Source organism: Rutilus rutilus (genome assembly GCF_951802725.1).
Source record: "Rutilus rutilus genome assembly, chromosome: 13".
Taxonomy (NCBI): Eukaryota; Metazoa; Chordata; class Actinopteri; order Cypriniformes; family Leuciscidae; genus Rutilus; species Rutilus rutilus.
The window spans coordinates 7,034,840-7,106,928 of record NC_140218.1 but is presented as its reverse complement, the minus strand read 5'-3'; the positions used below and the strand labels follow the sequence as shown (position 1 = coordinate 7,106,928).

Sequence of the window (72,089 nt, the reverse complement as noted above, 5' to 3'; positions counted from 1 at the left end):
TTCTGTGAGTGCAAACATAAAAAGGTACGCAACAGGACTGGCCGCTTTTAGTCTCCGCATTTGTCCTCCGACTGCTACTGCTAGCGCTTTCACCGGAAAAGAGTTTACCCTACTTCCGGTCTCGGCGGCCATTTTTGTGAAATAGGCCTATTGACTCCCATTCATTTTGGCATCACTTTGACAGCGAATAACTTTACATCTGAGGCGTTTAAAGACTCCATTTGTCCATTATTTATTTCTAAAGAAACACGAAAATGTATAAAAGGCTCCATTACCTTGTATCTTATGTTATGGCCCCGTAGAAGCAGTTTTTGTAAAAATAGGCTAACGATTGCGTCATAACCACGCGACTCTCTGTCGCACAGTAGAGAGATTACCGTATGGACAGGAGGAGAAGCTCGCGGGCAATCGGGGGGACGTGGAGGCAAAATGACAAAGTAATTAATCAGAATACTTAGCAAAAGTTTCTCCTGCTACTATCTCATGAACAGCTCCTACTCACACTCTCCATCTCTGCAAGATTCGGAAGGGAATGATTGAGATTTCGCTTGGCACAGCCACTAGAAGACAGACGGTTTGCTCACGTCACATCTACGTCGTCAAGCTCAGTTTGAGTCTGCGCAGTACGCTCGACCATCAGGAAGTTAGAGCTTCTATTTGGCTTCACTTGTCTCCGTTGAATCCAATGGGGTCACTGTGTCCAGTTTATATACTGTCTATGGATGTAACTAGGTCGAACGGCTTGATTTGAGAGGGGGGAAAACATATAAGAAGATTTAAAAAAAACACTGGATGGATTTTTATCATTAAATGATGGTTGTGTACAGGCACTGCCAACACACATTTCAGTACAATCAACTTGTAAAAGTGCATGTACCATTATATGACCCCATTAAGGTCAATATAAGTCTTTTTGTGGCAAGTGACCCAGGTAAGTGTAGCAAGTGACTTCAAATTTTATCGTGTTTATGCATAGGTTAACTTACTGAATGGACATGAATGTGTTAGTTATTTGGCCCCTGTTTTTGGCTTCTTGGCCATAAGTCAATTAGGCCTAGTGTTGAGCTCATATGCATACTTAAAATTGATTTTTCATAGAAACTTGTAAAACAAAAATGTTACTTTTCATGTATAATTTCACTGTGTGAGGTTTGATTGTGATTAGAGTAAAGGAAAAAATAAGCCCATTATGGGATATTTTGGGCATATTATTTAAAGCCCATTAGTATACTAATCCAAGCGATTAGTATACTAATCGTATACTACTAATTAGTATACTTTACCAAGCGATTAGTATACCAATCGAATATGCCCAAAATACACCCTATGGCCTTATTTTTATCTTAATTATTCAAATTATTTTGAATATGCAAATGAGCAATATTGTAATACATATTTTTTTTTTTACTTTTCAAGGATACTTCATTGTATAAAGTTTTATTTTGATAGGAGTAAAGGAAAAAAATAGCCCCATTGGGGTGTATTGTTGTCTGGCCTTATTGGCACACATCTCAGATTGATGAGAATTTAACATATTTCCTAAACTAGGATTTCTTAGGACTTTTAGTATGTTGTTCTGGACACCTCATAGAAATGATCTATGCTGAAAAAAATTCTGTTACAATTAGTTCTATTTTTGGCTCCAAAATGAGTTACTTGCCTGGACTAATAGCCTAGCCTAGTTCGGAAATTGTATTTTAGTAACAAGGATTAATAAAAGCTGTAAATAATATTAGTCATTCTTAGTAAATGTGATCTAATACTCAAGTCTAGTCTCAAGAAAATAGTTGCTTTTCAACCATTCCCATGAAAAGCCCCCGTTAAACGTGACAACATTGTGCCAACATTTACAGCTTGTGAATCATTGTGCAGCCGTTAGACTGACGCGAGACTGTCCCTGTGTATCTGTTAATGTAAATGTTACTGTATCTGTTCCTCTCTGGCTCTTCAGTGTCGAGTGTTTGTCCATCAGTGTCCTGCTGTCTGTCTGCTCTCTGGAAGATGATGAGGACTTCTGTTTGTTCCTCTGAGGGTATGATTATTCTTTAAACAACATATTATTCATTTATTAACACACTCGCGGTCAAAACATGAGTTTAGTGTCATTTGTTTCTGAATGAAGATCTGCACTGAAATAATAGAGTGTGTTTAAGTTGATGTTCATCTTTTGTAGAAATGGATCAGTCTCTGGATGTTCCTCTCTCTGTAGAGGAGATCCGAGCAGAACCGGCCCAGAGTTCAGTGCGGCCATGTTCATTCACACACGAGGAAGAGTGTGTGTGAGCAATGATGATGATGATGATGATGAAGAGCAGCAGGACAATCAAATTGGAAATTTAGATTTTTCATTGACTTTGTATTAAAAAGTTTCTGACCATTTGGATTTCATTATTTTTCAACATTTCCACACCTTTGAAGTTTCACTGTTCACTGGTTTCCCAAAGCATTTGACTTTATTAATCAAATAATTTTAGTATTTAAAATGTACATTTAAATGAAAAATGTTAAAATAAAACCATTAAAAATGAAATGAAGCACTTATTAAAATGTTGTCAGATGCAGTTATTTTTTTCCTCAGTACAAAATTCATAATATAAAGCATAATATAAATAATATATTTTGCCTGTAGGTGTTTTATATAGACTTGTCTTGATTGCTAATCCACAACAGATGACAATTAAAAGGTTAAACGTTCAGAATACGATTCCATATAAGGTTATATTTCAGCACTTCGCGAATGGACAGCGTTCTCGCGCGTTCATGTTAAGTGCATTTTTGGGAAACACTTGTGGAATTGCTGCGAGCGTTCGTAACCTTGCACGTATAAAGCGCTCTTAAAGTGCTCTATTTTCGCGCACTTATTTTGTACTTAATATACTAAAAGCTTATCTTTAGTACTTCTTAAGATAAACTTAAGATCATCTTAGTGTACTCAACTGTGCTATTTTGAGACACACTGAAGATGAACTAAAGTATATTTTTAATATACTATTTCAGCTTTTAAATTTGTTTAATTTGTTACCACTTTTAGTAAAACTGAAACCATCTTGGTGATAGCCTTTCTTCACCCTAGGCCGGGTTGTATTCCTAAGGTCCCTACTAAATTTGCAGGTCATATGCTGCTGCAGGCCTTCTGTCTTTTAATACCCCAGATCAGGAAAAATGACAACTGGGTAGTCGAGGCTATCTCACTTGTTTATGAAGCGGCTGGGCAGCCTTTACTTTTGGCTGTCCGGGCCCATTCTACGAGGAGTATGGCAAATAATGCCTCTAAGGTATGACTTGGACCGAGGCTCCACTCTTGGGGCTAGGTTGCTTGCTTCTTAGTGTGCGCATGGACTTCATACAGAATAGGCATTTGTCATTATGGCGTAGTGGGTATGGGGTTCCCACCGCGTCTCGACGCAGCTCGAGTCCCCTTGAAAGGGAACGTCTCAGGTTACGTATGTAACCCTGGTTCCCTGAGAGGGAACGAGACGCTGCGTTACTCTGCCATACTTCCTGCATGCCCTGATCGACTTGCTTCAGGCTTATCAGAAGCTAGCGCGGTCTGATCTCAAGGGTGATTTATAGTTTCCTGGTCGATGACGTCACCCGCCTATGACGTCTCGTCTTTCCATTGGACTGATTATACACGTGCTTCACGACGCAATCACGCAGGGCGTTCCCACCGCGTCTCGACGCAGCGTCTCGTTCCCTCTCAGGGAACCAGGGTTACATACGTAACCTGAGACGATTTACACCCTACCTGTTGTATCATTCGTTCTTGTATCCTTGTATTGTGTCACCCGCTTCTCTGTGTTTCATGCCTGTTTATTTTCTGTGTTTTGGACTGCTATATGGATTTCGACCTTTGCTTGTTACTGGATTATGATACGGATTACCCTAAATAAAACTGCACTTGGACTATTACTGTTTCGTGTGCATGTCGTGACAGAAGGATACCAGCACAATGTATAGATCCAGCAGTACAGTTTTTCGTATCCGTCCCCTAACCACTGAGAAGGAGAGGAGGGGACGATTTAGTAATGTAATGGCTTTACGCCAGCAGGGCCAGTCGGTGGGTGGACTATCTACATTTTTTGGTTTGGGGTACAATCTTGCGGCACTAAAAGACCTTTTTAACAACTTCCTTGATAACCCTTTATCTCGATGTGAGATGATGGGGCTGGAGACTTTGGACTTTTGGGGTGCACAAATTACTTGCAGAAGCGTAGCCAGTGGATTACGTCAGACCCATTGGTTTCTTCTAACAGGAAGGCTGAGTCCACATCGGCGTCTCTTGACGGGAGGATGGACCCTGCGCCTTTGTCCCCGGAAAAAAAAGATGGCCACCGCCGAGCCAGTGTCTCCGTCGGCCGTGTAGCGTGGCCAACCGCAGATCGCACCATCAGCCAGCACAATCAATTGAGCGTCAGCGTCAGTTCTGGCAGGCCAGGTAGTCAAGACGCTGCTAATGCTGTTTGCTAACAACACTGTCCCGTCAGCTGATCTGCTCCAGCTGAGCTGCATTAGCTCGTTAACTCCCCTCGCTGCTCAATGGCCAAAGCTCAAACAAGGCACCCTATTTAAAGCACATTCAGTTTGCTCATACATGCTTGCTGCTCGCTTCTGCTGATCTGTACGCTGGTAAAAAGTTGTTTAATTCCTTCATCTAGCTTGTTTCTCAGAAGATGGCTTAGTCATCTCTTCATAGCGCTTACTCTGTAGACTGTCAAAACAGTTCAAAGTCAGATAATTCTAGGTAACAGCATGTTTTAGCTATTGCAGTCTTGAATAGTCATTTCAGTAATTAATTTTTACCATAATATAAATTGCTAAATTAGGGTGGCTCAGACGACACCGTTCGAGACACTCAATTTCTGTTTTGGGGGGAATAGCTCATCTAGTCAAAATAATGTGAGAGCCCTTATGCTGTTGCTGCATCCCCTCATGCTGATTATGCTGTCTCTATATGCTGCTGCTATCTCCTCATACTGCTGCTGTCCCCTGACTTCTGCTAATTCATGAATGGTCAGGGGACTCATCTGATCAGAACATACTGCTGCTGCTGTCCCCTGATTCTGCTAACTCATGGGTGGCCAGGACTCATCTGATTATAACATATTGCAAATTATCCGTATATTTGTAGATTACTAAGCATATAATTGTTAAAATAAAATCATCCTCTGTATCTCAGAGGATTGCCAGGTGTGGTTTTGTTTGGGGGGATATTTTAGCTCTCACAGTCCTAAACTGTGTGAGCATTCCCTTATGCTGCTGGTGCTGTCCTCTGACTCTCTGCTATTTCATGGTGCTCATGAAAGGTCAGAGGACTCCCTGAACAGAGCCATACCGCCAAATTTCAATTCAGGAACATCAACTTGTTTGCAATCTATTCAATGAAAATTCTTTATTTTTATTGTCTGTGTGTTCTTGACTTAATGGACCTGACAGAAATTGAGCGTCAGCGTCAGTTCTGGCAGGCCAGGTAGTCAAGACGCTGCTAATGCTGTTTGCTAACAACACTGTCCCATCAGCTGATCTACTCCAGCTGAGCTGCATTAGCTCGTTAACTCCCCTCGCTGCTCAATGGCCAAAGCTCAAACAAGGCGCCCTATTTAAAGCACATTCAGTTTGCTCATACATGCTTGCTGATCGCTTTTGCTGCCCGCCACCTCCCCAGCTCCTCCTTATGCATAACGTGGCATTGCTTTATGTCATGTTGCTTGCTCTGTTCACAGGGGGGATATTTTAGCTCTCACAGTCCTAAACTGTGTGAGCGTTCCCTTATGCTGCTGGTGCTGTCCTCTGACTCTCTGCTATTTCATGGTGCTCATGAAAGGTCAGAGGACTCCCTGAACAGAGCCATACCGCCAAATTTCAATTCAGGAACATCAACTTGTTTGCAATCTATTCAATGAAAATTCTTTATTTTTATTGTCTGTGTGTTCTTGACTTAATGGACCTGACAGAACTTCCATTGGAACCATCCGAGTGTGGAGTGGACTAGTGTCCAAGCTAGCCTATCTGCCACTGAGATCTGTCTGAGCATCCAATAGCCTGAGATTTTCACGAGTCTCAGCGCCATCTATTTCCCAGACCGCCAGGCCAGAATCTCGCTCGGCTGAGACTGCTGATCCAGTGTTCACGTCACGTCTGCCGATCCAGAGAGTGTTCATGTCACGTCTGCCAATCCAGAGAGGGTTGACGTCACGTTTGCCGATCCAGAGAGTGTTCATGTCACGTCTGCCGAGCCAGAGTCTGTTCACGTCACGTCTGCCGAGCCAGAGTCTCTGGAAAAGATGGCCGCCGCCGAGCCAGTGTCTCCGGACAAGATGGCCGCCGACGAGCCAGTGTCTCCGGACAAGATGGCCACCGCCGAGCCTGTGTCTGTTCCTGAGACGGTGTCTGTACCTGAGCCGGTGCCTGTTCCTTTTCCGGGGTGTGTTCCTGTTCCTGAGCCGGGGTCTGTTCCTGTTCCTGAGCCGCGATTTGTTCCTGTTCCTGAACTGGGGTCTGTTCCTGTTCCTGAGCCGGGGTCTGTTTCTGTTCCTGAGCCGGGGTCTGTTTCTGTTCCTGAGCCGGGGTCTGTTTCTGTTCCTGAGCTGGTGTCTGTTCCTGTTCCTGAGCCGGTGTCAGTTCCTGTTCCTGAGCCGGTGTCAGTTCCTGTGCCATGGCCACCCAAGGAGTCGTCTCCGCCGTGGCCACCCGAGGGATCGTCTCCGCCGTGGCCGCCCAATGGATTGTCTGATCCGCCGTGGCCTCCCGATGGATTGTCTGATCCGCCATGACTGCCCGATGGACCATCTGATCCTGTAGCGAAGGCTACTATAGATGATAAGGGCTGGTTTCAGGTGTGTTTAGCAGTGAACTAGGTGTGTCGATCAGAACACCTCAGAGAGAAGCATCACTTTGAACTGATTTTATTTTCACTGGTATGAAATATTAACAGGAGAGGGAGTCAGCCTTTACATGAGCATTAACAAGAAGGAGTTTGAGCTAAACAGTGCAGTGGACTATGGAGGGCTTCCTTGACAGCCTGCAGAGAGAATGGATCCTAGCTTTGCTTGACCCTGAAGATGATGGCCGATAACATGTAAGGATTGAAAGGGACAATGACCCAATGCGTGAGCAGGTTGAGCACATTTAGTGGAGACTTAGATTTAGTAGGTGCACAGTCAGTGAGTCCTGCTTTAATTGACGTAGAACTGGCTCATAAGCGGGCTGAATACTCATTAACAGACGTAGACGTGTTTGGCATGCTCGTAGTTGAGATGTAGATGTACAGTATTATGAGTGTGTGGTTTCTCTGCAACACACAAAGAGCAATACTCAAATAACAGCAACATCAGTACAAATAATCATCATTCACATACTGACTATAGGCTGCTCCCTTCAGACAATGACAATGATCCATAAACACCTGATATAACATTTCCATCACATTTACTTTCACTATTTATCTACATTATTTACTAAAACATTATTAACATTATAATTCTGAACTTTGAAGATCCACACTTAAGTTATAATAGCTGGCACGGATTAGTTAACATTGCCATGTAACATTATACAGCCGATCACTGCCTCATTACAGATAACGAGCATCAATCAACATTGAAGGAGTAAAGTACTCACTCGTTATAGGACGCACACAAACACAAGAAACATCTAATCAGAGCGACGCACGTCTTCAGCCGTTCCTGAATGCGCCATACTGATTTCGGACAGCTGCTGAGGTAATCTGCTGTTCGCGCCGTACTGAATGAACAGTGTCTCTTCCGGTTGCTCGCGCCACAGACTTTCATAATAAGAGTCTCACTAGAGTAGCGCAATAGTGCTCTGACATTATCATAAGTGGCCTTTTGCACAGATCCGCCCTGGGAGCAACTAACAGGGTTTCAGCCCAGAGATGATTATCGTGAGCTTCTGCAGTTATCGCTTCTATATCTCGGAGCAGAGTGCAGTGCGAACGTACACATTCAGGCACCTGGAGCTTTTCATTCAGCTCGGTGGATGGCAAAGCTGATACAGTCTAAATATTTTCCTGTTTCGCTCCCAATTCAGATTGACTGCACACAAACTGTCATCTCTTGGCCTCTTCAACACTTTCGTACTGAAGGTCTATTTGAAGGCCTGGTTTACATGTGCATGTGTTTTGTCTGCTCCACAAAATGATCTGCAGCTTCTCCGTGAGTTGGAGAGCTACAAGGAAACTCACAAAGCTGTTGCTAAAGCTTCAATCAAGTAATTCTCTGGACATCTATGGTACTTATGTGAAATCCTGGTTGGTATCAGCTGAGCTGAAGTCAGCCATGGTTACAGCGCTCGACAACAAGACAACAGATAATCCTCGACATATTGCGTTCAACAGCACACTACCTCAGAAGCAGTTGTCTGACTTCGCAACACACCAGGCAGCTTTTCACAGCATTGAATATCCCACAACATTTCTTTACCAACAGTCCAGATACATGGGACAGTGACAACGACTACATTGATGGCCAACGGAAAGTGAGAAACTTGAAAGTTGTCAATGATGAAGCCGAGCAAGGATTTGCTTTGCAAATTCTAACAACAAGTCCACCTTTACAGCGGTTAGGAAAGCAGTTGCTGCCACAACATCCACATCTGCAGACATTAATTGCTGACATTTTGATATTTGACATAATTTGTGTTAAACTGATTGTACTGAACTGTTGATTATTAACTGCTGAAGTAACTGTATAGTCTACTTTATGAGGATTTTTGCAATATTGTGATTTGTGAAAGTTAATACATTCAAATTTTCAAAACTTTTTTCTTTTCACATTACTAACATACAATGAGGAAAATAAGTAATTGAACACCCTGCTATTTTGCAAGTTCTCCCACTTAGAAATCATGGAGGGGTCTGAAATTGTCATCGTAGGAGCATGTCCACTGTGAGAGACATAAGCAAAAAAAAAATCCAGAAATCACAATGTATGATTTTTAACTATTTATTTGTATGATACAGCTGCAAATAAGAATTTGAACACCTGAGAAAATCAATTTTAATATTTGGTACAGTAGCCTTTGTTTGCAATTACAGAGGTCAAACGTTTCCTGTAGTTTTTCACCAGGTTTGCACACACTGCAGGAGGGATTTTGGCCCACTCCTCCACACAGATCTTCTCTAGATCAGTCAGGTTTCTGGGCTGTCGCTGAGAAACACGGAGTTTGAGCTCCCTCCAAAGATTCTCTATTGGGTTTAGGTCTGGAGACTGGCTAGGCCACACCAGAACCTTGATGTGCTTCTTACAGAGCCACTCCTTGGTTATCCTGGCTATGTGCTTCGGGTCATTGTCATGTTGGAAGACCCAGCCTCGACCCATCTTCAATGCTTTAACTGAGGGAAGGAGGTTGTTCCCCAAAATCTCGCAATACATGGCCCCGGTCATCCTCTCCTTAATACAGTGCAGTCGCCCTGTCCCATGTGCAGAAAAACACCCCCAAAGCATGATGCTACCACCCCCATGCTTCACAGTAGGGATAGTGTTCATGGGATGGTACTCATCATTCTTCTTCCTCCAAACACGTTTAGTGGAATTATGACCAAAAAGTTCTATTTTGGTCTCATCTGACCACATGACTTTCTCCCATGACTCCTCTGGATCATCCAAATGGTCACTGGCAAATTTAAGACGGGCCTTGACATGTGCTAGTTTAAGCAGGGGAACCTTCCGTGCCATGCATAATTTCAAACCATGACGTCTTAGTGTATTACCAACAGTAACCTTGGAAACGGTGATCCCAGCTCTTTTCAGGTCATTGACCAGCTCCTCCCGTGTAGTTCTGGGCTGATTTCTCACCTTTCTTAGGATCATTGAGACCCCACGAGGTGAGATCTTGCATGGAGCCCCAGTCCGAGGGAGATTGACAGTCATGTTTAGCTTCTTCCATTTTCTAATGATTGCTCCAACAGTGGACCTTTTTTCACCAAGCTGCTTGGCAATTTCCCCGTAGCCCTTTCCAGCCTTGTGGAGGTGTACAATTTTGTCTCTAGTGTCTTTGGACAGCTCTTTGGTCTTGGCCATGTTAGTAGTTGGATTCTTACTGATTGTATGGGGTGGACAGGTGTCTTTATGCAGCTAACGACCTCAAACAGGTGCATCTAATTTAGGATAATAAATGGAGTGGAGGTGGACATTTTAAAGGCAGACTAACAGGTCTTTGAGGGTCAGAATTCTAGCTGATAGACAGGTGTTGAAATACTTATTTGCAGCTGTATCATACAAATAAATAGTTAAAAAATCATATATTGTGATTTCAGGATTTTTTTTTTTTTTAGATTATGTCTCTCACAGTGGACATGCACCTACGATGACAATTTCAGACCCCTCCATGATTTCCAAGTGGGAGAACTTGCAAAATAGCAGGGTGTTCAAATACTTATTTTCCTCACTGTATTTGGGGGGCGAGAGGATGAAAAATAGAAAAAAATATTTGAGTGGCACCCTAGCGTACATTGTGGCATAATTTAAAAAGTGTGACAGATTTGTCAGACTAACCGGACATTAAAAATGTTAATTCAATAACAGCCTGATGAAAGATCAATATCAATGTCTAGTTATCTTATTCAAATGTTATTTTCTTAGCCAAAGCAGAAAACTTCCCTTTCCTGCATTCACATGTTCCACAGGCTCAGGTTTATTTATTCCCCTATTTATCAAATTCAACTTGAGAGTCAGGTAACATCCTGGTATCAGGTAAAATATTAACATATTAAACACGTTTAAACAGCAGTATGAGAACAACCTTCTTGCAATTATTAAAGGTGGCATTTGTGTTAAACTGATTGTACTGAACTGTAGATTATTAACTGCTGAAGTAACTGTTTAGTCTAAAATCCTTTTTGAGGATTTTTGCAATATTGTGATTTGTGATGTCAAAGTTAATATTACATGATTTTAGCATCGGATTTTGAGTATCAGAAATTTTGAGTATCGGAAAATGTTGCATATTGTAAAACTTTGTCCGCGTTGAGCTACCAGTAATAATCATTAGAATACATTAAAATTTTGAATGAGTATTTTGAAAATAGAAAAAAATATTTGAGTGGCACCCTAGCGTACATGGTGGCATAATTTAAAAAGTGTGACATACAGATTGGTCAGACTAACCAGACATTAAAAATGTTAATTCAATAACAGCCTGATGAAAGATCAATATCAATGTCTTGTTAACTTATTCAAATGTTATTTTCTTAACCAAAGCAGAAAAACGTCCCTTTCCCGCATCCACGTGTTCCACTTAGGCTTAGGTTTCCCCTATTTACCAAATTCAACTTAGACTCAGGTAACTAGGGATGGGACGGTATGAAAACATAATATCACGATTATAGTGACCAAAATGAATATCAATATCAATATTATCACGGTTTTGTTAAAACGAGATGAGTGTTCAAAAAGAACTGATGCTCAAACTAAAAACAGTTATATCTATCTATAAATTACAGAAACGTCTGTCTGTCTGTCTGTCCGTCTGTCCGTCTGTGTGTGTGTTAACCACATATCTCTCGAACCGTTAGTCTCTATCTATAAATTACAGAAACGTCTGTCTGTCTGTCTGTCTGTCCGTCTGTCCGTCTGTGTGTGTGTTAACCACATATCTCTCGAACCGTTAGTCTGATGGATTTCAAATTCGACAGGTGTCTTGCCACGGGCACGAGTAAGTGCAGTGCCAAGTTTGACGTTGTTTGCATGAGAAATGCAAAATATATCGTTAAATATATCATTTTAAAGGTTTAAAAATAAACATTCTGACATTAGAGGGTTGCATCGGTCAAAGAAGCCCCAAGAAGGTTGTGGTTTAAAAATAGACATTCTGACATAAACACTCCCTTGCACTGCTCCCTGAATCGACGCGCTTATTCATTTGTGGATGTTAACTGAATCTATAAGTCAGCTATGCTGTTTGAATATTATATTTCATTCTGGTGCGCTTAAAGTTATCGCAACTGTGTAATAGTAGCCTATGCTATTCACCAACTAAACATATCCTATTCAATGCGTTCACAGTCTCTTTCACTGGCATCATTTGTAGTTGCCTATTCACAAACTGTTTGCTCAAATATAGCGTTTTCTCGGAGTTCACTGTGTGCTTTCTACCATGCACAAATAAAAATGTCACTGAAATTTTGCTGTGTAATTGTAACAATGAGCACTCAAACACACCATACCAACAATTACTAAAAACACACAAAAACTGATTTTTCACGGGCATTTTGCACTAACACTTAGAAGGTTGTGGTATTCATAAACACTCAGCTACACTGTTTACTTCTGAATATAGTTTATTCACAGCCATCATTTGTAGTAACCTAGCCTGCTCCCTGAATTCAATGCGTTCACAGTCTCTTTCTGTCAAGCTCACAAAAACTGATTTTGCACGGGCACTTTGCACTGCTCCCTGAATCAACGCACTTATTCATTTGTGGATGTTAACTGAATCTATAAGTCAGCTATGCTGTTTACTTCTGAATATTGTATTTAATTCTGTTGTGCTTTACGTTAACGCTACTGTGTAATAGAAGCTATTCACCAACTAAACATATCCTATTCAATGCATTTACAATCTCTTTCACGGGCATCATTTGTAGAAGCCTATTCACAAACTGTTTGCTCAAGCATAGCGTTTTCTCGGAGTTCACTGTGTGCTTTCTACCATGCACAAATAAAAATGTCACTGAACTTTTGCGGTGTAATTGTAACAATGAGCACTCAAACACACCAAACCAATAATTACTAAATACACACTCAAAAACTGATTTTGCACTAGTATTTTAAAATCAACAAATAAAACAAGCAGCTTTGACCGTCGCCAATAGCAACGCATAGCAACACAGCGCACATATCGCAACGGACACGCTCTCTCGATTCAAATAACGTTACAACTTGCCGTCTTGAGTCTCCGTTTTTGGACGACAGGTAAGGTTAACATTACTCACATTACACATTAATCTCATTTCAAAATGCCCCCGTAATTATGTGGTAAAATAAAATAAAAAATCGGTGTAATTAGTGTAACGTTACAATAATACATTATTATCCCTTAAATGTCACTCTAATAGTCTTGTTTGAACTTGATCGTTTGTGTTTGGCTCAAAGCAACTTGCTGCGAACTTTTCTTCGCGGAAGCTTCACGTTTATTTCAATTGAGTGAGATCAAATATTTCAACTATCAAAACAACATTTTGTGTCTAATTATTTCCCAGACTTAGTTTTGGTATTGAGGTCAAAGTTAACTTGCCTTGCGTTCGCTATAAACAGTGGGTGATGTTCACACAAGACGACTCAGCAGATTTGAAGTGTTTCCCCCCTATTGTAGTGACCATCCTCGATTAAGTTTTCCTCAGGACTTTTGTAAAAGCTAAAATATGACCACAGCTCAGATTTGGTCCTCTTAAAAGGCTGAAAAATGTCCTGAGCACGGTCACTGCCTTCGGGGACGGACTGGGGCTAAAAAACAGCCCTGGACTCTCTCCCAAATAGGCCCATCATGCGGCCATTCGCGACAGACACTATAGCCAGGATGTCCTGATACTATAGCCTATGCCACAATACTGTAGCCTATCAGACAAGGTATTCACAGCAAGTAACATCTCAAAACCAATGATGATTATTGGGGTTGTGTTTCTTAATGAAGCCTCAGCCTTCAAGTAAAAACAAAAAATGTGCAACACCTCTGGGGTCGGGCCGAATTCCGAGCTCGTAGCCCTCCCCCCGGACAGCAAGCCAAATACGCATTATAATATTACATCAGATTTCATTAACATGTGAACTCGTGAACCACTTCTTCATCTCCTTACTTGGCGGCCACGGCCAGTGCGGCCGGCCCGCCGGCCGTCCTGGAGTACCGGCCTTTCTGTGATTCTCCAGATCACACAGATGGCCAGTCCGCCCCTGACTGCCTTCCACCATATCTTAAAAAAAAAAAAAAACATTGCGCGCTGCTGCGTCAGATTGTTGCTTACTGGACAGGACTAACAGTGAGTTATTAAAATCGTGATAATCAAAAACGGTTTTAATGATAATTAAATTTTAAAAGATAATACTAACCGTCAGTACATTTTATCGTGGTTTATAGTGAAACCGGTAATCGTCCCATCTCTACAGGTAACCTATCCTGGTATCAGGTAACATATTAACATATTAAACACATGTTTAAACAACAGTATGAAATCAACCATCTGGACATTATTGTCAATTAATAACCTATTCTTCATTCCACTCCTGAGAAAGTATAAATATGCTAAGAAAGTATGCCTGAGCTTTATTATCTGATTCACCCAGAATCCAGAAGCCTTGACAGTGCTCGTCAAATCTGAGGAGAGAAACACCAGACAAGAAACAAACGTAAGAATTATTTTGCCATACAAATGAAATGTCTTAATATCAGTATCCCAATGCTTTTAGTAAGCTTCTTTTACAGTCTTTCACAGAAACATGGAACCAGTAACAGAAGAATTTCAGCTTTGTGGTGTTGAGTGTAATTGTGGAAAACTTTTCTCCTTTTGTTTGCAGACTATGTTTCTTACAAAAAAGTTTTTCGGGATCATTTTCAGTCTCTCACTGAATGTATGGCTCTGTGAGACTGCAAGTGTATTAATTGGTAAGTAAGAATTTTTTTAATTGAAATGAATTTATCTTAAAATGTTGAAAATCTATTTTTTTATTTATTACAATATATTCCACTACATATTTGTCTTACATTGCAGTGGATCAACAAGAATCATCACATATTAATACCGCTGATGTAAATCTTGAGAGAGCATATGCTGCTCGAAGCTGCAAAGAACTTCAGAAGAAGTATCAGGTTAATGAAGGTACGTTCATGTAACGTCTGGACCAATCAGACAGACACACACAAATTATTCATTTTTTTTATGAATAATCCAGCAAACTCACTCTCCCAACAAAGGCCTGTGAAACTTCCCCCAAAAAACTAACATCCCAAATGAAGCTAACACACTGGCAGAACGCGGTGTCTTGTTACCATGGGCGCAGTATAGGGGGGAAAAGTTAGGACAACAAATAAGTAAAAACTAATTTAACATTTTTATTATATTATACACTATATAAACCATCATCATTGAGTATTTTTCAAATATTAATAACATGAATGATGTCTTTGATTTTACTTATTTTGGCAATAAAAGTTAAATATCCCCATTGACCAAAAAGTAAACATTCATATTGACCGACCACCCCCCTGTATCTGCATGAAATGGTTTGGTCCTGCCTTAGCGTGTGCAGTGTTTAAAGGCGGGCGTACACGGTGCGAGTTCGGACCAGGATCGGACACTCGGGAGGTCGTGAGATATTGCACACGTTGCGAGTCAGTTTAACTCATAATCGCGTCAAAGCAGCTGGTACACGGCACGACTGTCCTGCACGAATTTTATCCCGAGCCGTCAGCAATCACGTGCTTTCGCGCTAAACACAGAGACCGTCAATGTTGCATGCGGGCAGAGCTTCAGATAGAAAAAATGACAGAAATGTGTGTGCAAATGATTTTTTGTAAAGCAGAGAACAGTAGCCTTTCAACATACAAACTTATGAGAGAGAGAGAGAGAGAGAGAGAGAGAGAGAGAGAGAAAGAGGTGTGTGTGTGTGTTTGAGAGAGAGAGAGAGAGAGAGAGAGAAAGAGGTGTGTGTGTGTGTGTGTGTGTTTGAGAGAGAGAGAGAGAGAGAGACAGTGTATGCACACGCTGTATGGTTGCTGCCACTGAGGTATAGCCCCACGTGGTTGTGTATGATTTGGTAATAGGGGACAGCTGGTGAAAATCGGGCCGACTCCCCGAATTTTTTAAACATGTTTAAAAATGATCGGGAGGTCGGGGAGGTGCTCATAACGTGCTCGGCTCGGCTCGTAATTCCTCTCACACGCTGCGAGCCGCGACCATGCGAGCATCACCGATCCCACTCGATCTCTCCCGAGTGAAAAAAAATCATCTGCGAGCTCGTAAAACCAGCAAAAATCGCACCGTGTACGCCCGCCTTAACTTGCACACAGTCAGTCGATGCACCAGAAACACTGAGACCACAATGTTGCATAGTAAAATAAAATCTGGTTTTCAACAAAGGAAAGAGAGAAAAGAGAGAGAGGAAAGACAAAAGAAAGGGTGTAAATCTGTAACCCAGCTTTTCCCCAAGAAGGTGGGTACTGTCATGATTCGCCTCTTATAACATAACATGCTCTAAACACGCACGCAGAGTGGAAAAGGAGGAGCGGGGGCGCGGGGAGCAAGGATAACAAATTTGAACTACTGTAAAACTTCAAATATTGGTCCGGGCTTTTATTTTCCCAAATCACCAAACTGCACCGTCTTGTATTTCAGACAGGCGTCTATATGAGACAGGCCTTTAATTTAGTGTTAAGACTTCACCCTGTGATGCAATATCCTACATTTAGTTTCCCATTCATTTACAGAAATCAGCTGCTTGGATGAAAACTGCTGATTTTCACGTGATATTCTCAATTCATTCAGTTAACGGACGCTCTGAGGTAAAGTGAATTCAGACTGCAGACTAAGGGCTCTTACATAGTCAACGTATCGATACGCGTACGCGCCTGCAAGGCTATACACTTCGGCCGCCATTATGCGTCTAATGTGTCATCCCAGTTTTTGATACGCGACGCACCGTTGCAATACTACGCGTTGTTGGTGGGGGCGATACTGTAAGTATTGTACATTATTTCATATTACAGAAGAAGACGGTTTGAATACAATGGCGGGCGAAGAGGAAAAACTATGCGAGCTTGTGCGAATATGTCCGCATTTGTATGATAGTTCGTCTCAGTTACATGCAAATAAAATAGCATTGGACAATGCCTGGAGGGAGATTGCAACCGCAATGGGAAAAAGTGTAGATAGAGTGAAAGCGGACTGGAAAAGTGCCCGTGACAAAATCACACGGGCGCACAAGAAGTGGAAGGTGGCATGCAGAAGTGGTGCGGGGCAGCTCAGTTTCGGCTACCCCAAAATACTGACATCTCTAAGCTGGTTGAACGAGTTCGTGAAGCATAGAATTACCGAGTCAAATTTTTCGGTAGGCAAGAATAATCAACGTCATGTGTGTGTGAAGTCATAGAGAGAGAGATTATTGTCCGATGTATAACAATATCATATAATAACAATATCAGTGGTGTTGATGAGTGTAGCCTACATATTGTGAATAGATAGTGTGATTTCTGAATGTTAAAAGTTGAATTTTGTGAATAAACTCTTTTGAGACTTGGATAAACTCTAGGCCTGTTTCTGAAATCTCAGTGGTGGATAATAGAGCCCTGCACGGGCCTCAAATCTAGGCCCGAGCCCGGCCCTGGCCCGAGACGCTCAGGCCCTAGCCCGACCCGTGTCCGACAGCTCATTAGGTTTCTTTTCTTTTCATTTCTTTATTAAGTTAATTTAGACAAATGTTTGGAGCATTTAAAAAAAAAAAAAAGTAATAAAAACTCAGTGAGTGTTTTAGCGCAATTTTCTGACGTCATGGGATCACAACACTAAGAGATAGTGAATCTTTTCCTGGATTTTTTTTGTGCGTTCCCGAGATTAGACCTTCCTTAACATAATGCCGAAAACCCGAAGTCTCTAGGGGGTCTGGTTGAGGAGTAGATAGAAGTTCAAGATTGGTGCGCACAGACAGAACAGAAATCATGAGTTAACAATCGCAATTTTGTCCGGTGGAAAATTGCGCTAAAAATTATGACCAAAGCAGCCGAGCCAACAGCGAGTAAAACATGTTTGATCAATTTAGCCTCTCAAATCAACGCTAATACTTTACTTGGCTACAATAAAATCCATAGATATAAAACACTTCAAGCATATCACAGACAGTTAGTTTAATGTTTATTTATTAAACCACAGTGAGTAATTTTTTTTTGAAATACTGAGGCAGGCTCAGGCTGCTCGCAACAGCGCTCGCAAACGAAATGAGCAATAGAGCAAATTAAATTAAAAAAAATCAAAAACAAACTTGCAGGTTATCTTACCTCAAAAATGCACCACAGAACATGGCCATTCTTTTTTCCAGTAGTTTCCAACAGTTAAACGAAAATAAAGTCCAATCAAACGAAAAGTTAGAACAGTCTCTTACAGAGCATCGTGGAGAAAAAGAATAGCATCCACAGTGGGAGATTTTAACCCAGTCCTCTCTTCTATCACTCTGCGATTTTTCTCTTAATATTCTCCATTATTTGCACGTGAGGTGATTTGTTGGTTGCGCTGACGGGAAACCTTCTGTTTGTGCGCGTGCTTGCGTGCGTGAGAGTCATGTCAATCATATGTCAGTGTAATTATAAGATTATGAAAGTTATGAGGTTATTAAATGTCTTTCTATGTTTGTTCTTCTATCGTCGACGTCAACTTCTCATATTTTTTTAATTAATGTCTAAAAATATAAAAAGAAGGATAACCCAAAAAAGGCCCGAGGCCCGGCCCGCATGTGAACTATGACGTGAAAATTGGCCCGAAGCCCGGCCCTAGGGGCGTAAAAAAGTCGGGCCCGTCGGGCTCGGGCTGAAATGCAGGGCTCTAGTGGATAAACTGTTGAGGTTACTTGTTTAGCCTCCACTACAACCCTGATTGTAGCATTAAGCACTTTTGCGAATAGGGCCTACTGAGAATAGTAGGCTGACTTGGTCAGGACGTTTGAAACAAATGTAGGCCTACATTTTCTTTCTGTGTAGGCAGGTGAGGGAGATGATGAGTGCACCAACGATGATGAGGAAAGTATTACGCAGGGAGATCAGGCACCTCCCCCCGGCCCCGTCTCATCCCTACCCCAGATTCCATCTCACCGCCCCACCACCCCGACACTAGTGGCTACGACAGTTTCTGCAGTTACCCCACCATCTCATCCCCCTAGTACCACCCCGACACCGTCAGCCTCCCGTGGTGGTAAAAGCGTCAGGCCGATGGATCCGTTTGAAACTACCCTCCTCGATAGGCTGCAGGAAATACGGCAGGAGAGGGAGAGAGAGAGAGAGAGAGAGAGAGGTGGGGGGGAGCGACATACACACCACTTTTTGTAATATTACCTGTGCCATTTTCTACAAAATCTCCCACAGGAACAGAGCGCTATTTTGATGCGCGACATCAAGCAGCTCATCTGGCAATATGAGCCCTTTTAATTTGTCTCGCGATATTGTAGGCGTTATTTGTTATTGACATTTGTTATGTCATGTTCTTTGAGAAACATGTTGATTTGTCTCCCGACATTGTAGTCGACAAGCGAAATGCTACTGGCGTTATTTGTTACTGACATTTGACAGTGTTCTGTGCGTTCGCAAAGTTCATAGCATTCATATGAAAATGAATTATTCACTGTCACAATTTCAATGTTGCCTGGGCTGTTCAGCAGGCCTATTTGTATGTGTATGGTTGTGGTGGTTACAAAAGTATATAAGCATTTAAATAAGTAAATAGTAGTAAATATGTTATATGTAAGATATATGGATGACAAGAGAATTTATTTCTTAAATGTGTTTATTCCGTTGATTAATGTTCCCTGCTCAATCGTTCTATGATTTGATTGCTTTCACCTTTGGGGAGTGTTCGCCTGCTTGGGGAGGGGGTGGGGCACGCGCGCGCTGCTCAAACAATACAGACTCTGATAAGTGAAGCAGCAGCAGCTCCGTGTCCTGTATTAATTTATACACATATCTCCCCTCATCAGGCGGTGAGGGTACTACATTTTGGAGGCACCGCTGGGATTGATGTTCGATGGAGTGACTCCCTGACCGGTAGAGCCCATTTTGCAACATCGTCCCCTTTTTAGTGACCCAGATGAGCAGCAGTGTGAGATATTCCGGATGAGTGGTGGTAAAGACTGATTGAGCAGTGTGTGCACTTGGAGTTGTCACAAGGTCAAGTCAGTAAGGTAAACACCCTCAAAAGCCTGTCTACACCGCAGCAAAAAGAAAAAAAATGGATGAGTTTAAACATCTTCAAGAGGAAATTTGTGAGAAATTATGCACACTATCACGGGAAAAACTGACAAAACTCAGTGTCTTTCTTCACCTAACACGAGAAGATGAGACAAATGTGACTCGTTTATTCCTGTTGAGCCTCCTTAGTAACCATTTACTAAGAGCTGAGCTAGAGGAGTTAGAAGATGGCGGTATGGCTGAACTGTTAACAATTAATGACAAACTGATCCAGCTCACGGGAATCACAAGTAATGCTCCTGAAAAAGATACAGAGAGGGAGGAAATTAAACTTGGAGATGTTAACACAGCCCAGAGAACAATACAAGAAAGTGGAGAGAGGACAGCTGAATTGTTTTCTACCATGTATATTAGCCCCGCAGCATCACGAAATACAGCAGACAGACAGACATATGCAGCCCAGAACCCATCTTATTCTTCACCCACATATCAGAGACAAGTGAACGCGACATGGCAGAAAGACTTCAAAATTTCTGGTCTAATAGGAGATCTAGGGCAGAAGGACCGTCTCTCATTCTCCAGTCTGGCACGTCAGATAGAAGGTGGACTTAAAAAGGGCTATGCAGAACAGGAAATAGTAGATTCTGTCATCAGGGCTATCACACCAGGGTTTCAGCTGCGGAGTTATCTTGAGGGGAAGGCAGGGCTGACACTCCCGATGCTAAGGCGGATACTTCGTTCTCATTATCAGGAGAAAAATGCGACTGAATTATATAAGCAGCTCACCAAAGAAGCTCAGCACGATAGAGAAACCCCACAAAGCTTCCTAATTCGAGCTCTTGATCTGAGACAGAAAATTCTGTTTGCTTCTCAGGAGGATGACTCCGGATTGAAATATGATCCCGCCCTAGTTCAGAATATGTTCTTGCACACCGTCTTGACTGGATTACAAAACGACCGCATCCAAAGCCACCTTCAACCATACCTTTCAGATCCCGCTGTCCCAGACGAAGTGTTGCTGGAGAAACTCAATGTAGCTTGTTCCAATGAATCTGAAAGACAAAATAAGCGAAAATATGAAAAAAATGGTACTGTTCATGCTGTACAGTTGAATGAGCCTCCCCCTGAACAAAAGCTTCAGTCCAAACAGTCGAAGTTTGATTTAATGTCACAACTAAAAAGCCTGAGTGATGATATCATACAGATTAAAGAGTCCATCCAGCAGCCCTTACCTGTCCCTCAGCAGTGTTTTGCAGTTTATGACAAAGACCCAGCATCAGCAGTGTCCCAACAGACATCAGGATGGACCCAAGTCCAAGAGCATCAGGCCTGGAAACCCGAGACGGCTACATACCAACGGCAGGGAAGCCCATACATGTCTCCACACCAGTTCTCACAAAGCCAACAACAGGTGAGGGAACAGAAAATACCTCCCCCACCTGCAAACCCAGTTCAGTTGTCCACTGTTCCACCAGAACATTCTCTCCAGTCACGTCAGCATTATTCAATGATAGAGACGCACCATGGACAGCCGTATGTGTATCCTTCTCAGCAGCACCCCATGTCCGTCAACTATGTAACTCAGCCGTCAAACTTTGCAGCACCGCAGTATTATCCACAGCAGTATATGGAGCCACCCCGACAGCACCCCCATCAGTTCCGCCAGTCCCGTCCCTCACGAGCCAGGCAATGTTTCCATTGCCAGCAGCGCAACGCAGAAGAACCTTGCACCCATTGTTACCACTGTGGAAGCAGCGAGCACTTCTCAGCTGGCTGTAAGAGTAAAGGTGCCAGGCCTCAGCGTGGAGCTCCGTTAAACGGGAGCGGGTTACCTCCAAGGGACAGGGTGTGACCCGAGCGGCAGAGAGGTCCCCGAAAAATGAGAAATGTAGCATGGGCCATCAGAGACAGATTGAGCCCCAGGCGCTGGATAGTATTTTAACTGCCCCTTGTCAGGTTAACCAGCATTCTGCCATCACGTCCTTAGTGGGAAAACAGTGCCTTGTTACCTGTTATCTACAGGGAAAAAAGACTGATGCATTATGGGATACAGGCTCCCAAGTATGCATTATAGATGAGGAGTGGAAAGCCAAATACGCACCTGAAGTGACATTGAGAAATATTTCCGAGGCGACCGAAGCGCCAGACAGTCTGCGCCTGGTGGCAGCAAATGGAGCGAACATGCCATACAGTGGATGGGTGGAGTTGACTTTCAAGCTGGCATCCCCTGTAACCAATGAGAAAGAGTTAAACATTCCTGTGCTTGTTTTGAGGGACCAAGAATTGCCCAGACCTATCGTCGGGTATAACGTGATAGAACAAATAATGAGACGAAGCGAAAGTGGATCCCTTGATGTGACTAATGCTTGTTTGTACAGAACTGTCAGAAGTGCTTTCCCTAGCATAAAGAAGAAAAGTGTACATACCTTCATCAATTTGGTGACTGCAGAGGGGCTCAGCGAGTACGTAGTAAGAACCAGGAAGGAACCTGTGAACATAGAGAAGCACACCATTATGCAAATTCAGTGTCTGGTAAAAATGCCTCACGTGAAACAAGATACGGTGCTACTGTTTGAGCCACACGTTAACCCAATGTACCCAGATGGCCTTGAACTCTTTGATACTCTCTTCCTCCTGGAAAAAGGGGCTCGCCCAATAATTACTATCAATGTGCAGAATGGAACAGATCACGACATCAAGCTCGGTGGTAGAACAGAGCTAGGAATTCTGCAGCCAGTTAAGTCTGTTTTACCAATATCAAATGCACAGTGTGAAGCCACCGCATCTGTTACACAGGTCCTACCAGAGATCACTGAGGCATCTCCCAATACAGATCGATGGGACCCTCCAGTGGATGTGAGCCATTTAACTCCGCCCCAACAACAACAAGTCAAGAGGATGTTACGTGAAGAGTGTCATGCCTTTTCGAAGTCAGACGACGATATCGGCTGTGTCCCAGGTTTGCATCTGAGTATCTTATTAAATGATTACACCCCTGTTGCCCGCACATACACATCAGTCCCTAAACCGTTATATCAAGAGATGAAGGACTACTTACATGACCTGATTGCTCAAGGGTGGGTGGCCAAGTCTCATTCCCCTTACTCGTCCCCAATTGTCTGCGTCCGTAAGAAGGATGGCAGCCTCAGGCTATGTATTGATTACAGGGACCTGAACAGCAAAACAATCCCTGATCGCCAGCCAATACCCAGGGTGCAGGATATCCTAGACGGGCTGGGCGGTAATGCGTGGTTCTCACTGCTAGATCAAGGGAAGGCCTACCACCAAGGTTTCATGTCCCCAGAGAGCCAGTACCTGACTGCATTCGCAACACCGTGGGGCCTATACGAATGGATTCGTATTCCTTTCGGCCTTATGAATGCGCCTGCAGCGTTCCAACGGTTTATGGAAGAGAGCCTGGAAGGGTTAAGAGACAAAATTTGCATACCGTACTTAGACGACATCCTAGTCTTCACTGAGTCGTTCGATGAACAAGTGGAAGCGGTGAAGAAAGTACTGCAGAGGTTACAGTCCCGTGGAGTCAAGTTAAAGCCAAGAAAATGTGAGCTCTTTAAGAAAGAGGTGCGATATCTGGGGAGAATTGTGTCAGCTGAAGGCAGTCGTATTGATCCCGCAGACACCGTTGCTGTAACGGCACTGAAGGAACAGACACCAAGCACGGTGGGGGAACTACGCAAGATTCTGGGCCTGCTCAGCTATTATCGGCAATACATTAAAGACTTTTCCCGAATTGCCAGTCCCCTCTATGACCTGCTAAAAAGTAACACGGAAGGTGCTGGGCCACAGAGAAAGGGGAGACACAAAGTAAGAAATAACAAACGAAATCATGTGGTGCCGTCAAGTAAATTAATTGACTGGACAGAAAAACATCAGGAGATACTAGAAAAGTTGATTAACTGCTTGACTCAACCTCCGATCCTGGGATTCCCCGACTTCTCTCAACCGTTCATCCTTCATACGGATGCGTCCAACCAAGGGTTGGGAGCTGTTTTATACCAGCAGCAGAATGGCAAGCTGAGAGTAATCGCCTATGGTTCTCGGACTTTGACGGCAGCTGAGAAAAATTACCATCTGCACAGTGGGAAGCTGGAATTCTTAGCTCTGAAATGGGCCATCACTGAAAAGTTCAGAGACTACCTGTACTATGCACCAACCTTTACAGTTTTCAGTGACAATAATCCATTAACCTATGTCCTGACCTCTGCGAAGTTGAACGCCACCGGGTGTAGGTGGGTATCAGAGCTTGCAGATTTTCACTTCACCATCCGCTACCGCCCGGGTAAAGAAAACATAGACGCTGACTCACTCTCCAGGATGCCAGCGGATCTAGAAACGACGATGAGAGAATGTACTGAGCAGTTTTCACCTGACGGTGTGGGAGCCGTGATCCAAGCTGTGGAGTCCCAAGGGAATCCAGATGTGACTTTTGTAGTAGCCTGTCAGAGTGTACTGGCAAGTGTGGAGAAAAATGAGGGACACCTCAAACCCCTGTCAAAAGAGGAAATCAGACAAGCACAAAAGGATGACAAGGACATTAGAGTAATAAGTGAACACTTACAAGCAGGATCTAGACCTTCTCAGCAGTGGCGTTCGGTCAACTCGCTAGCCAAAGTTCTTCTGAGAGAGTGGGAAAAGCTGAAGCTAGATGAACACGGCATCCTGTTCCGCCAGACGTCACAAAGAAAACAGCTGGTGTTACCAACACAATTCAAAAGAACTGTTCTGAGAGAGATGCATGATGAGATGGGTCATCAAGGACTTGATCGCACCACAAGCCTCATTAGGGATCGTTTTTTCTGGCCCTACATGCAGAAAGACATTGAAAATTATGTTCTGAGAACCTGCTGCTGTATCAAACAAAAAAAACCCTGTCGTGAGACAAGAGCGCCTCTTAAAAATATCAAAACGACCCACCCATTTGAATTGGTGTCCATTGACTTTCTCCATCTGGACAAATGCAAAGGGGGCTATGAGTACATTTTGGTAATCGTCGACCACTTCACTCGATTTGCCCAGGCATATGCCACCACCTCAAAATCTGCAAAAACAGTAGCTGACCGGTTATTCAATGATTTCGCCCTGAAGTTTGGGTTTCCATCTAGAATTCAAGGGGGAGAATTTGAAAACCAGCTACTCACCCAACTCAAAAAGTACAGCGGCGTTGCCGGCTCAAGGACCACCCCCTACCACCCCCAGGGGAATGGGCAGGTGGAACGATTTAACCGGACATTATTGCAGATGCTGAAAACCCTGACTGAAAGACAAAAAGCTAATTGGAAAGATGCATTGAACAAATTGATCTGTGCCTATAATTGTACCAGATGTGATGTGACTGGTTTCTCACCTTTCCAATTGCTGTTCGGACGCTCACCAAAGTTGCCCATCGATGCTCTCTTCGGACTCGAATCCGACAATAACTCCCAAAGTTACAGTGAGTACATGGAAAGATGGACAAAAGGAATGCAGGAAGCTTGTGAGATTGCGAGAGAACAGGCAAACAAGTGTGCAGAAAGAAACAAAAGGAATTATGACCAACGAGTGAGGTGTACTGACCTGTTCCCAGGAAGCAGGGTCCTCGTAAAAAACCTGACTCCAAGAGGTGGGACCGGGAAACTGAGAAATTTCTGGGAGGATGAGGTTCATGTTGTTACACGCCAGGTGGCAGATGGTGCTCCAGTCTACGAAGTAAAACCTGAACAGAGTAAAGGCAGATCACGAGTTTTACATCGCAATCTTCTCCTTCCATGTGACCATCTACCTCTTGAAATCACACCAGCTCAAAGTACTAAACTAAAACAAGGACAGCAACCAAGAAACAGCAGAACTCAGCCCGTCCGGGGAAGAGAATGTGAGTCAGAGTACGATAATGAAAGTGAAGAGGATGACTACTACTTTCAAGTGGAGCCCTTCCAGATAAGACCACAGGAAAGCAGTGATTGCCTAGAAAAAAGAAATGCGTTATCACCACAGTCAGTACCTTCTGAGCCTCGATCTAACTCTCCAGTGGTGGAACCAAGGCCACAGTCACCTCCAGCTGAGTCAGAGATGGATCTCCCAGAGTCTGTACCTGAAATAAGAAAAGAACCTAATGAAAATGAACCAACTGCTGACCTAATGCAACAAGACTTACCTGATAGGGAAGCAGCTGCAGCGCCTGGGTCCAGAGACAGGACCTCCGAGGGAGAAAACGGGTACCAGTTCACCAGGAGAAGACGAAGACCGCCTAAAAGGTTTACCTATGACAATCTTGGGTCCCCATCATGCTACAATGTGCAGATAGTGGGCAACAACCACTACCCACACTTTGCATCTAGTGGGATGACAGCTGTGACACCCTGGTCATCAACACCCCTTTGTTACCCCCAGCCTTCATATGTGTGCTATTAACTTTGAATTGCACTACCACATGAAACCCCCACGTCACTAGTTACAGTATGGTCTGTGTTGAAGGTGAAGTACCGCAATACACCACACTACCCAGAGACTGTTTATTGCCCATAGTGTGAAACTATTGAAAAAAAAGAGCAAACAGAAAAACAATGGACTGTTACCAAATATTAAGAAAATGGACTGTTGTGCGGTCTTGAAACTGTGGACACTTTGAGTCACTTTGAGACTTTCTTGTTGACTCTTTTTGAATCTTTTTTTTCTTGCATTTAAGGACTTTTCTGCCATTTTTGCCGGGGCAAATTAATGGACTGGTTTTTCCTCCCTAAAAGAGACTCCGTGGTTTTAAAAGAACTTTCTTTTTTGACACTAAACCATGGGACTTTTACGAACAAGTGCCTCTGGACTATTAAGTAATATGGACTCTTGTATGGTCAAATGATTGCTTGTGAAAAAAAAAGAATGTTGTGCAAGAAAATGTTGGTAACAGTGTTCTGAAATCTGATGTTACGTAAAACAACTGCTGGGTGGAGTTAAATATTGTAAATTGAGCATTGCTGTAGCCTAACTGATTACTTAAACAATGATGTCGGGACGACATCTTATTTTGAGGGGGAGAATGTGGTGGTTACAAAAGTATATAAGCATTTAAATAAGTAAATAGTAGTAAATATGTTATATGTAAGATATATGGATGACAAGAGAATTTATTTCTTAAATGTGTTTATTCCGTTGATTAATGTTCCCTGCTCAATCGTTCTATGATTTGATTGCTTTCACCTTTGGGGAGTGTTCGCCTGCTTGGGGAGGGGGTGGGGCACGCGCGCGCTGCTCAAACAATACAGACTCTGATAAGTGAAGCAGCAGCAGCTCCGTGTCCTGTATTAATTTATACACATATCTCCCCTCATCAGGCGGTGAGGGTACTACATATGGTGGAGGTCAAGTTACGTGCTTGATATGTTTGATAAATAAACCCTTTTTATCTAATAATGTTACTCATTTCTGTGGATAGGCACTATAGGCTTGGCTAGGCCTACACTTGATTCATTCATCACTATCAAGGTAGTAGCCCGTTGTATGAACATTTTATATGGATATTAATTTTTCACATAAAACCAAATTAGTTAATATATGTAATGTGAGCTAAAAATCAAGTAAAAAATCAAAACTCATGCTTCCAAGTGACCTTTTAGAAATTTATTGGTCAGTGCCACCCAATCGTAGCACACTGTACTGGTGAGGAAACACGCCGGCATCTGATAAAAAGTAGTCAGCCAGCTGCTCCCTGACAAGTGCCGCTCTCCGGGAGGGTCTGACTCTGCCGACCGAACACCGCGGTGCGTCGACCATGTTCCGGTCCCCCGCAACGTGCTGCCTCCACTCTCCATGCTGGACCTCACCGGTGTCCGACGTCGTATCCACAAAGGCGGCGGGCATGTATCTGGCCCGTTCAGTGGTTGCCAGGAAGTTGTGGAGAGCCGTGCACGCCTTCACGATCTTCACCGCTTTGTCAGGTTTCAGGTCAATCGGGCGGCTGAAAATTCGAAAGCGCGCAGCCAATATACCGAAGGCATTTTCCACTACGCGTCTCGCCCTGGCCTGTCGGTAATTGTAAATGCGCTTCCTATCCTGCAGGTTCGTGCCTTTAATGAGAAAACAAAAAGTGTATGAACAGACTTGGCTGATGCCAACAACACACACACAGGTCTGGTTAACTTAAGCAGTACTTTTAATGTAATATTTTTTCTGACTAAACAAATTACTGAGACAGTAAAGGGTAGGTTTAAATAAAGAAAACTGAAATTTAAATAAAGAAAACCGAAATTTAAATAAAGAAAACCGAAATTTAAATAAAGAAAAACAAAATTTAAAATAAAGAAAAAACGACATTTAGCCTAAATAAAGAAAAAACGAAATTGAAATAAAGAAAAAAAAGAAAAAGAAAAAAAAAAGACATTCAAATAAAGGAAAAAACAACATTTAATTAAAGAAAAACAAAATTTAAAATAAAGAAAAAAAAGACATTTAAATAAAGAAAAAGCGAAATTAAAAAAACCTAAAGAAAAAGGAAATTTAAATAAAGAAAAAAACCCGAAATTTAAATAAAGAACTTAACGAAATTAAGTTAAATTAAAAACGAGATTAATTTAGATTGATAATAACGGGTAAAAAGCTTAATACACTTTGTTGCTATTATTCTATTTTCTGAATACCAACCCACCGAACGAATATAGGCTAATGGGCAGCTGTGCCATTGCACACACTGTGTGCCTGAATATGCATTTTTCCGTTATAAATCCATTTTCCGACTAATTTATGAATGCAATTAAAAAATAAATATGTAACAATCTATAAACGAGCTAACACCAGAAACCAGACCCGTGCGCGCTATCTTTTTCATTGCTTCTGGTTTATTTGATCGAAGAGACCTGCGTTTATTTCCATCTGTTATCAATAATTTTTTATTCTCACCTGGATAGGGTCGCATCAGGTTCTGCTGTAAGGGAAAGGCCTCATCCCCCAGGAAAAAAAAAGGGCTGGGCGTTGTGGTGCCTGGTAGGACAGCAGGGGCGGGTAGATTGAAATTGCCCTCTGCCAGTCTGGATCCAAATGCACTGCGGCCCAACACACCTCCATCGCTCTCACGACCGTATGCGCCAACATCGACGTAGATGAACCAATAGTTCGCATCAGCAGCTGCCATAAGGATAATTGAAAAAAAACCTTTGTAGTTGTAGAAGTCACTGCCTGATCGTGGTGGTGCTCTGATGCGAACGTGCTTCCCGTCAATCGCCCTGAGACATAGGGGAAACTGCCACTGTCTCCAAAAGTCCTCCGCAATGTCCTGCCACTGACTGCGTGAAGGAAAGGCCATGAACTCCTGCTGAAGGGCATCCCAGATAGCACAACACATCTCTTCTACAATGCCCGCAACAGTGCTGGTGCCCATTTTATAGCTGGCCGCGAGTGGTTGCAGGCCAATGCCGGTTGCGAGGTACCTCAAAGTCACTGCAAGCCTTTGAGAAACTGCGATGGGGTTGCGGTGTTTTTGGTGAGTGTCCGGGAGAAAGCGGACGACTCGCGAAAGTAATTCGTCAAATTTTGGCGCCGACATCCTAAAATATTGAAACTGTTTCTCCTCGTCCAGCCTTCGCATGGGAAGCACCAGAGTCACAAACTCCCCATCCTCGTCTCTTGTTGCGTTTAAAGGGCGAACATACCACTGCCTAACTCTGCGCTGCCTATTTCGTTGCCGCCCACGAAGTAAAATTAGCAATATGATGCACTCCTCTTCAGTTGCCATTTTGATCTGAATATCACCCGGAATGTCACCCGCAAAGTCACCAGTGACTCTGCTACCCCCTGTGGCGTGAGTAGTGTATTGCATTTCATGTATCGCCCGCGTTGCTTGCGTCCGACGTGTAGACTATGAAAGGGAGCACGTCGCTCGCGTCGCTAGCGTCACTTGCTCGCGTTGCTCGCGTTGACTCTGTAAGAGCCCTAAGCAATGATTGTATTTAATTGAGTACAATCATAACATAGTACAGACCTGATCTTAATTCTAATGTCCTTAAACATAACAATATTGCTGGCCATAAACTGACAAAGTGCGCGTTCGGTGTGCGATACCTCGAGTTGTCTTGCCTTGCTTGCGCTAACAGCTCCCGCCCAGATGCGCAGGGCTCTCTTGCGTGCATAATGTGCTCCATAGAACAGGCTTAAACAGACGATCTGACGGGTTTTAGAAGATTAAATATAACCCGAAACTTAAAAAACAGACCCGGCCTCTATTAGAGACCGGCCTTTATTTATCCAAACCTGTAGCCACACCAGGCGTGTAAAAGAGACAGGCGTCTATTTGGGACTCGGCTATTATTTGAAGTTTTACGGTATATCGATATATGCGATATGGTCTAATTCCATATCGCATTTCAAAAGTAAATGTTACAGGTTGACCTCTCTGCAAAAGATCGATTCCGGTGCAGTGTCCATGCTCAGGCAGCGCCCGCACCCACACCAGACACTTCCCCTCCAACGATCCTGTACTGTAGGTGGAGCCTGAAACTGATCGTCCTCCTTGTGGTGGTAATCAGGTACTACTGGCCTGTCCCACACAGGCTCAAACGCATAACCAAAAAGACTCTTTTTCGTGTGTATAGGAACTGCAGCTGCAGCTGCCTATATACCTTCGCAGGTCCTACCATGCCAGTGATGTCATCAGAATTGCCAGCATTCTTATACTAACAAACACAATTTTTGTGTTGCTTTAAAAAAAAGCTATATTGATATTTTTTATATATTTTTTTGTGCAATTTACTTTTAATTGTCAAACAACACGTTATCAATGTTGATTCTTTCAGTTCAGTTCATCTTTAAGTAAGAACTGAAGTGACTCAGGAATGCTCTGTTCACGCAGACGGCCTGTACTATCTGAACTCCTCCAGAGGGGTGCTTTACCAGACCTTCTGTGATATGACCACTGCGGGCGGAGGCTGGACGCTGGTTGCCAGTGTTCATGAAAACAACATGTATGGAAAGTGTACCGTTGGTGATCGCTGGTCTAGTCAGCAGGGCAGTGAACCGAACCGGCCTGATGGTGAGGGGACATGGGCAAACACAGTCACATTTGGAAGTGCAGAGGCCTCTACAAGTGATGATTATAAGGTATTTTTATTACATTTATGGTTTTACAGCAATAGTTAAATAGAAGGAGTACAAGAGTATAATTATCAAAGGATGTTTTTGGAGAATCTGAAACGATAGTCTCCTTTCTGTCCCAGAATTCTGGCTACTTTGACATTCCAGCACAAGATGTGTCCGTGTGGCACGTTCCTAATAATATGGAGGTGGAATCCTGGAGCGCGTCCTCCATCCTGCGATACCACACCGAGAATCACTTCTTAACTCTCCATGGAGGAAACCTTTATTATTTATTCAAGGTCAGATAAACTTCAACACCATTTTGGGGTTTAAAACATTCACAGAAATAAAATTGTGAAATTACAATAACACTGTTTTTTTCTTTTTTCAGAAATTCCCTGTGAGGTTTGGATTAGGGACGTGCATCACTGATAATGGACCTGTTATTCCAATCGTGTATGATAAAGGAAATACGGATTACAACAGAAATCTCTATGGTCCCAATTCAAGAAGTATGGCTCTTTTTTTAATTTATCCTTTATTTAAGCAGGCAAATCTTTTAAAACAAATGATGATTTACACCAACAGCCTGGCAACACCCCGTGAGCCAATATTTTCCAAATATTTTAATGACAGTGGCTTCATCAGTTGACCGTATCAGCATCATAAATCTGTGTATCATTAAGTGATGGTGTACAAGGCATCATCATTGTTGAGATCCAGTCACTTTAATGAATGAAAGCCATGTCATGTGTTCATGGACATTTCATGACAGATTATCATCACTGATATATGATTATCATCACTGATATATTCTGTGCATTTCCCCAGCAAATTTTCTGCCTGGATTCATCTCATTCAGAGTCTTCAATTATGAAAGTGCAGCCATGGCTCTTTGTTCAGGTGTCAAACCAACCGGCTGCAACACTGAACATGTGAGGAAAAATAATATTCTAGATTAAATCACTGTCTATGGACAGCATTTGAAAAAATTATAGTAATACATTTACAATAAATTAACTGCACCAATGTCATTGTAAGAAGTGCCTAGGCTTGTCTTGTTAGTAATGTCCTCATATTGTTGCAGTTCTGTATTGGTGGAGGTGGACACTTTCCTGAGGCGGCCCCAAGGCAGTGTGGGGACTTTGCGGGATTCGACTGGGATGGCTATGGCACTAATGCGGGATGGAGCGCTTCCAAAGAAATAACTGAAGCAGCCGTGCTCCTCTTTTATCGCTGACACTCCCATCAATCTAAAATCACCAGCATCCTTTCCTTCTTTCTAAGATTTTCCACATTGATTAACACCTGAATTTTACACAATTATTTGCTCAAATGTATTTCTTTATGATATATATCCAGTGGTTGTCAATTATACTGTTCAGACATCAGATTAAAAAATTACTCTACAAGATTAAAACAAATTAGTCTACAAGATACTTTGACAAGGTTTTATGAAAACATTTGGATTAATTTTAATTAATCATTACTAACATTTCTTTTTCTAGCAGGATTTATTTTATATTCTTTTGAAAACGAAATGTCCCCAGCACTTGGGCCAAATAGAAATTATGGACACGGCTAGACAGATATTGAAATATAATCGCTCCATGACATATAACAACCTTATATATAACAAACTAACAACCTTATGTTTTAGATAAATCTGAATTTGCTTTGACAGTAACAGATGTCTGTTACAGGGGGTTGCTGAAACTGCACATATGTTGAACCAATCATATTAGAGAAAAATGGTGTGATGATGATGAGTAATATATCATGTTACCTTTACTTTCCTATCTAAACTCTTGTACTCTTTTTGATTCTCTCTGAAATGTGTGAGATCCTCCCAGCCATGATTAAAGCATATTCAAAGGCATTGTCTGGAGTCTGTCTGGTTACTGATGCACAGCGGGTTAGTGGAGCACTAGAGGTCTTATTCACAAGTGATGATAGTGTTCACAGGGGACGAGACGTCGGGGGTTAGGAGATGCGTTGGACAGGATTCAGGAACCTTTATTTGTTCATTTTTGGTTAATGCATTTTTCCAAAAGAGCCACAGTGAAAAAATAATATAATATTATTATTAAAGACGTGCTTTTTTTTTCAATAAAATTTCAACAGTAGTAATTATTAAGTCCATAGACAACTAAAAACAAACAAATCAGCAAACAAGTTGTAATATGGAATTAATTGTGCAGGGCTTTCACTGTGAGGTTGAGTTAACTGATGAGCATAAATCCTCTTTGTGTGCTCGAGAGAGAGAGAATGCACGTGCATACTCGACTTGAAATTTTTATATATTTCTGTGTTTATTTGGCCGTTTAGGCGCGCAACTGAAGACAAAGGCTGCGCTAGCCCAGCATCCTGTCAGTAGAATTCAGTTCTTTCGCGACTTATCGTGCTTTTAATATTTATTTTCAATATAAAGCAGATCATGCTCTTTTCTCCTTCATTCATGCAAAATATTGAGGAAACTAATTACCTCAAAACTTTTAAGTTGATAAAACTAATTGTTTTAAGTCAGTTACACTTAAATCCATAGAACAGATGATCTCAAAATTATTGATTTGAACAAACTTTTTCTATGCATTTTATAACTCAAAATTTTTTTATTGATCAGAAATTAAAAATACAAAATTGTTATATATTTAAAAATAAATAAATACAGTTCTTAATTTTCAATTTTCAAGTAATATAACCTCAAAATTAACATTAGCAAAATACTATTTCTTAAACATTAGAAAGGAAGACTGTCAGGTTTGCACAAACGAAGCAGACAAGATGGTAAGTTTGAAGTTTTAATAGCAGAATGGATCGGACACAGCGTGAATGGTGAGTAAACAGGAAGTAGATAATCAGATGAGGCTTAACTGAATGATAACCAAGTCTCTCTGTCTCTTGCAGATGTAGATGATGAAGATGCTCTGAAGACGGACTGATGACAGGTTGAAGATCGGGATCGAAGGTAAGTATGCAGGAAGGTGATGTAGAGAGTCTGTGTGTCATGTATAGACGAGATCAGACAATGACTGAATGGTAGATGCAGGTATATATGGATGAGTGATGACGAGATCCAGGTGACGGTAATTAGTAATCCGGCGATAATGAACGGGTGAATGACTAAGTAGACGGGGTGAGGGAACGAGTGGGAAGAGATGGTGATGGAATCCTGACAGTACCCCCCCCTCCTGAGGCGGCTCTTGACGTCTGGGAAGAAGAGGGATGTTGCCAGCGGCAAGGTCGACCACGACCCCTGGGAGCTGGACGGTCAGGATGGTCGGTATGGAACTGGGAGAGTAGAGCGGGATCTAGAATGTCATCACGAAGTACCCAGAAACGCTCCTCTGGTCCTTAATCCTCCCAGTCCACCAGGTACTCCAGACGGGAACCTCGCCGCCGGGAGTCCATGATGGATCGGACTCTATAGATGGACTCTTCTTCCACAGGAACGGGAGGAGGAGGTACGTCATCCGAGGTAGAATCTGTAGGAATAGAAGAGACCGGGTCAGTGAAGGGTTTAGGGAGAGAGACATGGAAAGAAGGAGAGATCTTGTACTGAGGTGGAAGGTTAAGCCTGTAGGTTACTTCGTTCAACTGCCTCTGAATGGTGAATGGTCCAATGTATCGAGGACACCGCTTACGGCAAGGCAGACGGAGGCGAATGTCCCGCGTCGATAACCACACCTTCTGACCAGGTTGATATTGAGGGGTATCGACTTGCTGACGGTTCTCTTGATCCTTGTGCCTCCGCACTGCCTGTTGTAGATGCACAAGCTGAGTCCCATACCCCCTCGCTCTGATGGAACCAGAAGTCGACAGCTGGAACCTCCGAGGGCTCACCCGACCAAGGGGAAGAGTGGTGGTTGGTATCCGAGAATACACTGAAAGGGGGTGAGCCCGGTGGTACTCTGTGTGAGGGAATTCTGAGCATATTCCGCCCAGGGGAGGTATCGGCTCCAGCTGTCTTGGTACTGGTGGCAGTAGGTTCGCAGGTAACGTCCAATCTCCTGAATCTTCCGCTCAGTCTGGCCGTTGGTCTGCGGATGGTATCCTGATGATAGACTGACAGTGACCCCGAGAAGCTTGAAGGCGTGCCACACCCGGGAGATAAATTGGGGTCCCCTGTCCAAGACAATGTCTTCGGGAATGCCGAAATTTCTGAATACCTGATGAAAGAGTGCTTCTGCCGTTTCTAATGCTGTGGGAATACCAGGTAAAGGTATTAGTTTGCAACCCTTGGAAAATCTATCCACCACGACGAGAACACAGGTAAATCCTTCAGATCTAGGAAGGTCGATCATGAAATCTACTCCGATGTGAGACCAAGGACGTCTGGGTAGAGGTAGTGGTACGAGTACATCTTCGGAGATGGACGGCCACCAGTACCGTTGACTGAGAAGCGAGAGGGTACGCTTGCTACCTGGATGTCCAGAGCCTGGAACAGTGTGAGCTGAGTCCACGAATGTACTTCTGGACCTCCCGGAGGAGCAGGTTGGCGAGTGTTTTCCTGAGAAATCTGCTGATCGATGTCCCAAAGAATGGGGCTGAGGATCACGGCTGGAGGGAGGATGGGTTCATCTGCGTTTGCCTTGCAATTCTTACTTCTTAAGAGTGCCCAGCGGGCCTGACAAGGGTTCAGTCTTTTTGCCTCCCGTAGATATTCCAAGTTGCAATGATCTGTAATCACTTCAAACTGATTATTTACTTTCTCCAGCCAATGCCTCCACTCTTCCAATGCAAGTTTTATGGCCAACAGTTCCCGGTTGCCGATATCATAGTTTCGCTCCGCCGGGGTCAGCTTTCTGGAAAAGAAGGCACATGGATGGAGTCTGGGAGGCTCACCCTGCCGCTGTGACAGCACTGCTCCAACCCCGGTGGAAGAGGCATCAACCTCAACAACAAATGGGAGATTGGGATTGGGATGTACGAGGATTGGAGCAGTCGTGAAGGCTTCTTTGAGGCGATGGAAAGCCTGGAGGGCATCAGGAGTCAAGGACAGAGACTTGGGCCGACCTTTTAATGAAGAGGTGAGAGGAGCACTGATGAGACTGTAGTTCTTGATGAATCTTCTGTAGAAATTGGCAAAACCGAGGAATCTTTTGAGTTCTTTGATAGAAGTGGGTAATGGCCAATCTTGGATTGTTTCCTCCTTCCTCTGGTCCATCTGGATACCGTGCTGGTCAATGATGTAACCCAGGAATTGAACAGAGGTGTTATGGAATTCACACTTTTCCAGCTTCAGGTACAGTTGGTGTTCTCTCAGTTTCTCTAGTACTTGTGTAGGAGCCTAAATGCAGTTAACTGATAAATAATTTCATATATGCGTTAAATAGTAATTTACATGATTCATTTATGTGGAGGAAATTGAAGGGAATATTTACAGTATTTACAGGTTGATGCAGTTAATATTTACGGTAATGCAATGAGTTAATTTTGTAATTATCTAAAACGTGTGTGGATAATTTAAAGTGCATTTATATTACATTAGTGATATTTTGGGAATAGAGGACTGTTATCGCATTTTTACCTTTAACTGCATGTACCTTTAATTGTTTGGAATACTCTCGCGAGAATTGAAAAGTTGGCTGAGTTAACAGTCAGGCAAGCAGAGAGTGGAGCCTCACAGTTTTTTGACCTTTTTTCTCTATCTCCCTTTCTTTTTTGTCGTTAATTAATCATTTCATTTTCTGTAATATTCCTGTGCTGATGTTTTTGTTGCTAACTGAGTAAACGGATACTTTTTTTTTTTTTTTTTTCACGAGTGGTTCTGTGGATTTATTGATGTGGATTCTGACGAAGGGAGTGGACAAAGTGTCAATCTAGGGCTTCATTAAGTGGAAACCTACATTTTAGTCAAAAAACTCGCTCTGCATGGATTATTGGACTTTGGAACGGCCTGACTCGAGACAAAGGACGGAAGGAGGAAACTTTCACGGTGAATCCGTAAGTCGTAGCTTTCCTTGCTCTGCTGTGGATCGTTCATGAGGAGCGCGGTTGGTGTGCGCACCGCCGTAAGAGAGAAATAAATAAATAAAAGGACGCCGTTCGGCTGAACGACGAAGTGGAACGCATTGTGTGTGTGTTAAGTTTACCTACGGTTTTGACATTTGCATTAATTAAGTGTGGAAACGTTCGTTTGTTATGGATGAACAAGACAGTGAAAAGCGGACAGTAAAAATGACTGAGAAGGCTGTGGAAGAACACAAGTCTAGACAACTCCATGCACGCAGGTATAAGTTATCCCAGCTAACGAGCATGATAAAGCATATTGAACAATTAATGGAAGATGATGCAAACGCCGACATTGTTAAAAATAAATTGCGTGTGGATTTCAGTGGATTGTAGCAAGAATTTTCCGACTTAAATTCTGGTTTGAGAAGATTTATGTCTGAAGAAGAATTCCTGGATAATCAAAAGAATTGGTTTGATCTTAAAAATAAGTCAATAAATGATTTCTTCTGGAAATGTGAGGAATGGATGAAAGATGTCATGAAACGCTCTGAGCAGGCTGAAGAGTGTGATAAACATGTAATGCCCACAGATAGTAGGTCTACATCATCAAAAACCACAACGAAACGCTCAAGCAGACCTGGATCACGATGTGGAAGTGTTTCATCATCATCTTCAGTCAGAATAAAGGCAGAAATGGAGCGTGCTTCATTAAAGGCAAAGGCTGCAGCTTTAAGAGAGAAGCTAGCCATAGAAAAAGAAGAAGCAGATTGGCATGCAGAAAAAAGATGCAGGGAAGCTCAGCTGCAAGCAGAAGAAAAGCGGCGAGAGGCGGAGTTTGAGGCTGAGCAAAAAAGAATAGAGGCTGCGATAAAGGCTAGAAAGGAGATGCATGCGATGCAGACTGCTCTTGCAGAGTCAGATGCAAAAATGGAAGTTTTGCAAAAATATGAGTGCACACAAGCAGCCGAGAGCAGTATTGAAGCTAATGAACAGATCGCTGAAACAAAGGTGAACACCACCTACCAACCACCAACACAGCACACCCCGCCTACGTCCAATCTTGAAAACAAGGCTCAGCTAGCAAGGCCACAAAGAGCCCTGCCTGCATCGAACATGGACCTCAATGATGGACCAGTGCTTGATAGTTTATGCAAGGCTATCTCTCAGCAAGTTGACGTCACTGAGTACCTTGTGAAGAATCACAAAGCCACATTACTCCCTGAGCTCACCATTCCAACATTCAAGGGTGATCCGCTTGAGTATAAATCCTTTATCAGATCTATTGAACACGGAGTTGAAGATCGCACTGGTGACAGTCGTGATCGCTTACAGTTTTTGTTGCAGTACACAAGTGAACAACCACATGAGTTGGTAAAAAGCTGCATTCATATGGAACCCTCAGCAGGTTATGCTAAAGCGAAAGAAATGCTGAAGGAGTTTTACGGTGATGACTACAAGATTGCAGAAGCCTACATAAAGGAGGCTTTGGATTGGCAGACAATCAAATCAGAAGATGGCGCTGCACTGCAGTCTTTCGCATTGTTCCTCACAGGCTGCTGCAACACAATGACTGATATAAGCTACATGGAAGACTTGGACAACACAGCTAACATAAAGGCACTAGCTAACAAGCTGCCGTACAAGCTCAAAGAAGCTTGGAGAAAGTCTGCGTGCGACCTACAAGAAAAAACTAAAAAAAGGGTGAAGTTCAAGGATTTTGTCGAATTTGTCAACAAGCAAGTTAGATATTTACTACACCCACTCTATGGGAACATACAAGAAACCACCACCAGACCAAAACAACCAGTACAACAGAAAACACACCTAAAATACGCAGAGACACTCAAACCAAAGAAAGTATTCACAGCAGCCATTGTCTCCTCCCAAACTGAAAATGACAAACAACCAACGCCAAAAACACAAAATGTCTTAGTGGATGCAAACAGCAAGCCTTGTGTTTATTGCAAGGGAGAGCAACACAGTCTCACAGTCTGCAGAAAACTCAAGAGCAAGCCGCACAAAGAAAAGATTGACTTCCTGCGAAGCAAGGGTCTGTGTTTTGCATGTTTGAAACATGGTCATATGAGTAGCAGCTGTAAAGAGAAAGCTCAATGTCAAGAATGTTCTCGACTGCATCCCACACTGCTGCACATGAACACTAAAGGCTTGCGAGAAGAAGCCACAAGCGAGCGTTGTGAGCAGCAATCTGTTTCAAGTGCCCTTGTACACATGAAAGAAACTTTTGCTGTCACCGGGCCGGTAAGGAAAACTGTGCTCTTTCGATCATTCCAGTGTGTGTCAAAGCACAAAAGGGAACCAAGGCAGTGACAACATACGCATTTTTGGATCCAGGTAGCTCAGCTACTTTCGCTACGGAGTCTTTAATAAACCAGCTGAATATGAACGGATGCAATACAAGCATCTTGTTGCAAACAATGGGGAATGAATCTATTGTTAACACTTGCATTGTGAAAGGAATGGAAATCAGTAGCTTGGATGGCAATCACTTTATTGAACTTTCAGAGGTGTTTTCACAGAAAAACATCCCTGTAACCAAAGACAATATTCCCCGCCAAGAGGATGTTGACAGTTGGCCTCATCTAAAGGAGGTGAAACTCCCCACTATCCAAGCAGAGGTTGGATTACTCATAGGAGCAAATGTTCCCAAGGCATTGGAGCCACTGCAGGTGGTTAGCAGCATGGATGACGGCCCATACGCTGTAAGAACAATATTAGGCTGGACAGTAAATGGGCCACTCAGAGGTGGAAGTGGTATGAGGGAGACAAACACATTGACAGGAGTCACCACCAATCGTATCTCTGTAGCCAAGCTTGAAGAGCTCTGGCAACTGCAGTTCAAGCAGGACTTTCCTGATGCTGGACAAAACGAAGACACTGAAATGTCCAAAGATGATCACCAGTTTATTGACATGGTGTCTCAGTCCTCAAAACTTGTGGATGGTCATTACAGTGTTTGCCTGCCGGTGAAGAACAAGTCATTAAGCATGCCAAACAACAGATCAGTCGCTGAAAACAGAAGCTGCCAAAACAGTGAAGAAGAATTTTTATGTAGACGATTGTCTTAAGTCAGTTACAGATGAAGACACCGCAATTACCCTTTGCGCTGACTTGAGGAGCATGTTGGCAAAAGGTGGATTTCGACTAACGAAATGGTCGAGTAACAGTCGAAGGTTGCTCAACTCCATTCCTGAAGAGGAAAGGGCCAAGGGTTTTCAGGATTTGGACTTGGATGAAGATAACTTGCCAATGGAGAGAGCATTGGGAATCCAGTGGTGTGCCGAAACGGATCAGTTCAAGTTCAAAATCAACCTCAAGGTTCGACCACACACTAGGAGAGGTCTGCTTTCCCTCGTCTGTTCCATTTTTGATCCGATGGGTTTTCTTGCTCCAGTAGTACTGCCTGCCAAAAGAATCTTGCAAGACTTATGCCGGCAGAAGTATAGCTGGGATGAAGACCTGCCTGATAACGTCATTAAGAGTTGGAAAAGGTGGATGTCTGGATTGCAACAGCTTGAGACCTTTGGAGTTGACAGATGTGTTAAGTCAAAGCAGTTTGGTGCGCCAGTCTTTGCACAGTTACATCATTTTGCTGATGCTAGTCAAGACGCATACGGAACAACAAGTTACCTACTGCTACGCACTGCAAGCGGTGAAGCTCAATCCACCCTGATTATGGCAAAGGCAAGGGTTGCGCCCTTAAAGTCTCCAACCATACCAAGAATGGAATTGACTGCAGCCACAGTTGCCGTCAAGATGGACAAGCTTCTGAAGAAAGAGCTTGAACTGGAACTTAACGAATCAATATTTTGGACAGATAGCACGGCTGTGCTGAAGTATTTGAACAGTGAAGGCACAAGATTCAAGACTTTCGTTGCCAATAGGATCACAACAATCCTGGAGCACTCTCAGACTTCACAGTGGAGATACGTTAATACCAATCTGAATCCTGCTGATCATGTCTCGAGAGGACAGACTGTTGAAGCGTTCTTGAATAGCGAAAGCTGGCTTTCAGGACCAAGTTTCCTGCTCTGTGCACAAGACCAGTGGCCCAAAAATCCTGATCCTGGAATGCTGGACATTGACGACTCAGAGGTTAAAAAGGTAGTTCAAGCGCATGTTATTCAGACGCAAGAGCCCAAAGATGCTATGGAACAGTTGATGACCTATTACTCATCTTGGACAAAACTAAAACGCGCTGTGGCCTGGTTTCTGAAATTTAAAGATTTGCTTAAGGAACTGAAAGCAAAGAGAAAGGAACCAAATTCACACGGTGAAAACAGAATTAATCAGTTCAAGAAAACTTTCAAAGGAACACACCTAACCTGTGAAGGTTTGACTGAAGCAGAAAGAGAAATCGTGAAATACTTTCAAAAACAAAGCTTCAAAGAAGACTTGACTATGCTAAAGGAACATCAAAGGGTAAAGAAGAGTAGTTCACTCTACAAGCTGAACCCTGTACTTCAAAACGGAGTCATTAGAGTTGGTGGAAGGATGAGCCGCGCAGCAATGCCAGAGGATTCCAAGCAGCAAGCCATCTTGTCAAAAGATTCACACATCACGATGCTTGTGCTGAAGCACATTCACGATGTTACAGCTCATGCTGGGAGAAATCATATGTTGGCACAACTGCGTCAAAGATTCTGGGTTCCCGGCGCTAACGGCGCTATTAGAAAGTTCCTGTCCAGGTGCATCAGCTGTAAGAAACTACATGGAACTGCCGGTAAGCAACTCATGGCTGATCTACCAAGATGCAGGGTCCTGCCTGACAGTCCTCCATTCACAAGAGTCGGTGTTGACTACTTTGGTCCATTTTTGGTGAAAAGAGGAAGAGGGCAAATAAAGAGATACGGTGTCATCTTTACATGTCTTGCCATACGAGCCGTACATCTAGAAGTAGCATCTTCGCTTGACACTGATGCATGCCTCAATGCAATTAGAAGATTTATTGCAAGAAGAGGACAAGTCAAAGAGATGTACTCTGATAATGGAACCAACTTCAGGTCGGCTGACAGTGAGTTAAAAAAATCAATAAAAGAATGGAACACCAGCAAGATAGCAAAGAACTTGCAAGAGAAGGGAGTTCAGTGGCACTTTAATCCGCCAGCAGGTTCTCACCACGGAGGAAGCTGGGAGCGGCTGATCCTCTCGGTAAGAAAAATTCTGAACATCTCAGTGAAGGAACAACTTTTGGATGAAGAAGGTCTCCATACCTTACTGTGTGAAGCTGAGGCCATCATAAACAGCAGGCCAATCACCCAGGCATCTTCAGATCTCAACGATTTAGACGCCCAATCACCTTTTGTTACTCAAGGTCAAGCCTGAGTTACCCCCAGGAGTGTTCAGCAAGGATGACCAGTACTCTAACCGCAGATGGAGGCAAGTCCAGTACCTCGCGGATGTCTTCTGGAAACGCTGGTGTAAAGAATATCTTATGCAGCTCCAGGAACGTCAACGATGGTCCACTCCTGGAAGAAACTTCAGTGTTGGTGATGTAGTGCTGATTGTAGATGATACATCGCCCAGAAATTCATGGCCACTTGGAAGAATTGTGGAGATTTTTCCTGACAAGAAAGGCTTCGTTCGTCAAGTGAAAGTCAAGACTAAGAGCAGCGAGCTTTGTCGTCCGATAACAAAGCTATGTCTTCTTCAAGGATCTGAGGACAATTTATAGCCTAAACTGTTCCAAAGGAAAGACCCTATTTCGGACAGGGCGAAGACCAAGAATATTTCTTTAGAGAGTTTGTTAGTTAGCATGTAGGCTCCTTTAATTTATGTTTTGAGTAATTGTTTCAAGGACATTGATAACAATTAGGGGCCGGTAATGTAGGAGCCTAAATGCAGTTAACTGATAAATAATTTCATTTATGCGTTAAATAGTAATTTACATGATTCATTTATGTGGAGGAAATTGAAGGGAATATTTACAGTATTTACAGGTTGATGCAGTTAATATTTACGGTAATGCAATGAGTTAATTTTGTAATTATCTAAAACGTGTGTGGATAATTTAAAGTGCATTTATATTACATTAGTGATATTTTGGGAATAGAGGACTGTTATCGCATTTTTACCTTTAACTGCATGTACCTTTAATTGTTTGGAATACTCTCGCGAGAATTGAAAAGTTGGCTGAGTTAACAGTCAGGCAAGCAGAGAGTGGAGCCTCACAGTTTTTTGACCTTTTTTTCTCTATCTCCCTTTCTTTTTTGTCGTTAATTAATCATTTCATTTTCTGTAATATTCCTGTGCTGATGTTTTTGTTGCTAACTGAGTAAACGGATACTTTTTTTTTTTTTTTTCACGAGTGGTTCTGTGGATTTATTGATGTGGATTCTGACGAAGGGAGTGGACAAAGTGTCAATCTAGGGCTTCATTAAGTGGAAACCTACAACTTGGATGACATGACGATGGTGTTCCGTAAGTGAAGATGAGTAGATGAGAATATCATCAATGTAGACATCACAAAGCGGTTGAGGTACTCTCGGAACACTTCGTTCATGTACCCCTGGAAGACCGCTGGAGCGTTGGACAGCCTGAAGGGCATAACCTGATATTCATAGTGGCCAGAGGGGGTAACGAACGCCGTCTTCCACTCATCTCCATGCCTTATACGGATCAAGTTGTAAGCGCTCCGAAGGTCCAGTTTGGAAAATATACGAGCCCCACGCACCTGTTCCAAAGCAGCTGGGACCAGAGGAAAGGGATAGCTGTATTTGATGGTTTGAGAGTTGAGATGGTGGTAATCGATGCCAAGCCTCAAGCCTCCGTCCTTTTTCCCCACAAAGAAGAAACTTGAAGCTGCAGGGGAGGTTGATGTGCAGATGAACTGTTGTTGCAATGCCTCCTCTACATACTCCTTCATGGCCTTCTGCTCCGGGATGGACAGAGGATAAACACGGCCTTTTGGTAGAGTGGCTCAAGGTAGCAAGTCGATAGCACAGTCCTATGGCCGATGAGGTGGTAATTTGATTGCCAGCTTCTTGCTGAACACATCCTGGAATGCCTGGTACTCCACTGGAATCTCCACTTGATGTACTTCAGGTCTCTCAACCGAAGTGGAACAGACAGGAATTTTGGACCGTTTATTTGACGTCGATGATGATGAGGAAGAGGTGGTTTTCTTGATGGAAGATAGACAGGACAGATGACAGGACTCTCCCCAGCGCAGGATTTCGCCAGATTTCCAGTGGATGGTAGGCTGATGGTGGACCAACCAGGGGCGTCCCAGGATGAACTCAACGGTGGACTCCTCCAGCACCATAAAAGAGATTCTTTCCGAATGCAGACAACCAACACTCAGCGTCAGAGTAGGTGAGTAATGACGAATTCGACCTCGACCCAGCGGTTTTCCCTGGATAGTTTGTACTTAGAGGTCTTGAGTTCTGCGGCGTTTGCGGATGTTACATATTTGGAGAAGCTGGGTGGAAATGAAATTCCCCGCTGAACCGGAGTCGATGAGGGCTTGCGCTGAGACACAAATACTTGAGGTCAGGATATGTACAATGGTGTGATTTAAGGCTTCAATTTTGGGTGAGACTTGAATGGTACTCACCGCTGGGCGTGGAGGTCGAACGGGACAGGAACTGAGAAGATGTTTATCAGATGCACAATAGAGACAGAGATTATGGAGGATTCGCCGCTGACGCTCTGAAGCTGGAAGATGGGTGGAGTCTATCGCCATAGGCTCTGGTGCTGGAGAAGCGATTGATGAAACCGTGGGCGGAGGACGTACAGTGGGAACCGGAGAATCACAGGCTGACAGTCTTTGCGAAACACGAAGGTTTTTTTTAATAAGTTTCTCAATACCCAGACTGTCGTCGTAAACCACCATCAACTGACGAATATTTGGGTTTAACCCATGACGAAAAGCTGTGATGAGTGCTGTCTCATTCCAACCACTGGATGCCGCTAAGGTGCGGAACTGTAAGTACTCACGGAGGATTGTCCTTGTCGAAGGTTGTATAGTTGATCATGCACTGTAAGTTTGGAAGCCGTTTGACCGAAAACTTCCTTAAAGTTTTGAATGAAGCTGGTGAGGGATTTGACGACATCTGAATTTGAATTCCACAAGGATTGTGCCCACTGAAGTGCTTGTTCCGATAATAATGAGATGAAAGCAACACGAGCAGAATCGTTCCTAAATTGATGTTCTTGCATGGAGAAATACAAGGATACCTGGAGAAGAAACCCACTGCAGTCCTCCACCTCACCGGAGAATGTCGCTGGTCGGGCCATGGGACACGCTGAGGTAGTGAACGAAGCAACGGGACCTTGAGGAAGTGAAGCTGATGGTGTGGATTGATGACTGGCGGCCGGGATGGCAGGTGGATTTGCCATGGATTCCGATGGATTCTGCATTGTAGGTCTGATCTTCTGTCAGGTTTGCCACAAACGAAGCAGACAAGATGGTAAGTTTGAAGTTTTAATAGCAGAATGGATCGGACACAGCGTGAATGGTGAGTAAACAGGAAGTAGATAATCAGATGAGGCTTAACTGAATGATAACCAAGTCTCTCTCTCTCTTGCAGATGTAGATGATGAAGATGCTCTGAAGACGGACTGATGACAGGTTGAAGAAGATCGGGATCGTATGCAGGTAGGTGATGTAGAGAGTCTGTGTGTCATGTATAGACGAGATAAGACAATGACTGAATGGTAGATGCAGGTATATATATGGATGAGTGATGACGAGATCCAGGTGACGGTGATTAGTAATCCGGCAATAACGAACGGGTGAATGACTGAGTGAGTAGGTGGGGTGAGGGAACGAGTGGGAAGAGATGGTGATGGAATCAACGCTATCTCACGACCAATTCGTACGAATTCGTACGAATGATAAAAAGTTGGCTAATTCGTACTAATTCGTACGACCTCACTCGTACGAATTTGTACGATTTGTCTAAACCCACGTGATGGGTAGGTTTAGGGGCGGGGTCAGGGGTAGGTCATTCGTATGAATTCATACGAATTGGCCAATTCGTAAAATATGTGCGATTTTGCAAAAATCGTACTAATTCGTACGAGTCAGGTCGTATGAATTCGTACGAATAAGCCACCTCGTAGAATTTGTACGTTTTCCCGTGAGATCGGGCTGGATGGAATCATGACAAAGACATTTTCAAACTCCACATGTAAAAGTATGCAGTGTTTCCCCTACTATGTATTAAGCAGCGGTCAGCGCCGCTGCAAAATCTTCACATGATCAGTAATATCACGACATTCACTTACACACCTAAAAACACTGAAACATGGCGACCGGCGGCGCTGCTAATGCGATGGCTCTGAATATTTTTGATTAAGGCTAATGTCACGTTGCCATAAAGGGGCAGTTCACATTCACATGCAAATATTTCAAATGTGGGCGTGCAGCGAACGCTTGTTCTCTTACGAGAGGTTCTCTCGTATTGCGTAAGCTAGCTTACGCTACGGGAAAGTCTCCTTTCTCGAGATACTGAAGCCAAAAATTATCCTTAATTTTTTAAATCTTGTCAACGCAGTGCGGCAGCCTGCAGACCTAGGGCAGGCGAATCGCGTGCCCATTGGCTGCTCTGCGGCAACTGCAGCAGCCTATGGCTGAGCCTTGCGCGTGACGTCACGTCCATAAAGTTACTAAACAAGCTGCACGAGAATGAAACCTGATCGCCAAACACAGAGGGGCGGGACAGCATATTTCCCATAGACAGTAAAAAAATGGACACAGCGACCCCATAGACTTCAATGGAGAAAAGTTCTTATTGCTTTCTCCTTTCCACAAGCGCTTGCTCGCTCTCCCGTGGCGTCTGTCGTTGCTATGCAACTATGAACCGAGGCGCGCCTGAGAAAACGTACTCGGTTACTAACGTAACCTCTGTTCTCTCTAGAGAGGGAACGAGTATTGCGTAAGCTAGCTTACGCTGCGGGAAAGTCTCCTTTCTCGAGATACTGAAGCCAAAAATTATCCTTAATTTTTTAAATCTTGTCAACGCAGTGCGGCAGCCTGCAGACCTAGGGCAGGCGAATCGCGTGCCCATTGGCTGCTCTGCGGCAACTGCAGCAGCCTATGGCTGAGCCTTGCGCGTGACGTCACGTCCAATGAGCGCGCTTGGCGCGCTTAATGCGTCACAGCCCGTCATTAGTGGTGTGGCTTAGCGTATATAAGCAAGGAACAGAGGCTGCTTGGCTGGTTTCTGTCGCATGAAGCGAAATGAGCTCGTGGCGAGAGCACGGCGGGTTACGCAATACTCGTTCCCTCTCTAGAGAGAACAGAGGTTACGTTAGTAACCGAGTACGTTCTCTTACGAGAGGATCTCTCGTATAAGCGAAGTTTAATGTTTTTGTGCAAAACATAGAACTATTTCGACCTACAGCTGAAATATTAAAACGTGAACGTGAACAAACCTATTGTTTTATATTATTTGCCCATGAAATATTTATAAGAGAATAACAATGGAAAAATATTCAATAGAATGAAAATTAATTAAATAGGCTTGCTTCTGGTGTGGACAATGGTTCATTAACGTGTTAATTTTATGAACAAGATGTTGTCATTAATGTGCTGCATTTATGATTCTAAAGTTAAGGGCAGGCACAATAAGCTTTAGCTTCTGCCTGCACCTGGTCATTTATTGTGTTTCGAATGATTTGTTTGAATAATCTGTAAATGACCAAACCGAAATAAATGAAAATGAAATGAAAAATGCAACCACGAGACGTCGCTCGTTGATTGATCGTAGGCTTCTGGTAGGGATGTAGGCTCGTAGGAGTGAGTGAAAGTAGGAGGGAGCTGAGCCTGTGATAGATCTGTAAGCAAGCGTCAATGCCTTGAACTTGATGCGAGCAGTGAGAGGTAGCCAGTGCAGAGAGATGAACAGAGGAGTGACGTGGGCCCTCTTGGGCTCGTTGAAGACAAGACGAGCTGCAGCATTCTGGATCATCTGAAGAGGTTTGGTTGCACATGCTGGAAGTCCGGCCAGAAGAACATTGCAGTAGTCAAGCCTAGAAATGACCAGGGCCTGGACGAGGAGTTGTGTTGCGTGCTCAGTTAGGAAAGGCCTGATCTTCCTGATGTTGTGCAGCGCAAACCTGCATGATCGACTTAAATTCAGTGTTATAATAAATGCTTATTACTAAGCACATACAAACTTAGAAATTCAGTAGTACACTATATCCCTGTTCAAAGATTAATTTGCTGCACATTAACTGCAACTATATACAACATACTAAATTCAGCTGAACATACACTCACCTAAAGGATTATTAGGAACACCATACTAAGTTTGACCCCCTTTCGCCTTCAGAACTGCCTTAATTCTACGTGGCATTGATTCAACAAGGTGCTCAAAGCATTCTTTAGAAATGTTGCCCATATTGATAGGATAGCATCTTGCAGTTGATGGAGATTTGTGGGATGCACATTCAGGGCACGAAGCTCCCGTTCCACCACATCCCAAATATGCTCTATTGGGTTGAGATCTGGTGACTGTGGGGGCCATTTTAGTACAGTGAACTCATTGTCATGTTCAAGAAACCAATTTGAAATGATTCGAGCTTTGTGACATGGTGCATTATCCTGCTGGAAGTGGCCATCAGAGAATGGGTACATGGTGGTCATAAAGGGATGGACATGGTCAGAAACAATGCTCAGGTAGGCTGTGGCATTTAAAGGGCACATTATGCCCCTTTTTACAAAATGTAATATTGGTCTTGGGTGTCCCCAGAATGTATTTGTTAAGTTTTAGCACAAAATACCCCACAGTTAATTTATTATAACCATTTGAAAATGTCATTTTTGGGGCCTGTTTTAAAAAGAGCTGTTTTGGTGTGTACCACCTTAAATGTAAATGAGCTGCATATCCCCGCCCTGCTGGACCCAGATGATGAAGAGACTCCGGCAGAAGAAACGCGAAATGAGAATGGACCAAGACGTCTCGGAATGGTTATTTGATGATTTATGTACTTACAAAGTTTTAATCGCGTCCCCTTTGCAATTATGGATGTCCAACACACACACACACACACACACAAATTGTTATAACGTTCGCGCAATTTTTTGAAACTACATACACACAAATACTGTGATAACGTTTGCTAAGTAGGCTACAAACGATTTTTTTTTTTTTTTTTTAAGTACAAACGAAATGATATTTATGCGAGGGGTGCTGTTGCGTCATGTTGACATTACTTGTCGTACAGGTGCTTATGTGGCAAATGTGTGAAGATGGCTATACAGAACCAGAAAACATATGCTGCAGGGAGATAGATGTGTATACTGTCTATGGAGATAGAGCATGTATTAATTTATTTACATTTGTAATTGCTGCAAAAAATTATACGTGACAAAACTGTCTGACGTTGTTTGTTGAAACATCCTATGATGACGGCAATAAATAGCTTTAGACGCATTTGTTGTTGAACTGGCTGCATCGATTGAAATGACTATTTGCTCAAAAATCATAAAATACACTTAATTCTTCTGGAGGTGACGTTGGATCGCGAACAGTAGGCAACGATCCACACTTGAGGATTAACTTTGACCCTCGTTCACTAAACAGTCAGTCAGAAAATGATTCTCGCAAACATAAACGTATTTAGGAAGTTTAAGCAGCGCCTTTTCTTCATAAATAAAATCCATCTCTGATGTCAGTGAAGACTAGGCTACTATATCCATTCTTACATCCCACAACAGAACATGTACATTTCATAGGAGACATTACCGGCTGTCGTTGAAACAATGGCGATTATGGCAAGCCGTATTAACTTTTATTCATTTCCAGGATATGAATTCTTGATATCAACAATTCAATTTTCACTAGTTAAAATGATAATTCTTGATATCAGGAATAATGTTTCTACTAGTAACAATGGCAATTTTTGATATCAGGAATTACATTTCAACTAGTAAAAACTATAATTCTTGATATTAGCAATTGAATTTCAACTAGTAAAAACTATAATTCTTGATATTAACAATTTATATCCTTGGAATGGCAATAGACAAGCCGTTTTGACTTTTAATCATTCGCAGGATATGAATTCTTGATATCAACAACAAAATTTTCACTAGTTAAAATGATAGTTATTGATATCAGGAATTAGATTTCTACTAGTAACAATGGCAATTTTTGATATCAGGAATTACATTTCCACTAGTAACAATGCTAATTCTTGATATCAGCATTTACATTTTCACTAGTTAAAGGTGCAATGTGTGATATTTCTGAGGATCTATTGACAGAAATGCAATATAAGATCCATAACTATGTTTTCAGTGGTGTATAAAGACCTTACTTAATGAACCGTTATGTTTTTATTACCTTAGAATGAGTCATTTATATGTACATAACCGCGGCCACCCCCTTCTATGAAGGTCGACATCGTGACGTCATGTTTCTACCGTAGCCGACAGCGCTACAGAGCGCGTTTCATCACTAACTTGAATGAGAAGCAGCAGAAAAAGACGCGGCTTCCTACGTCGGCCACCGTAGCCTCTCATTCGAGTTTGAAATTTCAAGGAAAGGCCGCGAATTATTGACCGGTTGCAATTCGCAAATCTCACCACTAGATGCCGCTAAAAATCACACACTGCACCTTTAAAATGATAATTCTTGATATCAACAATTGAATTTCAACTAGTAAAACCTATAATTCTTTGATATCTGTAATTGTATTTTCACTAGCGAAATGTCACCATAGGCTGCCATTCAAAATCAATTGTTGATATCAACATTTACATTTATTCATTTAGCTGACGAAGCGACTTACAATTGCTATATATGTCAGAGGTCACACGCCTCTGGAGCAACTAGGGGTTAAGTGTTTTGCTCAGGGACACATTGGTGTCTCACAGTGGATTCGAACCCGGGTCTCTCACACCAAAGGCATGTGTCTTATCCATTGTGCCACACCACCCCATTGAAATTGATTTCTTACTAGTTAAAATTCCAGTTTCACATATCAGAAATACAATTCTTACTAGTAAAAACCTTTATTTTTGATATCAAGAATTCAATTGTCACTCGTTGAAATGTCTATTCTTGATATCAACAATTGAATTGCTACTAGAAACAATGTTCATTTTTTACTCTATAAAGCAGAAGCCTACACTGGAAAGAAAGTGTGTGAGGTGACTGCTACACTTGTGGTCAACAGTGAGTATTGTTACGCTTTTTTGATTGAACGCAACAGTAAAATGGATAATGGTGAAATGAGTGTGAAACACATTGAATGTGAGCATGAAGCCACACCGTCTCCAGACCCAGGGCCAGAACTGTTTCACAACAACCCAAATAACCACATATTTATCTCACTTCTGCCTTTTAAGTCTCAACCATAGAGTGTAATCAGAGTTTAAAGAAGAGAAACTCAATAGATTCAAAATGCGGTAGACACACAAAACCACCAACTCTTCCACACAGCATCATGTCTGGGTGAAGATGAACATCCTCAAACTGTTGCACACAAGCCAACACAAACACTGATGATGATGATGATTGAATTTTAAATAGGCCTACTTTAAATACTGATGATGGTTGAACTATTATGCTGTTATATTATGATTGTACTTAGTGGCATAAAATGGTCTTGTGACAAGAATATCAGCACAGCTTTGGCACTAACTATAATATGTCTGTGTGCCTGTAATGTACAGGAGTTAGGATTATGAAAAAAATATATATATAAATGGTCATGATTGTACTCATAAAGTTGTACAAAATTAAGTTGATGTTATTCCTACTTGAGCTTGAATTGACTTGCAACCCTGTTCTTATTTCTTATTTATAATTTAAATTACAAAGTAATATGATTTAAAACAGAGACTGTGAATCTAAGCAGGCAAATGTTTTTTGTGTATTAAATTTAATCATTTATCCACCCTCAGATTTCAAACTTCATTTGTTTTAACATTATTCATTTATTCAGTGGAGCCGTGCCTCGTTTTAATGTTCGTTTTCGTCTTGATAGATACTGTTGAATTTTAAAAGTAATATTCAATATGCGCTCAGCGCTTGAGCATTTGCAGTTCTGTGTTATTACACAGTGTTATTACAGTCTAATGGTTTTAAAGTCCCCGTGAAATCAAAATTGACTATATTCACTTTGTTCGCCTAAATTGATCGTTTTGTGCTGAACAATTCATCCATGCGAGTCAATCCACACAAAAAATTTTTTTGGCTTCATAATCTTTAATCAAAATCTGAAAATGCCCCTCCCCTCTGCATTGGAGGACCTTCACTGATGACGTAGGCGTGAGGAATTTGGCGTCTCCTTAATCCGTAACCACGCCCCTCCAACTGACAGTAGACAGGCTGCCTGTGTGTTTGACAGCGCGTGAAAGGAGAGATGGCGAGGAGGTGCATTTTTGGTTGTGGAACTCACGGAACACTTTTCCCTTTCCCTAAAATTCCCTCGTTACTATTTTACTGTAGTTTTAGTAATTTATTCTAGACTGTAGTATATGTTATTTAATGTATTAACAACACATAGGCACTGTATTACAAATGTTAAGTTTTTTTGAAGTCAGAGTTTGCTATCTTCAGTTCTACTCTGCTGCTGTGTCATTTATAGGCTGGTTAATAATAACATGATATCCATTCTCTGCAATTCTGTCACAAACCTGCCTAACCTCCCTACAACATAGTCTTTCAAGACCAGTGTCCATGTGCTCGCAGTAGCCACAGGAGCACCTGAATGAAAAGCATAGTACAGTTTAAGTTGACAAATTAAAGTTGTGGTTTAATCGTGGTAAGCTAAATTATCTGTCAATTATAGATGAAGGCAACTATTCTAGACAAGGTACAAGATTCAAAAACATAAAACGCACGTTACTATCATTGGTTGCAGCAGTAATAGCAAATAAAAATAGTTTTATAATTACAATTAGTATTACCATTGGGACACATCGAGATGCTCGCGAGTGTGAACTTGCTCCTGAGCCGCCACGTCCAGGTGACCATTTGAACTCTCCGCATGTAACGGCTCAAACATGTAAGGTCTGATTCCCGTGACGAAATGATCCTCCGTGTGTTCCTGTTCTTCTTCATCTTCCTCCTCCTCCTGCTGCAAACTAAATTGCGGTGATTCAGGTGGCGAGTAATCCTCAACAACCGATTGTAAACTTGCGTTTAGATCTGCCTCCATTTTTTGAATTAAACACCTACTTATCTAGATCCAATCAGGTGCTAGTTGGAAAATAAGCCACGCCCACTATTTTCCTCATTTATTATTCCGTTTCTCTCGGAAATGCGTCACTACACTGGAGAAAAGTCGTTTGCAACTTCCGGTTCACGGGGACTTTAATACAACATCAACTTATGGCAAAGTCAAAACGTGTAAAAACGCACCTTTAAAATTGAATTGCACTGGACTTACACAATAATGACAAAGCTATAGCCTAACCAATTAAATTTAAAGTACAACGGAGAAATTTAACAAGTGGTGTTTACCGTGCCACTACTTCCTGACATCACTCAGCGCGGGGATTTCCCTCAGTGAACAAGTCTGCCCACTTACACAGATCATGTTGGCCACTTGCACAGTCCCAAAAACCAAAAGCGCACATCTGCCCACACAGATCATGTTGGCCACTTGCACAGTCCCAAAAACCAAAAGCGCACATCTGCCCACTTACAGTATTCCGAACTCAATGAGTGATTGACTTTACGAATGACAGCGCTTTTCAGCCGGTGGGCGGGGCTTACCAGGATCAGCACTAAACTGACACCAACAACAGAGGGGTTCGTTGTTAAAATATATTGATCCAGGGAGTATTTGCAAGAATGACACGTCGTCAAGTCCACCACAGAACCAAGAGACAGCTAGCACAGCTAATGTTACCGGAATTTCTATTAAAAAAAAATGTTGCACACCTGGCATCCCTCTCGAAACGGTTCTCATTCGCGCTTGAATATGTTCAACACTAAAAATGTTTTTCAAAAAAAAAGTGTTTCAACACTTTTTTTAATTTTTTTTTACAATTATCTTATATAGCCTATAGCCATTTTAATAGGATGGTCAGTTGAAGGAACCCAACCTTTGCTTCCTCTTGGCCTACTAAAGTGTTCATACAACGGGAGTATTCTCTGGCTTGAGCAGAACAGCGGAGTGTGTGTGGACAGAAGTGCCTGAGCTTCTGTTTTGGGTTAAGCTGCGTTGCTTTGACATTGTGGAAAATAGAATAACAGAAACAAAATGTATTAGCCTTTTTACCCATTATTATCAATCTAAATTAATCTCGTTTTTAATTTAACTTAATTTCGTTTTTCTTTATTTAAATTGATTTTTTCTTTATTTAAATTTCGTTTTTTTTCTTTATTTAAATTTTGTTTTTCTTTATTTAAATCTACCCTTTATTGTGTCAGTATTTTTTTTGTCAGAAAAATATTAGACTACCTTAAAAGTAGCCTATTGATAAAGTAGCCTAAACACTCAGACGTGTTTGTGCGTTTAATGAATAAGCAAATAAGCCCTGCATGCCCGCGTGAGGCACGCCGCTTCCTGCTCGCGCTGTTCTGTAGTTTACTAAAAGTTTATAAATTCTGAACGTGTCGCGTCTCGCGTGTCCATCTATATTGCACCAAATGCGACACTGCACTCCCTTGTGAAGTCGATTGGATGAACGGTTCTCGAAATAATCAAAATGCAGACAGACAGACATATAGAGATTCCTGCCTTTATTAGAGAGAAGAATATGTTCAGCCCGAAGCTTCAAATATTCGATGTTCATTACTACCGAAGCTTCGAAGCTCAAAAAAATGGTATTCGCACCAGCCCTAGGGGCGGCACAATTGTTTTTCGCCTAGAGCGGCAGAAGTGCACTCACCGGCCCTGCCTACAGGATAATGAACTTATGTAATATAACCGCACTCAAGCGCACGACCGCATGCATAAAGCTTGCCACAAAGAACTGGTAAAATAATGATTATGACTGCGTCTAAATGTGTCTAAATACGCTGTGAATGTGAATGTGCCTTATATGCTGAGTTTCGGTTCATTTATGAGACGAACTCCAGTTCACTCGCCGGCGCCTCCATGTCGTGATTCTACATCTTATTTATTAAATCCAGGCAATTGGTTCATGAAACATTGATTAAAATTAAGATATAATTAATACAAAACGAAATTCACTTTAAAGAACAGCTGCCTTTCTTCTCTGTGAAAGTTTTAAAGCAGTCTTTTAGTGCCGCTTTCAGAGCGCTCACATCAGTAACCGAGAACTGACATAAATGCGAACACGGAAAATAAAATAAAATGAATATTATAATGTTTTTTTGTTGGGTCAGACAATGATTACCAAATTTCTCTCTCATATTTCTCCTCACAACCACTGAAAACGGTTAAAAAAAAATCGAACCAAAAGTCAAATTTATATGGACGGAAGTTAAAAGTGGTGGGTACAAAATGACTCATGACGAAATCTGGTGGGTACGCGTCCCCCCGTCCCCCCCGTCCCCCCCGAAATCGACGCCTATGAGTCCATCATCCACAGGAACTTGTGATTTGAGCGCTTAAGCCGAACGGAAAGCCTTTGCTACATTTGCATCAGATCGAGCAATGCAAAACTCCAATACATGTGAGTTATTCCAACGCTATCTCACGACCAATCGTTTTTCATATTAATCTATTAACTTTACCCCAAAACATTAGAATAAATCTATAGCCTACCAAATGATATTATGCTGCTTGATATGACTAACAGATTTGCTCTTGTTTGATGTAATTCTGATGTAACTATTTCATTGACCCAACGTTACATACAAGAAAAGCAAGCCATTTACTGTCATTTTGAATTAATGTTCATAAATTCCCCTCCCTTGAACTGTCACCTTACCGTGGTGGAGGGGTTTGAGTACCCGAATGAACCTAGGAGCTATGTTGTCTGGGGCTATATGTCCCTGGTAGGGTCTCCCAAGGCAAACAGGTCCTAGGCGACGGGTCAGACTAAGAGCGGTTCAAAAACCCTTATGATGCCTAAAAAAAGAGGACCGTGACGTCACCCGGTATGGCGCAGCCGGGGCCCCACCCTGGAGCCAGGCCCGGGGTTGGGGCTCGTATGCGAGCGCCTGGTGGTCGGGCCTCCCCCCATGGGGTCCGGCCGGGCTCAGCCCGAAGGAGCAACGTGGGGCCACCCTCCCGTGGACCCACCACCTGCAGGAGGGACCGTAAGGGGCCGGTGCTAAGTGGATCGGGCGGCAGTCGAAGGCGGGGGCCTAGACAACCCGATCCCTGGACGCGGAATCTAGCTCTAGGGACATGGAATGTCACCTCTCTGGCGGGAAGGAGCCTGAGGTTGTGCGTGAGGTTCAGAGATTCCGACTAGAGATAGTTGGGATCACCTCTACGCACGGCTTGGGCTCTGGAACCACACTCCTCGAGAGAGGATGGACTCTTCACCACTCTGGAGTTGCCCATGGTGAGAGGCGACGGGCTGGTGTGGGTTTGCTTATAGCCCCCCAGCTCAGCCGCCATGTGTTGGAGTTCACCCCGGTGAACGAGAGGGTCGCTTCCCTACGCCTTCGGGTCGGGGATAGGTCTCTCACTGTCGTTTGTGCTTACGGGCCAAACGGCAGTGCAGAGTACCCGGCCTTCTTGGAGTCTCTGGGAGGGGTGCTGGAAAGTGCTCCGACTGGGGACTCCGTCATTCTACTGGGGGACTTCAACGCCCACGTGGGCAGCGACAGTGACACCTGGAGGGGCGTGATTGGGAGGAACGGCCCCCCTGATCTGAACCCGAGTGGTGTTCTGTTATTGGACTTCTGTGCTAGTTACAGCTTGTCCATAACGAACACCATGTTCAAGCATAAGGGTGTCCATCAGTGCACATGGCACCAGGACACCCTAGGCCGGAGGTCGATGATCGACTTTGTGGTCGTTTCATCTGACCTCCGGCCGTATGTCTTGGACACTCGGGCGAAGAGAGGGGCGGAGCTGTCAACTGATCACCACCTGGTGGTGAGTTGGATCCGATGGCGGGGGAGGAAGCTGGACAGACTCGGCAGACCCAAACGTACTGTGAGGGTCTGTTGGGAACGTTTGGCCGAATCTCCTGTCAGAGAGATCTTCAACTCCCACCTCCGGCAGAGCTTCGACCAGATCCCGAGGGAGTCTGGAGATATTGAGTCCGAGTGGACCATGTTCTCCACCTCCATTGTCAACGCGGCCACTCGGAGATGTGGCTGTAAGGTCTCCGGTGCCTGTCGAGGCGGCAATCCCCGAACCCGGTGGTGGACACCGGAAGTAAGGGATGCCGTCAAGCTGAAGAAGAAGTCCTATCGGGCCTGGCTGGCTTGTGGGACTCCTGAGGCAGCTGATGGGTACTGACGGGCCAAGCGGACTGCAGCCCGGGTGGTTGTGGAGGCAAAAACTCGGGCCTGGGATGAGTTCGGTGAGGCCATGGAGAAGGACTGTCGGTCGGCCTCGAAGAGATTCTGGCAAACTGTCCGGCGCCTCAGGAGGGGGAAGCAGTGCCCTACCAACGCTGTTTACAGTGGAGGTGGGCAGCTGTTGACCTCGACTGGGGATATCACCGGACGGTGGAAGGAATACTTCGAGGATCTCCTCAATCCCGCCGTCACGTCTTCCATTGAGGAAGCAGAGGCTGAGGGCTCGGAGGCGGACTCATCCATCACCCAAGCTGAAGTCACCGAGGTAGTCAAGAAACTCCTCGGTGGCAAGGCACCGGGGGTGGATGAGATCCGCCCTGAGTACCTCAAGTCTCTGGATGTTGTGGGGCTGTCTTGGCTGACACGCCTCTGCAACATCGCGTGGCGGTCGGGAACAGTAGACATCTATAGCGATTCATTCACTCCGCAACTCTATCTCAGACATGCAGACACTTCTGTGCTCTCATTTGCATATGATTTGCATATGATTTCTGAATCAGTATGAGATTCATTTTTTCTAAGATTAATAAATGATGTAGAATGAAATGAAAGCTTTATTGTAAAACGCTTCCAAAAACTCGAATCAGCTGAATTTACGGACAATGATTAAAATGAAAGTAGGCCTAAATGGTTTTGGTGGCTTGGTTTTCTTGAATAACGTTGATTCATCGAAAAAGTTACAAAATCAGAATTCAATCTGTAAAGTTTTAATAGATTAATATGAAATATCTGAATGACTCACTAAAATTGGAATTTTGCATTGCTCGATGTGATATAAATTTAGGCTATAGAGTTCAAGTCAAAAGTCACAGCTGTGAAAATGATTCACTGAGTTTAGGTGTTGATGAACAGAGAGTCACTTCCTCTCTTCCACCATTCACAACAACCGAGGGAGTTGTTGTCAATGGTGGCTATGAAAAGAGGAAGTTAGTATAGTCCAAACAGAAGTCCTCATCATCTTCCAGAGAGCAGACAGACAGCAGGACACTGATGGACAAACACTCCACACTGAAGATCCAGAAACAGGAACAGATACACGCTTAATAAGTGTAGTTATTAGGCCTAGCATCAATTGCAGGATAATTATTCCATGTACTGATCTATTTATATCACTCTCTCACATCATGCCACAGTCACTTTAAGACTGGAAAGTCACTTAAATTCACTTAGTAGCAATAAGGTAGGCTATATTATTTGATGCATTAGCTAACAATGAGCAATGTTTTTTAACAGCATTAACCTTTGTCAGTGTTAATAAAAACACATTTGTTAATTTCTAAATTATAAACCCTCAGGGTAGCTAGGCCTATATGTGTATCAGTTGCATTTATGGAAAATAGAGTTTATTTGTAATATTAAAAAGTATGCGAGTAGCGTCACAATCAAAATTCCACCATACAATGGCAAATCTCCTTTCACTCAGCACTGATTATTATAAACAACAATAAAGTTATGGGTTTTCCTCCAGGAAGTTTCTTGTTGCTGTTTTTTAGAGCTTTATTAATAATTGAAATAACAATGGTGTTGTTTAACAGTTGACGTGTTACAGGTCAAAATATGATTTGCACAAAAAACTTTTAACTGACATTATAAACTTACTTGTTTTGAAGTTCAGCATGCTCTACTCAGTGAGTCACTATAAACATTGCACACATTGCGAAAAGAGAAGTCTGATGATGACAGGAAGGCACAGAAATCACCACTTACAAAAATCACCCAAAGATTCTGCGGAAGAATCAGGAAATTAATAATGTATTCAGGTTTTTAGTCTATATTCATCTAAACAATATATTAATTAATGGATTCTGTAATGTTACTGGTATAATAAAGACAAGGAGGCAGTTTAACAGACTTAACTTTACTCCGTTTATGCATAAGTCAATGTTTCTGTCTTGTTTCTTGCTTTTTGAAGAAGACAAACACATCTTCATCTGTCATTAAGGGAGTTCACACAAAAATATAAACTATTTCATCATTTATGTCTGGTTACTGACATTCTTCAAAATAGGCTAAATATATAGTTTTGTGTTCAGCAGAAGAAAGAAACTCGTACAGGTTTGAGGGAGAGTAAACACTGACTGACAGTCAGTCAGAAACCTGTCTTCTTATTACAGTAATGGATATTATATTTATCATAACTCACATATCACACACACACACACACACACACACACACACACTGACTCTGACTTTCTCTCTCTCTCTCTCTCTCTCTCTCTCTCTCTCTCTCTCTCTCTCTCTCTCTCTCTCTCTCTCTCTCTCTCACACACACACACACACACAGGATCTGGCTCATGATCACCAGTTTGAGAACCACTATTAGGTTTAAATCTATGGACTTTACAATTAAATTGCACGTTGGAGGTGTGAACTTAAATATATTAGAAATTCGATATTTTATTAAGATATCACAAGAATGGGGTTATCATGCCACTATCTTATATCGTTGAATTCTTTATTGGATTAATAGCTATATTCTAATGTTCCAAATATAATTGCGTTCTAGTAATTCAGCTATAAACAATCAATATTTGACTAAAACTTGTCTATTAATACCTGTTTGCGTGAACTTATAACTTTGAAATTTTATAACTGGTGCCCCGGCTCTTACTTCTTAACTCTCTTACTTTATGCCGTTCTATGGTAGGCTACCGTGCTAGGAAAACAGATTTTTTTTCTGCCAGAATATAGCCTACCCTGACCGTGAGGTTGTTTTTGAGGGTGAGGTTGTGCACGGTGCGAAATGGGTGTTTCCCAGTTTCTGAGCGGCATTTCGTGGTTTGACAGTCGTAACTTTATCTCTGCTCCTGGAAAGCGACCGCCTTTCTGGCCCATATGACACATTTCACTTTCGGTCTTGTGGCCTGAATCCCATTTGTGTTAGACAGATTTCAGAAGGAGGAGCGCCGTATGAGCTCTGACGTGAAGCCCATATAAGTCCATGAAGCCTATATTCTCCAGTAGCACCGTCCCACAGGTTTGCCCATATATATTTAGAACAATAATATCTTAGTAAAAACCTAAAGTAATATTGACAAACTATATATCATTTGAAAGCTTACAATCTCTAGTTTTCATATTTGGTGGCTGTTTTTTAAAATAAATTACAGAGGAGCAGTAATTTATCAATTTGCAACAAGAATATTTCATATTCAGTAGGCGTGTTTAGGCCTTTATTTTGAAATAGAAATAAACATGAAAAATCATGAAAGATTGGTAGAAACCTCAGTTTGTTTTCATGCCAAGAGTTCAAAAGATTAAATGTTATGAGAAAAAAAGGTCTGAAAATGTTTAGAATATAAAGAAAAATATTATGGATTCTCGATTTGTAATGCGGCACGCATCGGCAGCGAGCTATAATGCACATATGTACTCTTTTTATGTTTATTAGAGGTTGAAATCAAATAAAATACTGCCAAAACACCCATACTATTTCTGAATAGGATGTATACTTCATAAATTGTATGAAATTATGGAAATAAATGGTTCAGATCACTCAAAACATATATGAAAATGGAGACGCCCTTATATGGTCAGTAAGGAAGCTGGCTGTCCATCTAGTGAAAAAGTTCGGTACTGCGCCCAAATAAAATCTTACTGAAAGCTCATTTTTTGAGATATCAACCTAAAATTTGGAACACAACTTGTTTAGATTTTTGGCTTTAATTTTCTAGCAGTTTTAGAGTAAAATATATTTTGTAATATATATATATATTATATAAAATATTAATAATTATATTTTTACATTCTATATTTTCATAAACTCAAACTTATATAACTTTTTTTCTGTTTCACATTCATAATTTATTTCACTTCTACAATAATCTGGCAAATGTCTTCTTAAAAACAAGACCAACCATATGTCTATTCCAAAGCATTCTTTAACTACAACCATTTAAGTTTGTATAGTGATTTTTTTTGTCTATGCGAAAAAGGGATCAGGGGGTGGAGATGGGTAGGTTTAGATGTAAGGTGGATTTCATGTTCTGCAGGAGCTCGACAAACTTCTTCCCCACAGACGAAGCGCACTGAAAGGAACACCACCGCAGAATTCTTACGGACTCGTGCAGACTCGTAGGAAGAGCGCGATTGTGTTTAGATGCCATTTGGGACGGGAAACTCAATGCATCACATTCACAGCAGTAACTTATGACTTATTCATAATACAGCCGAACGGAAACCCTTTGCATTTATATCAGATCTAGCAATGCAGAACTCCACAGGTGAGTCAATCAGATATTCCATGTTAATCCTATATTAATCTATTAAAACGTTACACAAAAATATTTTTTAGAATACATGTATAGCCTACATAATTATATAATGCTGAGTGATGTGATTGACAGATTTGCTCTTATTTGATTGAATTCTGATTTTATAACTTTTTTAATGAACCAACGTTACCCACATTAGAAAAAATAATAGCCTAATCATTAACGTTACTCAAATACAAGAAAACCAAGCCACCAAAACCATTTACTGTCATTTTTAATTATTGTCCATAAATTCAGTTGATTTCGAGTTTTTGTAAACACTTTACAATAAAGCTTTTATTTAATAACATTAGAAACCAAGCAATGGACTAATAATGATGAATTATACAGGATTTATTAATCTTAGTTCATGTTAATTTAAACGTTTAACCTATTGATTCAGAAATTAAAATGAGTATTTTTATTATCTAACATTAACAAGGATTAATAAATGCTGTAATATGTGTATATTATTATATTATATATTGGCCATTGATACTTCATGTTTGCAAATAGATTAAATAACCTTAAATATCATAACTGTGTAAAGCAAAACGGACAGACAGTTGCATAGTATAGATGGCGCTATAATAACTATATTAATGGTGTATCTGTTACTGTATCTGTTGCTGTCCAGGCTCTTCAGTGTGGAGTGTTTGTCCATCAGTGTCCTGCTGTCTGTCTGCTCTCTGGAAGATGATGAGGACTTCTGTTTGTTCCTCTGAGGGTATGATTATTCTTTAAACAACATATTATTCATTTATTAACACACTCGCGCTCAAAACATGAGTTTAGTGTCATTTGTTTCTGAATGAAGATCTGCACTGAAATAATAGAGTGTGTTTAAGTTGATGTTCATCTTTTGTAGAAATGGATCAGTCTCTGGATGTTCCTCTCTCTGTAGAGGAGACCCGAGCAGAACCGGCCCAGAGTTCAGTGCGGCCATGCTCATTCACACACGAGGAAGAGTGTGTGTGTGAGCTATGATGATGATGAAGAGCAGCAAGACAATCAAATTGGAAATTCATATTTTTATTGACTTTGTATTATTTTCTGACCATTTGGATTTCATTATTTTTCAACATTTCCACACCTTTGAAGTTTCACTGTTCACTGGTTTCCCAAACTAAAGCATTTGACTTTATTAAACAAATAATTTGTCTCATAATGCATTATTATTATTATTATTTTAAAGCTTATATAAAACTCAAAGATACAGCATGTAATGGTACAGCAGGTAGTGATTACCGAGTCGGTTACCTGACACCGCTGAATATACAGGGGCAGATAATCCCAGTTCTCCAGCAGGGGGAGCTAGAGCTAATTCCCAATCTGCTACATTTGCAACTGCAAACAGGGCTAATTGTTGTAAAACTGTATTTAGTGTTACAGTAATTTTACTGTTGAATGAAGCAACTACTGGATAATTGTTGCCAGTAAGTTACTGTTAATTTGACAATCGTTTTTTTACAGTGTGGAAGGGCCTAAATCATGCACCCGGTCTCTTCATCCATGCGTGGGGAGGCAAAGCTTGCACACCGTATCCTCTATGGATATATCTGAAGATTCCACGCTTTTGTGTCATACCGGGTTGAATCATGATGCAATTGACGTGTGTGTGTGTGTGTGTGTGTGTGTGTGTGTGTGTGTGTGTGTGTGTGTGGTCACTTCAATGGTAAAAGTATACAGACATACAAGTCCTTAATGTAGTTTAACAAGTGCGTATGTATTTGTACTTGTAGCCTATGTGTTTTGAATATTCACCTACAAATTGAATCATATATCCACCCTCAGATTTCAAACTTTATTTGTTTTAACATTACTCATTTATTCAGTGAATCCGTGCCTCGTTTTAATGTTCGTTTTCATCTTGATACTGTTGAATTTTAAAAATAGGCTAATATTCAATTATCCATGCGCTTGAGCGTTTGCCTAGTGTTATTACAGTCTAATGGTTTTAATACAACATCAACTTATTGCAAAGTAGCCTATGTCAAAACATGTAAAAACGCAACTTTAAAGTTGAATGACACGGATACAATAATGACCAAGCTATAATTAATGGAATGAAAGGCGATCCGGCAGGCAAAAACATCGACTGGTCAATTTTGTGATTTTTGGATATTTAATTTCAATAACATGTCTTCTTTCAGACTTGTGGTGAAAAAAAGTCCGAAATACACATAGGTCTTTAGTTTACTACACTTTGTCTGTTTGCGTCTGTAGATTTCTCATAAATTCAACAAAAGTTGGCGTTCTTAATCAACACGCTGCTCTGCGATCGCTGTATGCGCGATCCCCACACCTGAATGCGACCCCCACAGCAGACAGCACAAGCACAAGCACAAGCAGCACTGCACCACACCAGCAGACCAGCTCTCTCTCTCTCTCTGTACAATGCTGTCGGATCCAAATATGGACTGATAGAGAGTCATTTTCCTGTCTATCAGCAACTTCCGTTACCTCAAAATGACTTTCCTCACACCCTCCAAGTCCGAAATCTCCACTTCAGTAACAACTTTCCAGTCTTCTAGGCGGAGACAGAGGGATTTGGAAATATATTATTCCTAGCCTGATTTATATAACATTTTATTCCAAAAAACATGGCGAAAATATATATTTTTTAAGGCTATCGACAGTATATTCGGATTAACAGGATAACTAAATTAATCCCTCTGTAATTTCCCCCCCATCTAATATGTGAACACAATGAAAAAAATATTTTTAACCTGGCTTTATCCAATAGCTACTCAGATTTTTTTATATATGCAAATTAGAGCATATTTAATTAGATATAGCCTAATTTGCATATTTAAACATTAAATTACAGAAAACTTGTAATAGCCTACTTGTAATTATTTTTCTCATCTTAATGTAGGTAATCAACTGGGAAAGTTTAATGGAATATCTGCTAGTTAAAAATTTGACCCTATTCACCTGTAGTGCCTTAAATTACCGTGCCACTGCTGTACTAACATCACTCAGCGCTTGGGGATTTTTGAGTAAAAACCACAAGCGCACTATGAGACTCTCAGACGCAAAAAAGGGCGGCCTATATGTGACTTTTCAGTTTTCCGAACTCAGTGAGTGATGGTGGACTTGTGACTTTACGAATGACAGCGCTGCTGTCAAAAGCGGGGGCGGGGCTTACCACGATCAGCACAAAACCCTATGCACAAAAGACACTGCATATCTCAACAGTCAACACTGCTTAAATCTGCTGCACTACACTCAAGTAGAGCAAACTCCCTCCCTGGGTAGCCTACATCTATCATGCAGAACTCCTCAACAAGTGAGTTATTTAATATATTTCATTTATTTAAACTTTTATAAAAATGGCAATTTGTAAATTAAAAAGAGCGAACAGGCTTATTGTGTGCAGAATATAGCCTATTTTGATAATTGTGAATATTATAACTGTAAAACATGAAGTCAAACAACCCTATTTTTTAAATTAAAAATATGTGTAGATTTGCTGTTTAATAATAATCAGTGCTGAGTGACAGAGATTTGTGTAAATGTAACTGATGCTTAGAGTTTTTGGCAAACATGGTTAACAAACATGGAACTATTTAACGACGATGACTTCATGCATTTATTAATATTAGTTCATGTTAATTTCAACATCTAATTTAGAAATTAGCATTTGTATTTTATTAAGTAGCCTAACAGGGATTAATAAAAGCTGTATTGCTTGTTACATGTTATCTAATTAACATTTAATAATGTAACTGTAAGTCTCAGTGTCTCAGTACTCTCAAGCAAACAGTCGTCACTATTATTCTGACATCATTCATGACTAATAGGCTACCGCGCGTTTCTGCTTGAGAAACTTGCGCCGCTAGATGGCGCGAGACTGTCACAGCGTAGGTCTATCTGTTAATGTAAATGTTACTGTATCTGTTCCTGTCCAGGCTCTTCAGTGTGGAGTGTTTGTCCATCAGTGTCCTGCTGTCTGTCTGCTCTCTGGAAGATGATGAGGACTTCTGTTTGTTCCTCTGAGGGTATGATTATTCTTTAAACAACATATTATTCATTTATTAACACACTCGCGCTCAAAACATGAGTTTAGTGTCATTTGTTTCTGAATGAAGATCTGCACTGAAATAATAGAGTGTGTTTAAGTTGATGTGCATCTTTTGTAGAAATGGATCAGTCTCTGGATGTTCCTCTCTCTGTAGAGGAGACCCGAGCAGAACCGGCCCAGAGTTCAGTGCGGCCATGTTCATTCACACACGAGGAAGAGTGTGTGTGAGCGATGATGATGATGATGAAGAGCAGCAAGACAATCAACTACAAATTCACATTTTTATTGACTTTGTATGAAATATTTTCTGTGATCACTTATTAAATTGATGAATACATAAAGAAGATTCCATTATTTCTTTACATTTCCACGCCTTTAAAGTTTCACTGTTCATATCTGATTTCATTAATTAAATTATTAAATTAAATTAAAATGTAAAATTAAAATAAATAATTGTATAATATAACCATAATTAAAAAAATAAATCTTTTTAAAAATAATATTAAAAAAGATGGAATATTTTATTTGTTTACCTGCATTTTATGTGACCATCAGAGAACCACGAACGAACATGCAAATGTGTTGATAATTTTTTTTAAATATAGCCTATTATGACCTTAAAATCTCAGGCAGACAAAAAGTAAATATTTTTCATAGAATAAATTCATATTTTCAAATAGAACATCTAGCTATTTATTCTCTTCTTTGAGACAGTGTGCAATAGGGTTAGATTTGTTGCATTATTCCAAATAAATAGATTGAGATTCACAAATAACTGTAAAGAATCTTAATACAGAGCGTGCTATGATTGGTCAGCGCAGATGGCTGTTATCTGATTGGCTTAACTTGACGGTTGGCGGATTCCACTTGTACTGTATTTGTGGATGTGTCTGCACGTCTTGATGCTAGAAATTTTTCAAAATCCACAAATGCAAAAGAAGCGATTCACAAATGAATACCAGGCAGAATTGTGTTTGTGATATAAAACACATTTGTAAATATTTTTTATTTATTTGCAAAATGCATATCTAATTTTATTTTTGAATTTTAGTATTTTTTGTGAAACTCTTTACATTTATTTGTGGATCTTAATTATTTATTTGTGAATTCAATCCTTTTTGTGAATTTGTTTACGTTTATTTGTAAATCTCAATCTATTTATTTGGAAAAATGCAAGAATTCTAACCCATATTGTGCGCTCTAACACGAGTCATTACGGTATCGTCGAGCTAGACAGGAATATAATGACGTTTCTAAACGTGCACACGCATCAGTAATGAATATTCATGAGCGTAGGGCTGACTCGGCTGTTAGCAGCTTTCACTAACCAATCCTGGCGCAGGGGGCGGGGCCAAAACAAACCGTCATCTTCTTTATTAGACAATTTTTCATCGGTGTCTTATTTAGATTTTATAACTCTGACAAGAATCTAAAAGACAAGTATTTTCTTATAAATCTATTTATTTTTCTAGCCAAGTTTTTTGTACACAAGTGTACATTTTTTGTCTGTTAAACCTCTTTTTATTATTTTTCGCAAAGACCTGAAATGTTATTTGGGTACTATCTCTTCTTCCAGCAATGTCAAGGCTTTAAAGTCCTTTAAGTTGTGCACAAAATATAATATTTATGCTTTTTTATAATAAAAAAATCTCTCTCTCTCTCTCTCTCTCTCTCTCTCTCTCTCTCTCTCTCTCTCTCTTGAATTTAATTTATTTTAAATTATTTGTTACCAAACATAACATGTACATTTTATGCTCAATGTTTTTTTTCTGTTTATTTTAGTGGCTTTTCCCCCACTGTTTATAATTATATTATAGTTGTTTAATTCAGTCTTGAGTTGTAACTGTATATTTGCTGTTATATGTTCAATAATAATAATAAAAAATAATAATATTGACAAAGCGATTGCGCGCAGACACCAGTCGTTACGGTATCGCATATGTGTCCGGAAGAGCGAGACTCGACTCACGGACACGGAGCTCTTCAGTTTTAGACGCGCGTCGGTTTGATGGGCGATGGGTCTGATCGCTCGCGTGCGGAAAGAATGGTTTATCATCGGTATAGTGCTCGTCATCACGTGCGCCAAGCTCGCGCCGTCCGTGGGAGTGAAAGGAGGTGAGAATCATCATCAAACACACACCTGGACACATTTCTGTCCATGCAAACTTTAAAATCAGTAATGCACGCATAAATAATAATGCAATGATCGCTATTAGAAAATGACACGTATAGATCAATATCACACAAAAAGATGGTTGATCATTTGTGCATTGACATAAAATGGAAGTAATTATGATGAGGGATGAGGTCACATTATTGTATGTAAAGTTTTCAGCGTATAGATGGAGACTTCATGATAAATGTGATCTGAATAGGATCATACAGTGGGTTAATCGATGTGTTTGATGGTTGTTTTTACTCTAGCTGACACTGTGACACGTTGACTTGCAACACCCGGATCTGAACAATCCTGTCCGGGTGGAGAATAGTCACCACTGTTTTTCCTGTTTATACATGCGTGAGAACAGTTTTGCCTGGACAAAGACTTGTTTAAAGTTCAAAACCCCATTGAAGTTTGAGGATAGATAGATAGATAGATGGATGAATAGATGGATTGATAGATAAGAATCGTAATAGCAACATTAGTCAGAACAGGCTGAAGGTCTTTGATTTCAATGGATAAAGTTTGAAAGCACCGCCGAATTATATCTAATAATCATCAGTATGTCTGTTTTCAACTAACATGAATATCTGACACTGAAAATAAATCTCAAAACATCAAATAATTTTGACTTAGAATGTCAAATATTGTTGATATTGAAAAGTGTTGATGCATTTGAACAATGACTCCCCTTATAAAACTGTACAGGACCCATGTTACATATAGTTATATTATGATACTAAATGACTACCATGGTTGTAATTATATGATGCTGCAAGAAAACATAAAGAATTCAATCTTATGAAACATGTCCAAATTACCATGTTATAACCCTAGTGTCCCAAAACATGGCAATCTAATTTAACCAATATATATGATCATAATTCCTTATGCTGCTATTATTTCACGTGAGTCTGTTCTCTTTCAGGTCCTCTTCGGCCAGAGATCACCATCACCTACGTTGCAGTATCTGTTATTTTCTTCAACAGTGGCTTGTCTTTGAAAACAGAGGTATGACCGGTAACTGTTTTTGTTATGATTTTATAGATTTTTCTAGAAGTAATTTCTATTTTGCTGTGTTTTCCAGGAGCTGGCGAGTGCATTAATGCACGTAAAGTTGCATTTCTTCGTCCAGACGTTTACGCTAGTGTTTTTCCCCATCGCCATCTGGCTGCTTCTGAAAGTCCTGGCCTTGACGGCGATCAACGAATGGCTTCTCAGAGGGTGAGTGCGTGTATTTCCAGATTTCTAGTACACAATCTCTACCTGTTCTCTGCTTTACTGAATGAAGTCTCTGTCGGTGAGCTTGAGCCGAGGGAAACTGGATCTCAGAGGGCTTCTTGTGTTGGCGCTGTAAGGTTATTTTCCTGCAAGAGAGTAGCTGTGTTCCCCTGCAACCTCCACACGTCCTTTCACACACAGAAAAGACATTCATGTTTTTATAACGTTGAAGATTATGAGTTACTGTTGTTGTGCCATTGGTTGAAATGTCCTGAAGTGACGCGGGATAGGGACAGTATGCGGAGGAAAGCGTTGCTCATTCCTGTCTGGAAAGCAGGGGAATAAATGTGACTTAAATTCAGTTGTGTGTGTTAATATTTGTTAAAGGTGCTCTAAGCAATGTTGGGTGAAGTCACTTCTTATTGACGTTCAAAGTATTGTCAAACAAAACGGAGGCTAGCTCGACCCTCCCTCCTCCTCCTCCTCATCCCACGGCTTTGGCCGCTACAATGAACGAGTTAGACTTGGCTTTTTATCTAAAAGAGGAACAGAAGACGGCGCTCGAATCCTTCCTTTGCAAGAAGGACGTTTTTGCTGTTTTGCCGACCGGATACGGCAAGAGTCTAATCTACCAGTTAGCTCCGCTGGTAGCTAAGCGATAACTTGTTGTGATTGGTCGTAGTGTTATCCAATTGCGTGCAGTGAGATTTTCAAACGCATGCTTGGTGCCGTCCCTCGAGCTGGCCGATTTTCATTAGTCGACGCCAGACCATTAAACTTTCAGATTTAGGTCTGGATTTCCAGGCTACTCCTTTTCCCTCTTCTTTGTTATCTGTTCATCGGAACGTCGTCTCTTTGGTCGTGTGTCGGCTATATCAAAATTCTCAAGAATATACATTTTTAACGTTAGTCGTTGTCGTTGTCTAGGACATCTCTCCTCTAGCTAACTTCCCTCTTTATGCTTCTCTCTTCCACCCTCAAATCATTCTTGTCCATGATTGGCTGGAACACTGTTTGTTATGTTTCATGCTCCAGGCTGGGCCAGTTTGTTTTTGTTGCCGTTTGTGGAGCCTGTGGTGTCTACAGAGACCGTGTGTTTTTACAGTGTGTTCAGGGGACAGGCAGCGAGCGGATAGTGAGGAGATGTTTGCTGGATGTGATAAAAAATGTTTTGGCCTAAAAAATGCGTGACATCGCTTAGAGCAACTTTAAATCTCTCTAAATGCGATTGTTAGCATAATTAATTCAGCAATTGATAGCAAATGTCCTTTTTGTGAATGGAGAGAAACTATTTTTCACCGTTTTGTACATTGTGACAGACTTAAAAGCTTATTTTTGATGCTTAATTTCATGTTTGTGGATTTTAAATGAATATTTTCAAAGGTTGATTTCATTTTTGGTTTTAAGTTTTGGAATAAAAGAGAAAAAAGGGCAACTTGTTAACTTTGTTATTGGAAAAGCGAAAATGGCTATTTATCTGACAAGAAAGGAAAAAAATAGGAGGTGAAGTGGGCCGGGATGTAGAACACATTTTTAAGAGTTTAATAAAAGTAAGAATTAAATCAGATTTTTTATTTAATAAAACTGAAAAATGAAAATGTTTGGAATTACAAAGAAATGTTGTTCTTTAAGGATGGAGAATTATTATTTTTTCTAAATATCTTGAGTAAAGGGTATGTTTATTTTATTTTTTTAATTATTAAATAAAGTTTTGTTAAATTCTCTCTCCCTCTCCCTCTCCCTCTCTCTCTCTCAGGTTGCAGACGGTTGCATGTATGCCTCCTCCTGTCTCCTCTGCTGTCATCCTCACTAAAACTGTAGGAGGAAATGAGGTAAAAATTACAACAGATTTATTTTTTGTAAAGAAAATTTACAAATACTTAAAAAAAAAATTTAAATCCCAAATTTCCCAAAAGCATTTCATCACAATGATCACATCTTTACTAGCTTGTTCCCATCACAACTTTAAAAATACATTCCATCACAAGAATCACAATCTCATGTAACTTTACCAACAGACGTCACCACAAAATCATTATCACTGTTATAATTGCACTTTGTTTTAAAAATAAAAATAAATCATGACTTTCCAACAGATAACTAAATTTGGTGTGCTAAATAATAAACAAAAAGTTTTACAAATGCATTTTCACAAAGATCATATCTTTACAAGCTCGCACCCGTCACAACTCTATAAACACATTCCACCATTAGGGTAACAGAGTTACAGAAACACTCAATCACAACTATCACAACTGTACACATGTGTTTCATAAAAACTTTTCAAACAGACCTCACCAGACCTTTAAATACACATTATATCACAACAATTACAACTTTACATGTACTTCATTAAAACTTTACAAGCAGACCTCACCACAAAATAATTTCCGACAGAAAATAACACCATTTTATTTTTATTTTTTTATTGTATTTTTTATTTAAAAAAAATAAATAAAAAAAATAACACCATTTTAGTAAAAATAGTAAATGAAACCCCGAACTTTACAAATTCACAGTGATCATATCTTTACCAGCTTGCTCCCATCCCAAGTTACATTAATAACATACTCCGTCACAATCACAACGTTACAAACCCATTTCTCACACCAATCACAACTTTACAAACACAATTTTTTTTTACAAACACATTCCTTCACAATCACAACTTTACAACGCTCATTTTAAAAACACATTCAATCACAGCAATCACAACTTTACAAACACTATTTTCACAAACACATTCGCAATCACAACTTTACAAAATACACTCCACCATAATGCTAACTATATTACAAAAACACTCAATTGCAACTATCACAACTTTTGTACTTCATTAAAACTTTACAAGCAAGCAGACGTCACCTCAAAATCATGATCACTGTTATAATCACATCTTATTATACAAATCATAACTTTTTAGAACAGAATAATCACAACATTTGGTGTACATTGCAGTATTTAATGTATATAATTATTTTGTATTTAATGTAAAAGTGTATATATTTGTTTTCTTTACAGGCTGCAGCCATTTTCAATTCTGCATTTGGGAGCTTTCTGGTAAGTGTGTTAATGCAGAGAGAGAGAGAGAGAGCAGAAAAGAGAAAAATAGACAAACAAAAGAACAAAGAAATAAAAGCACAATG

The 72,089-nt window shown here is 41.4% G+C and overlaps 2 protein-coding genes and 1 long non-coding RNA gene across 3 annotated transcripts in view; 2 read left to right on the top strand and 1 right to left on the bottom strand.

Annotated features, from left to right (window-relative positions):
• Nucleotides 1–14,780: 14,780 nt before the first annotated feature.
• On the top strand, nt 14,781–32,826 carry LOC311302639 (intelectin-like). The gene is made up of 6 exons (XM_084428639.1): nt 14,781–14,830; nt 30,725–30,972; nt 31,089–31,247; nt 31,340–31,460; nt 31,780–31,883; nt 32,036–32,826. Exons 2-6 carry the CDS (start codon nt 30,781–30,783, stop codon nt 32,186–32,188), a joined length of 729 nt encoding a protein of 242 aa, XP_084284765.1. The 5' UTR covers nt 14,781–14,830; nt 30,725–30,780; the 3' UTR covers nt 32,189–32,826.
• Nucleotides 19,404–24,825, bottom strand: LOC311302653. Its single transcript, XR_014629630.1, has 6 exons — nt 24,476–24,825; nt 22,323–22,384; nt 21,129–22,123; nt 20,882–20,948; nt 20,030–20,195; nt 19,404–19,911 (listed from the first exon to the last, which is right to left on the bottom strand). It is a non-coding gene; the product is annotated as an uncharacterized lncRNA (long non-coding RNA).
• A 34,671-nt stretch (nt 32,827–67,497) lies between the features above and the next one.
• The window catches only part of slc10a7 (solute carrier family 10 member 7), a 7,881-nt gene continuing 3,289 nt past the window's right edge, over nt 67,498–72,089 (top strand). Inside the window, exons 1-5 of the mRNA XM_084427140.1 lie at nt 67,498–67,676; nt 68,651–68,733; nt 68,810–68,946; nt 70,700–70,775; nt 71,965–72,003. Of these exons, the coding sequence (XP_084283266.1) occupies nt 67,577–67,676; nt 68,651–68,733; nt 68,810–68,946; nt 70,700–70,775; nt 71,965–72,003 (435 nt within the window). The 5' untranslated portion in view covers nt 67,498–67,576. The remainder of the gene's footprint in view (nt 67,677–68,650; nt 68,734–68,809; nt 68,947–70,699; nt 70,776–71,964; nt 72,004–72,089) is intronic.

Bases quoted from the DNA above. Each gene is read 5' to 3' on its own strand.
- LOC311302639 (XM_084428639.1), top strand. From the start codon at position 30,781: ATGACCACTGCGGGCGGAGGCTGGACGCTGGTTGCCAGTGTTCATGAA. The intron at 31,461-31,779 runs GTATGGCTCTTT...GCATTTCCCCAG, and splicing joins CTATGGTCCCAATTCAAGAA to CAAATTTTCTGCCTGGATTC. The intron at 31,884-32,035 runs GTGAGGAAAAAT...ATATTGTTGCAG, and splicing joins CCGGCTGCAACACTGAACAT to TTCTGTATTGGTGGAGGTGG.